Genomic DNA, 72,089 nt, shown 5'->3' on the forward strand with positions numbered 1-72,089 from the left:
AGAAATGGAATTGGTGTTGTTTTAATGCAAGATGAAAGACCCATTGCTTTCGAAAGTCGTCCAATCAAGGGAAAGCATTTACACAAAGCTATTTATGAGAAGGAAATGTTGGCAATACTATATGCGCTTAGGAAATGGCAACTCTACCTAATGGGAAGACACTTCAAGGTAAAAATGGATCATGATAGCCTTAAATACTTTTTAGAACAAAGATTATCCTTTGAAGAACAACAAAAATGGGTCACAAAGATGTTGGGTTATGACTTTGAAATCATATATAAAAAAGGGAAGCAAAATGTTGTGGCAGATGCACTCTCAAGAAAGGATGAGGATGTGGAAGCATTGTTGTGCTTCATTGCTAAGGTCCAACCAGATTGGATAAATGAAGCAAGGGAGGAATGGAAGAATGATGGAGAAGTGTGGGAACTTATTTGAAAGTTACAACAAGATTCCATTAAATCTGATACATTTAGCTGAAAAATGATTTTTTAGGGTACAAATATCGCTTATACCTCTGTAAGAATTCCCAATTCAAACAAAATATTCTTCTAGAATTGCACGCTCCTCCCTTAGGAGGGCACTCAGGATTTTTAAAAACTTACCACACGGTTAAGAAGGAATTTTTTTGGGATGGCCTTAAATCGGATATTCAAAAGTTTGTGGTGGAATGTTTGGTATGCCAACAAAATAAAGCTGAAACAATTAAGACACCAGGTCTATTACAACCTTTATCCATTCCAAGCCAATGTTAGGGGGATGTTTCAATGGATTTTTTCACAGGTTTACCCAAGTCTAAGGGAAAGAGTGTTATCATGGTGGTAGTTGACAGACTTACCAAGTATGCACACTTTTGTGCATTATCACATCCATTTAAAGCCAATACAGTTTATACGGCATTTATGGAAACAATTCAAAAGCTACATGGAAACCCAAAGATTATTGTAAGTGACAGAGATCCCATTTTTACAGGAAATTTTTGGACAGAATTATTTTCTTGTGTTGGTACTTAGTTAGCTCATAGATCATCTTATCATCCTCAATCTGATGGGAAAATGGAGATAGTAAACAAATGTTTGGAAGGATATCTTCGTTACTTTGTATCTGATAAACAGACACAATGGGTCAAATGGTTGCCTCTAGCTGAATGGTGGTATAACACTTCCTTCCATACTGTAAAAAAATGACCCCATTTATGGCACCTTATGGATATCAGCCACTGTCCATCACATCATATTTAAGAGAAAATTCTAAGGTTCAAGCAATGGAACATCACATCGAGCATCAAAAACAAGTTGTCCAACTCTTAAAGGATAACCTCGTGTTGGCACAGAATAGAATGAAACAATAGGCAGATCAACATTGCAGTGAAAGAAGTTTTGATGTAGGTGATTTGGTATTCCTACAGCTACAACCATATAAACAAATGTCCCTCAAGCAAGCTAAGAAGGATGACAAATTGTCACCAAATTATTATGGTCCGTAAAAGGTGTTCCAAAACATTGGTATTATGGAATACAAACTGGAGCTTCCTGTAGCTTCTCGAGTGCGCCCATTTTTCCATGTTTCATGTTTAAAGAAGGTTATAGGCGACAAGCTCCCAATTCAAATGATATTGCCAGAACTTGATGAGGAAGGAAAAATTATATTGGAACTAGAAGCAAACATAGAAACAAGAACTCGACATCTACAAAATTGATCCATTTCAGAGTATCTCATCAAGTGGAAGAACTTATTTGCTGAAGATTCCACATGGGAGGGTGAGAATTTTATACAGAAGCATTTAGAACTACTCAAGTGTTGAGAAAAACACTTTTTTGAAGGAGAGGGGCATGTTAGGTCCCTATAATACGAGTGATTCCCCCATCAATATTGTAGTTGTATCCCTTATTAATATTGTTGTGCCCCTATTTTCTCCATATTGTTATTATTGTGCCCCATAGAATCCCTCTATTGTTATTTTTGTGCCTTTATATTATTATTGTTAGGTCGGCTTGGTTATATTGTGACCCCTTAGACTCCTATTATAGAAAGGAGGTTTTGTCATTTGAATCATCCAAGAATTTTTCTTTTGTGTAATGTAAAGGCAATTGCCCCCTCGAAGAGGCTGAATTATAAGGTGTTCAACTATCTTTTCTATCTTTTTGTGAGTTGGTTTCATAACACTTTGTTATAACCTTTCCAATGTCTTCTTCTATAATTTTGCATCCTGTTGAGGTAAATATAACTACATACCCTTTATTATTTATTTGACAGAAACTCAAAATGTTTTACTGCAACACTTCAACCAACAATACATGAGATACTCTATATTTTTTAACATCAAGATTAACTCTACCTTTTCCTATTACCTTTGTCGGTGCACTGTTTCCAAGAATTACTTCACCAACTTTTGATTTATTAAGATAGGTAAACCTACCCTTACTTCAAAACATGCGCTGAGATAATACTCTATCTATGTACCACTAATCTTCTTTTTCTAGTGCACACAGAGCTAGGACACACTTCACTTGTTGCTCTTCCTTTTTCTTAATATGATGAATTCTAATGGATCCATCTTGTTCAGGTATTTTAAAATCTATATTCTTGTCTAGGTGCTTGTTTTGGACAGGTTCTACTTGTTTTTACAAAATATATAAATGTATTCGTTGACTTGGTCTTGCATTCTTTTGCGACATGTCTAAATTTATTGCATGTATAACACCTTATGTGACGAGAGAATGGGGAAATAAAATCATATTATTTCTACTTCATGTTTCTTTCATTTATATATGATCTGCAATCAATAGTGTTATGGCCAAATAAATTTCATGCAAAAGAATACTCTTTAAAGAAACTTGAGTACCTAGGAATTGATTATATTTCTATGGAGACTATTTTCTTGATATCTGAACAATATGCTTTTGCAATCAACTATAATGTGTCTAATGTTGTGAGAAATAAAACATTCAATATCATTGATCAAAGGAGAGAATGAATTGTTATTTCTATTTTTTCCATATTCATTGGGAGAAAATGATTTTCTTTGACAATTCAATTTTCTTGGTTGTTGGTTCAACTACCTTCTTAATTCATTACCAGGATTTTTGGAATTTTCTTTGTTGTCCTAAAAAATTCCTACACAAGCTTGTGACTTGGATTCTTCCTTTACTATTTCCTGAAACCCAAGAAAATATTTGATGGAGGGAGATCTTTGAATGCTAATAAGGTTGTCTAATATATTGGTACTATCTTGAAATCTCAAATGTTTATCCTTTTCTACTAATTTACCTTTTAGTGAGCTTACCTCATCCTCTTTTTCTCTTCTTGACTCTTCCAACTATGTTCTTAACTCAATAATTTATTCTTTAAGCTCATTTTCTTATTCTTCAAATACTTGAAGTAGGTCCTCATTTTGTTTATTTGACTTTCCTAGATCGTATTTCAAAGAGATATTCTCATCTTCAAAATATTGTTTCCTTTCATTAAGTTGTGCATTTATCAATGCAGTGTTAGTTGATTCAGTTTTCATATACCTGCAACTTAACCTTGATCTCTCTTCTTCTGAATGAGTAACTCCATTTGATATGATGATGGTTGTTTCATGATCACACTCATCTTCTAATAGTATACAAATTTCTTATTCAAGATACATTAATTGTTTCAAAGGAAATATTATTTTCGGTTTACCTAATGAATGAGCTTATTCCCTTTACTATATTTCTCTCTCCTTCCTGGATGGCCTACATATTATCCCATACCTTTTTCATGGTTTCATAGTGCATAATTTTCTCTATTTATGAATTAGGTAATCTACAAAAGATTTCATTTAATGTTTGACCATTCTTAGGCAATTCCTCATCTAATGGTGGAGTTTTAGTATAACCATTACAAACTAAATTCCAAACATTAGATCTAAGGTATATTATTCTAGACTTTTTCCTTTCTTTCCAACCTTGATAATTTGCATTATTGAGTAGAAGCATACCTTGATTATCTGACCTCAATTGTTCCACTACTGATTGTCTGTGATTGACAAATGCAGATACTACCACTACATGTGTTACAATGCTAACACTATCATGATCTTCTTGAATTGACTTCTTCCTTTTATTTTTCTTGTTGTCCTTCCTTCCCATGGTCCCAGGTCTATTCTCAAGAGATCAAGCTTTACTAGAGAGAAATATGCTCTAATACCAATGGTTAGAAATACTTAGAAGAAGGGGAGTGAATCCATATTTCATGCCATATTTTTTTTTTACTTATTTTATACTTTTGTTTTCAAAGCCATTTGAACCATTATTTCATTACCAACACAATATGTAATATATCTAGTCATACTCAATAAACCATGGGCAACATTAAACATAAGAGCATGTAAAACACAAGAATGAAACACATCAACACAGAGGGACATTATGTTTTAGGTGGAAACCCCAAATGGGAAAGACCACATTGTTGTTGTCTCTATCTTCTTATTATTAAGAAAATATTTTTACATCTTGCATTTGTGTGGACTCTTACTAATGCACATGCTCCTTCCCGCTAGGGGCTACCACCTCCTCTTGTTTCTCGAGCTACCACTAGAAAGAAGTTTTGTTAGCTTCCTATACCAATAAGTGTCATATATAATGATTGACTTGGTTTAGCTCTGAAATATGTACGTACCTTTGCTTGTTGCAAATGTTTTACATATTTGTAAAAAATCAAAAAACTAAAAAATGTAAAGAGGATATACCCTACAAGAAAAATCAAAGGGTAAAAAGAATAGAGAAAAGGTCAAAAAATGAAAGAAAATTAACCCCAACAAAAAGAAAAGACTATGAAAGTGTGCAAGCGCAAATGCCACTACTATTTACTTTATGCATATTAAATATTTTGTGCAGCTTGTTACCTATGCCACAATCCATTGTAACCAAATAGCTTAATCTTGGTTATTCCATGTTTTCAATTTCATGTTTTTAGATATAGAGAATAAAGTTCTAACCAAACAGTTTAATCTTAGCAGATAAATAGATAGGTAGAGTGAATAAAAGGAGCTCAACAGTTTAATCTGAGCCCTTGGATGTAATAAGGTTAGATTTAGATAGATATCACTATGTAAAAGAAAAGAAAGTTTGAAAAGGGTTTTCCAGTCTAAGTGCACCCTAATAAAGGAGTAAAAATGTTAGGATAAAGTAGGTAGGGTAAGTAGATGATGGTTGTAGAATAAATGTGTGGTGAATAGTTAAGTTTAATGCTTAAATCTTTTGCTCTCATCACTTGGACAAAGCATAACTCACATTGAGGGTAGCACCTCAAGGAAACAAAGTCAAATTAATTAACTTCCTTACTCCATTTTTCCCTAAAAATTCACTAATTTCCCCTAAGTGCTAAAGGTAGCTATAAACAAGTTAGAGGGGCTCAGAGCATTTCTCTAACTATTGGAGGGACCGGACCCTCAGCCCAATAATTTGAAATACCTAAAGTACTTAAAATCCGCCTCATTAACATTTACCCCTCCATAAAATCATTCATTCCCTTGATAAAGCTTTTCCTAAGTAAAATCCTATTTTACTTAGGGAAATTAAAACATTTTTATGTCTCAAAACCCTCATATTCATTTAGCCTAAGTCATAAATGTTGTATGATGAAACGCTTTCAGAAACATTTTAACTTAGCGCATATTCATATCCTACAAAGTCATATTAACCGCTAAATTGATATTATTATTTAACTCCTGAAAACAAACTACCCCTTACTCATATTACTATTAAAATCCCCAAAAAATACATATCCCGCCCCATGGTTGCGATATAACCTTAATAACATTGATAAATGGGATTAATTAGTCAACCCGTGACTAATTAAGAGCCCTGACCCCCGCCATGCTAAATAAAGGATTAATTGATCATTAGGATTAATTAAATAACCTTTGACCAACCACATCACCCCTAATGTAATTAAAGCTTTTTATTAATGTCAGGCCCCCTCCCTTAACCATCAGTCACTTCCCACACTCCGATCATTGTCCCATCAGATCCCTCAGATCCGACGGCCATCTCTCATATCGCACGGGCCCTTTGGTCGAACACTAAACGCGCAATATGAGCGGTTTTCCAAAAAGCATCGATCCTACGTGTCAACTGACTAGTGGAATCACACAAACCTCCCTAAATACCACCAATATCCCATAAGTGATGCGATGAAACCCACTTACTGCCTCCCATAAATGACAAAACATCACTTCATTAATTTGACGCCACCTATCTTTGTCACCAAACCCGCCAAAATATTGACTTTGCATAAAAAACAAGAGTAATCTATTCTGCGTCCTTTATCTAAAACAATTCCATGCATGCACGCAGTACGTCCAAAATCAAACAGTTCATTCCCAAACTGTCAACTATCTTGAAAGCTGCGTTTCAATGCTGCTCTAGTCCCCTGTGTGCATCCTACGAACGTGAACATCACAGCGAATTGCCCAAGAACATGCATTTACCATATTTTCATCGGAAAACCCTATTATATACTAAAATTCCTCTGAAATTGCTTTAAAACCCAAAGTTTTCATTATAATTGAGTTGCTAAGCTTATTTCAAAACTTCCCAGGCACCTCTGTTTAGACAATTTCATTGAAAATCCCAATTTTTTCCCTAAAAACACAAGAACCAGGATGGAAAGCCCCGTGGCCCTCAATGTACCTCCAATCACTACTCGTCATAGGGATTTGGACTACCTTTCTTTAGTAGAAAAAAACTTCCAAATAGAAGACCTTCAACCTGATAAGTGCCGCTTGAAAGTATATTGTCAATGCTGAGACGATTACCTAAACAATTCAAATACCATAGGACTTTGGGAATCAAATCTCCCAAAGTACCTATTCCCTTCAGTGCACATTTTCCCGGACATTATCCAACAATGTCATGCCAATTATAATCCTAACCTTAGAGCCGTAATGTCCCTCGACCAGTTAGTCCTATTTACAATTACTGTTGATTCAATTAATGACATGTTACGGCTTTAGTCCGGCCAGAACCTCACCCCCATTTCCATTGGAGAATTACTAGAAAAATCCACCAAAATGTCTAGTTCTAAACTCAAGAGTATTTTCCATACTTTCATGGATAAGAATCATATAGCCAAATATTCCCTCCCTACCTAACATGTTTCTTCACTGATATAGGCGAAGATATTGTTAATATGATTACTGACATTATGGGTTTCAATATTAGTGAGTTTGTTGACGAATTAACTCTTGCTTTCATGACTATCTTCACCCCTGGTCAGCCTCCTGCTGCCAAATATGACTATGCTACATTCATAGATGACAAGATGCATGACCAATTCATGAGGTTATAGAATGAGAGAGTGTTCAAATATTCCACAGTTCTATATCACCTCTTCCTTTACTACCAAACTGACAAATTTTCCTTTTCTGTGCATAAGCTTGATACAAAAGGTAACCCTAGGTCAATCATTTTCTGGACCTCTATTTTTCACTACTAATCCTCTTCTCCCTATTCATATATAGATTTCATTGATCAATTTGTCCATCCTATCACTACCATGCTGATAGGAAGTTCTCCTCCTAGAATCAGTGATGATATCAAAAGAATCCTTTAGTTGTCAAAGCAGTATAGGATAGGTGACTGGTATTTATACTAGAATCATACTAAGATCAGAGTAAATGTGTGTGAATTGCCTCCCTACAAATTTCCCAAGTATGTCCCCATGAGATTATTTGCCCTGGAGTACTACAGGAAAATAATCAACTCTGATCAAATCCACTTCATGAAAGCAAAGAAGAAAGCCCAGCTGAGGATCAAAGACCACTTAGGCCCATTTGTGTGCAACAACAGAAAAGCAGGGCAAGAAGCAGAACAAATCATAGAGACAAAGATGCATTTAAAGAAGAGCTTTGCTTGGGCATATGATCCTCACAGTTTCATCTGTGATAGAAGAATAAAACACAAGTTATCACCCTACATCCATCACAACATCCCTGAAATAGAACAATATGCCAATTTGAATGAATGGAGGGAAGGGACATTGATAGAGCAAGATAGTGATAAAGTTGAAGTTGAGAATGTGATGAAAGATTTGGAGAAGAGACTTGACCTGGACTCCTTTGTACAGGTGCCTGCAGAGTCTTCCCAAAGGCCAACACCGGAACATAGTGCTCCCACAGTAGAGCCTTCACAAAGGAAAACTCAGGAAACAAGTGCCCCTACATCAGAATGACCAGAAACAGCAGAACAGCAAGAGAAATCAAAGCAGCCTGAAATCTCTGAAGAGTTAGCTCCACCATAGCCACATCCAGCTCAAACTAATATGGGAAATCCTCCAATGCTACAGACTCCTCTAAATGAGGAAAGAAACTTGAAAAGAGAAAGGGAAGTAGCTACCCCTCCAAGCATACCTATAGATCAACCCTTTGCTAAGAGGCAAAGGATGAATCCATATTCAGAGGAGGAATTCATTGGGGAGACTATAGAGAGCATGAGGAAGGAAGGGACAGATAGCTTACAGACTTTCCCAATAGGTGGGACACCCTCAAGTTCATAGAGGCAAGAGCTAGAAAGACAACCCAGCACAGAAGTGTCATCCTTCAGGTCTTCTTCTGAGAAGATTATAGATATAAAGGGGAAGTTTAAAGAGATCAAGGCAAAGAATGAGTAGTTGAAGGCCCAAGCCTATGCTCAATACTTAAAGATGGCCCCTACAAACCAGACCAGAGTGATGTCAGCTATTGACATCAAAGAGGGAAAAATGAAAATAAGTTTCCTAAAACCCACAGTGTTGTAGCCAAAATCCTTGGCATTTTATCTCAAAAATGACTTTAAAGTTTTGGATAAAGTGATCTTAAAATCACTCGTGAGTGACCTCAGTTAATTAATTAATTAATGAAGGTATTACAGACTCATGTGCTGGTGTGTGTCTATGTTATTTTAGGCAATGGATCGATCAAATTGCAAAATACACAGACACTGGAAAATGGAAAACTGTAAGGAAAACACAGTAAGCAAATGCAAGAACACAACAATTAATAAGGAGTTCACCTTATTCTCCAGGGCTACATCTCTGGTCCAACTTTCAGTTGTGGCCTTATTTTATTGTGTCTTTAAAGTAGATATTTACAATGAGGACCTCAATTTTGAGTCTCCTAAAATAGAGAATGTCTCATAGGGTGGTTCTTAGATCCCCCAAGCCACTAGAGTTCACAGACTCTTTTCCTTACCAAATCTTGACCTCTTTGGTCATTAATGGGAGGAGCCCATTGTGGCACTCAATTCCCAATAGATCCTCTCAAGGATTGCTTGAACCTCTCAAGCTTTTTGTCTGCTTGATGCTGCGTAAGGTTAGCTTGGCTCTCTGTTTTCTGCTTCTTGCTTCACTATCTTCCTTTTATCTCTTACCTCTTCTTTGTTTTGTTCTCTTCTCCTTTACTATTCTCTATCTATTTATGGCTTAAATCCAATCTGTCTCATGACTGCTTGTTTCCACTTCCGCCCCTTAAGTTCGCCTGCTACTGTTTGTTTGGAGTTCCCTGCCTCTATGTCATCGGCAACGTCTCATAGGGAGGTGGCCACTTGTCCTCTCACAAACTACGCCAACCCTTCCTCGATGGTTCAGGTTTTTGGTTACACTGTGGAATGACTCATCTACCAACTTAGTAGTCAAATCTGACATCAAACTTCTCTATGCCGTGGCTTAATCCCATTTCAAATCTGGTTCCTCCATCAGGTGCAATCTCCGCCATCAGATCTAGAGCCTCCAGATTCTATGACATTCGCTCATTTTGCGCGGTTGACTTGCTCAACTATTAGTGTGCGATGAGAGGTGGTTTTCTCTCTCATCTGCTGGACACGTGTCATGTTCTGAATTGAATCGCTCATTATTAGCCAAATCTGCTTACCGCCCGAGGATGCCTCCGATAAACTGCCAATTTTGGAGTGCATGTCCGGCCTTTCGCCTTAGCGCTTTCCCCACGGTTTCCCAACTTCCCATGTGACCGAGCACTTCGGGGATTTTCCTTCCCAAGGGGTTTTGCCCAGGTGCCAATTTGCATCAGAAATGGCCTCCGTTTCCCGATCTGGGCTTCCCAGTTGCCAGTTTTTCCTCCTGCACGGTCTCCATGGGCCTTGGTCAGCGTACTTTGACCAAGGTCCTCGTCGTTCCTTGCTGGCTACAAACTGCCACTATCCAGAGGTCTTCCTAATCACTCTTTTCATAAATTTGAATTCTGTCCTATTTTGATACAGTCATGGCACTTTGATAATCTTCATGGATCCAATTCGGATCATGGCCTTGCCACTGAAAAATCTTTTGGACCACCAAAAGTTGATTTTCAAGCATCGACTAAATGAGGGTACAATTGTCTCACTTGTCCAATCTCTATCCACTTTACACTACTCGGTTTTGAACCCTTGAGCCCAACTCTAAGGTACTCAACATCTCCCCTGTGCATCGTCCTCTCCTTCCTATCCAGCACTATGTCTTCCTGTAATTCATTAAGATATTCAGGTAACATGTCATCAATAGAAAGTAATTGACTATGCTCTTAGGGATCCTCAATTAGTGAAGGTTCAAACAATTTCAAGCAATTTGCATTTACGACTGAGAGATGTGCATGTAAGCTGGTAGATCAAGGTGAAAAGCATTCTCACCCATCTTCTCAAGTATCTTGAAAGGTCCATACCTGATAGGCTTTAGCCTTTTACCTTCACCTTACATCCTGTCCTTGTTGATGTACAGCTAGACTCAGTCACCATGGAAACTATGCTCCATCTGATGCTTGTTATGCTTTGCCTTGTATTTGGCTTGGCTCTTTTCTAGCTATTCCTGTACTTCCTGGTGGATCTCTTGGATTTTTTCAATGAACCTAGTTGCCCTATCCACATCACTGTGTCCCTCAACTATGGTGTCTTTACCAAACACAAAATCCAAAGGAGACCTTGGTGTGAAACCAAAAAAGGTCTCAAAAGGAGATCTTTGTTTAGAGGAAAGTTTTGCTCTATTGTAAGCATGTTGCACATAATATAAGTGTTCATCCCAAATCTTAGGATGTTTGCCGCAATATCCCCTGAGTAAATGGATCACTGTCCTGTTATCTACTTCTGTTTGGCCATCAGTTTATGGATGAAAACCAATGCTTTTCTTCAATTTATTGTCCATCAATTCCCACAGACTTGAACAAAACTTTCCCACAAATCGAGTGTCTCAATTAGATCTAATGGAAGTGGGTAATCCAAAATGAAGCCATACATGTTGAAAGAACAGTTTTGCAGTTTGTTCAGCTATAATTTGTTTATTACAAGGTATCAAAATACACATTTTTTTGAACCTATCCACAAAAACATATAGATGATCATGACCTTTCCTAGATTTAGGCAGTCCTCCAACAAAATCCATGGAAACACTTTCCCAAGGGTGAGAAGGAACTAGTAATGGAGTGTACAAGCCTAGTTTTCTATTGCTGGGCTTGCTTTTAGCACACATAGTACACCCTCTTACATATCTAGAAATTGTCTCATTCATTTTTGGCCAATAACAAAATCTTTGCAGCTGTGCAATGGTTTTACTTACCCAAAAGTGACCTGATATTAGAGAAGTGTGTGCTTCTCGAATTATCTTTACTGTTTCAGTTTGTGGAATGCATAACTTCCCACAATGATATAAGAGTCAATCCTTTACATAATAGTCCAATTCTTCTACTCTTTTGCCTTGACTCAAAGTTGCATATACATCTTTAAAGTCTATATCTTGAGCATATTGTTCAATGTAACTCTCATGTAACATAGAATCATGCTCAAGTATAGTAGATACATTTATAATGGGTCTAGATAACATGTCTACAACTTTATTATGTATGCCCTTTTTATATCTGATGACTAAATGAAACTGTTGTAAAAACCCCATCCATCTATAGTGTCTTGATTGTTTCAACTTAGTTTGGGAGTGTAGATATTGAATTGGTTGATGATCAGTATGTATTACTGTCTCTTTGCCCATTAAGTAATGTTTCCACTTTTTCACACTCTGTACTAATGCATACAATTCTTTATCATATGTAGGATAGTTAACTACAGTAGAATTAAATGTCTCAGAATGATAACATATGGGTTTACCGTCCTGTGTCAACACTGCTCCCATGGCATAGTCACTGGCATCTGTTTGGATCTCCAAAGGTCTATGAAGATCAGGCAATGCCAGTATGGGTGTTGTACTAATCTTTTCTTTCAAGGTGTCAAAGGCTTTCTACTGTTTGCCTCCCCACTAAAACACCTTGGTCAATCCTATTAAAGCATTTAAGGGAGCTGCAATTAAGGAAAAGTTATAAATGAACTTTCTCCAATATTGTGCTGCCCCTAAGAAGCTTCTAACTTCTGTAGCAAATTTGAGTTTAGGCCAGTTCAGAATGAATGCCACTTTAGAGGGATCTATCTTCAATTCACCACCCCCTACTATATGACCCAAATAATTCAAAGGTGTTTTTCCAAATTCACATTTTGAGTGTTTAACATAAAGTTTTTCTCTTTTCAAAACATCTGGTATCTGCTTAACATGCTTTAAATGTTCTTCCCATGTTTTTCTAAATATCAAAATTTCATCCAGATACACAAATAAAAAAATCATCAAGAAAAGGTATGAGTACATCATTCATTAATCTCATGAAAGTAGCAGGAGCATTAGTTAAGCCAAAAGGCATAACCAGCCACTCATACAATCCCTACTTTGTTTTGAAAGCAGTCTTCCATGCATCTTGTTCTGTAACTATTACCTGATGGTATCCACTGTGCAATTCTAACTTGGAAAAATAAACAACTTCTTTCAATTTATCTAAAAGATCATCTATGCGAGGAAGGGGATAACGATTTTTGATTGTTATCGTATTTAGTGTTCGGTAATCAATGCACATTCTCCATGAGCCATCTTTCTTTCTCACCAAAACGATTGGTGACCCACATGGTGATGTGCTAGGTCTAATGAACCCTTTCTCGAGCAACTCCTGCACCTACCTCTTGATTTCAGCATTCTCTAAAGCAAAAAACCTGTACATTCCAATGTTAGGAAATGGAGCATCTTGCTGCAAAATAATATCATGTACTATTTCCTTTTTGGGTGGCAGACCTTTAGGTTCTTGAAACAAGATATCATACTCTGAAACAACCTTTTCTAAATCAGCTTGTTGTTCAACATTACAGCCTTCAAATACATTGGTTTTATCAGGTTTCTTTTCCTTTACAACCATCAGTAAGAATTGTTTACATGAATTTATCATTCGTTTCATCTGCCCTGAGTTTATGAGAGTATAATTATTCTTGAGCTTATGAGCTCTTACAAAGTATTCGATTCCATCTTTAACAAGTAGATACTTGTTCTCAGCTCTATAGAAGATAGATTTTCTGTCACACAAGTAAGGAATTTCTAAAACAATTCCAGATATATCCAAAGGAATTATGTCTAACTCAACCTCATCTACAAATGCTGACCCAAAAGAAAACTTGAGTTTGCACTGTCTAGTCACTTGTAGTTGTGCTTTATCATTCAACCATCCTAATGGGTATGGTTTCTTGTGAGGTGTAGTTACTAATCCCAACTTCTTTACAATTGCTTCAAAAATTAAATTTACTTGTGAGCCACTATCAAATAAAGTATCAATCTTTTGATGTTTGGAAATAACTCAAATATGGAAAAGCTCATGTCTTTTTCTCTCATTTTCTTCATTAATAATAGATTGTGAAAAATTACTAGTAGATGCTTCAGAATTCTTACCTTTTATACCTATGGCTGCAATAGTTGTTTCATCTCTTGAGTCTGACCCCAAATTCTTCTAAATAGCTGTAGTAGTTTTCTTCCTCTTGCCCTCAAACTTCTTAGCTCTCAGCTCTGGATGCAGAATCCAATAGTGCTGATCATCATGCCCATCCTTTTTACAATGAGTGCATGAAGCCTTGCTCTCCTATGTAGTGTTAGCCTTCCTTTCTTTCCATTTCTACTTTCTTTTATCCTTACTCTTGCTTGTAGTGGGTTGGGATGATCCCCCAACTTTGGGACTTACATTCTTTCCTCTAGCTTCTAGATGAGTAGCTTGTATAGATACTTCATCTATACTAGTGTGATTAAACATGAGGATAGTGTGCCTCATGTAGCTATGTAGAACACCAATGTACTTCAACTGAGTCTTAGGTGAGTCTAATGAGATTCCTAGAATCAATGCTCTCTTTCTAAATTCTTGAGTGTACCCTTGAACACTTTTCCATTTCAACTGTCAAAGAGTTTGCCAACTCATCATGGCTTGCTGCATGCAGGCCAATGGATAGAACTGCTTTTTGATTGTAGAAACAAATTCACTCCAAGCATAGATAGTCTTACCATGTCTCTTCATGTCAGCTTGCTTCTTGCCTTCCCACCCAACCAAGGTAGTGCCTCCAAGGCGTAGGCTTTCTAGCTGAATCTTGCTCTTGTCTGAATCAATACTTTGCACTTTGCAATAAACATCAATTTGTCTAATCCAATTGTCCAGCTTTTCTGCATTCAACTCTCCATCATATATAGGTAAATCAAATTTGACGTCTAGTTTGATCAAAGATTCTTTCGTTTTGTGTTTAGGGCTATTAGGAGGTGTGAGAAAGTGTTCTTCTTTCCCTTTGCCTTTTGAGTGGTCATGGAGGAAAGGCTCATCTTCTCCTTTGTCTTGTTTGGAGCCTAATGCATCTTGATCCTTGTGTTTTCTAAAGTCATTATACATTTCTTCTACCATGGACCTTATGTCTAGGAAGCTATCTATGAATTGAGGGTCTGGTCATACAGAACCTTCTTCTGACATTGTCTTCCGAGAATAAACTCTCCCAATTTTAGGATTAGTTTCGACCAACTCTCCTTCTCCTAATTTGAGCTTTGATCTAGTTAGCATTCAACAACTAAACTAGCACAAGCTTGTCTAACCTTAACATCCTAGAGCTCTGATACCACTTGATCTAAAAATCACTCGTGAGTGACCTTAGTTAATTAATTAATGAATGAAGGTATTACAGACTCATGTGCTGGTGTGTTTCTATGCTATTTTAGGCAACAGATTGATCAGATTGCAAAATAAAAAGACATTGGAAAATTGAAACTAGTAAGGAAAACACAGTAAGCAAAGGTAAGAACACAACAATTAATAAGGAGTTCACCCTATTCTCCATGGCTACATCTTCGGTCCAGCCTTCAGTGGTGGCCTTCTTTTATTTTGTTTTTAAAGCAGAGATTTAAAATGAGGAGCTCAATTTTGAGTCTCCTGAAACAGAGAATGTCTGGTAGGGTGGTTCTTGGATCCCCCAAGCCACTAGAGTGCACATACTCTTTTCCTTACCAAATCTTGACCTCTCTTGTCGTTAATGGGAGGAGCCCAATGTGGCACTCAATTCCTGACAGATCCTCTCAAGGATTGTTTGAATCTCTCAAGCTTTCTGTTTGCTCGATGCTGCCTAAGGTTAGCTCGACTCTCTATTTTCTGCTTCTTGGTTCATTGTCTTCCTTTTCTCTCTTTCCTCTTCTTTGTTCTATTCTTTTCTCCTTCGTTGTTCTCTGTTTGTTCATGGCTTAAAGCCAATCCGTCTCATGATTGTTCGATTCCTCTTTCGCCCCTTCGGTTCACCTACTATTGTTCGTTTGGAATTTCTTACCTCTACATCATCGCCAACGTCTCACAGGGAGGTGGCCACTTGTCCTCTCACAAACTGTGCCAGATCTTCCTTGATGGTTTGGTTTTTCAGTTACACTATGGAATGACTCATCCATCAACTCAATAGTCAAATCGGATGTCAAACTTCTCTATGTCATGGCTTAATCCCTTGCCAAATCCGGTTCCTCCATTAGGTGTAATGTCCATCGTTAGATCTAGAGCATCCAGATCCTACGACATTCACTCATTTCGTACGGTTGACTTGCTCGACCATTAGTGCATGATGAGAGGCGGTTTTCTCTCTCATCCACCAAACGCGCATCGTGCACTGAATGGAATTGCTCGTTATTGGCCAAATCCACTTGCGGCCCGAGGATGCCTCTGATATACCACCGGTTTTGGAGCACGGGTCCTGCCTTTCACCTTAGTGCTTTCCCCATGGTTTCCCAGCTTCTCATGTGACTGAGCACTTCAGGGTTTTTCCTTCTTGAGGGATTTTGCCTAGGTGCTAATCGAGAATCAGAAATGGCATCTGTTTCCCGATCTAGGCTTCCCAGTTGCCAGTTTTACCTCCTACGCGGTCTCCATGGGCCACGGTCAGTGTGCTTTGACCGAGGTCCTCGTCGTTCCTTGCTAGCTGCAAACTTCCATTGTTCAAAGGTCTTCTTGATTGCTCATTGCATAAATTTTGAAGTTTGTCCTATTTTGATATAGTCATGGCACTTTAATAATCCTCATGGATCCAATTTGGATCATAAAGACATCCATCCTATTGACCAGATTGAACTACAGAAGAAAAAGGGTGAGATGGTCTACTGAACACTAACCAACAAAGCAATGATGGCTCATAGATTGCAAAATTCAGTGAGCAACACTACAGCCAAATTACAATTGGAAAAATCTTCCTCACAAGCAAAATACAATAGAATAAAATCATTGGAAGAGTTAGTAATTGAGTTGGGTCATGACCCAAAAGATGTTAAGGTAGCAGAAAGCTTAATTAAGAAAAAGAATGAAGACATAGCTGCACTTAGAAAACAATTGAAGTTGCCACCACTCATTCACCCTCAGACTGCTGAAGTTATAGAGAAGAAAAATGAAGAAGAACTTATGGACTTGGTCCTTAAGTTAAACGAGCAGTTGAAGGAAATAGAGCAGGAATTGGAAAAAGTAGTGCAGTCAAGGCAGGGTGAGTTGACCACACAACCTCAAACTGTAGTGCCAGTAGTTTCAACAATAGTCCCTTCCACAATGGCAATTGTTTTAGCACCAAACATTCCTTTGGCAACAGCTACACCCATGGAAGAAACAGGTACAACACAAGTAGGTACATCAACACAGAGCATGGAGGACTTAATTAAGTCAATGGAAGAAATGAAACTCCAAGTGACAGAGCTACAAAAAGTGAAAGAGAAATTCACTACCTTGGAGAAAAAATATGATATATCAAAGATCAACTATGCAGAAGAGATAAGGAAAAACAAAGGCATGGCCCAACAAATTAAAGCATTGGAGAAGGATTTGACATTTGAAAAGCCTTTGATAGACATTAGGAAGATATTTTGGACCAATATCATTGATTCCATCAATGATATTTGCTCATCTATTCAAATTAGTTTTGAACATATTGATTTAGTAAAGCTTGCTCTTGAAGAAATTGAAAAGACCAGAGAAGAGCTGGGTAGAAAACCTGAGGAAGCTATCAGATTAATCAATTTTCTGAACAGTAAAAGTAGGCAACAGTTAGAACAATTAGATATTGAGGATAGGACTGCTACCATCCTCGAGGTGAAGAAAGTGTTGACTAAAAGGAATCTGATGCAAGGCCTAGAACATAGATGTCAAAGCATGTAGGAAGATATAGATGAGTTCATGAAAAAATTTGACATCTTAAGAATTAAAGGATTCCCAAGTCCTTTAGTTATCAATGATAGGCTAATGGTTCATATTGATTACATTAATAAATTACATCAACGGGCTGACAGTCAGGCTAGTTCATCTTCAGCCAAGGAATTACCAACCCGAAAAGTGTTGTACGATGGTTTAGAGAACCTCGTTTTCATTGAACATGAAGTAAAGCACTTGTTCTAAGTACACCCAATTTTGTGAAGTATTCAAAGAAAGATTAAATTTACAGGAAGATGATAAGGACTAGAATACCAAAGGATGATTGGTGGACCAACATGACTGACATCTTGTAAATTACCATGACTAAAGTAATATAAATAGAAAATTATATTTACCACAGTAAATTTTGGTAAAAAGGATGAATGCTGGTAAACAGGTAAAGTGTATTAGATACAGGTGAAAGAGTATCAGTTGAAAAGATCAAATCAGATGTCTAGCACAGAGTTACTAGGGCAACAACAAGATGCAAATTCGTAGAGCATGCCTCCAGCTCCTTCAACAAAAACAGGGACAACAACAATCAGTTCACTTTCTGTTTCTATATTCAAGACCATATGTCTCTATATTTGTGTAAAAAGATATTTCATATTCCTAAAATAAATCTCATTTAGTTATGAGATATTTTGATGTAAATTTTGTATAAATACTTCTTTATTTGAAGTATTAAAGGTGGATTCAAAGACATTTCTATAGACATTTTCTTCTAGAATTGAAGTGCTATTGTACCAAGACTTGTATGGCTTGCTGGATCAAGGAATAAAGTAAAGACTGTTCACGGGATACTTGTGTCAAACAGAAATCAAATAAGTATTCTATATCTCTTATTTATTATTTTTTTTCCTCTGTTTATTAATAATCATATGTGTTTTCATAAAACCTGAATGATAAACGAGTAATGATTTTTCAAAAATTGCTTTACTACACTCTGTTTTAAACTGTTTATCTTCTCAATGTTTTCTGCTAGACTATCATAGTTAGGGAATTCTTGAATGCTCCCTTACTTCGTAGTTTATCCCTTTGGTCCAATTGAACAAAGAATTCTTAATTTCCCTTTGTTGATAGGCCTCTTTTGTTCCTCATTTTGACCCCGGTTAAAGGATTCTTCATTGCCCTTTCTCCCTGGTTAAGACCATTTCATCCACCTGAACCTGACATTTGCCTTTTGTTTTACTACCTTGCCCTGTGAGTTTTCCCTTTAGTAATTGATCTGATCCAGTTAAGCCATCACTCTATTGACTCCATAGCCTAATGGTTTGAAGACCTTGCTCTATCCATCTGTTCCCAGAATTCCACCACTCTCAAACAAAACAACCCTAAACATTAATAACTAGCCTAATATCACACCAAAAAAAAGCTAAATTACAAAGAGAGAGCCCTCTCTGAGTACAAATTGGCTAGATTCTATACTTAAAAGATTGGTTTGTGGTTACCTCGGACCCCTTTCCTTCTTCCCATAACTTCTAAGGAAAATCTGAGTGATAATAGTTTCTTCTCCCTAATCAAGTTTACCGGAAATCACCAAAAGGAATCTACTACTCCCTTACTGAGAGATCCAACCCTCAATCACTTTGTGGACCAGATTTCAAAATATTTCAAACTGGATCCACCTGAATTAATCACAACTCAAAACTTGCAGGTCAAATTTCTTCTAATTTTGAAACTAAACCCACATACAACAATATTCTCATCTGAATAACAAGATACTAATAAACTCTCTAAAATGAATATGCCCAATGGACCATCAAACCAAAAATTTTTGCAATAAATATATGATCAAAAAAATATATCATAAAAGTCTATCTCATGAAATGAAAAACATATCACATGCCTTACCAGGTCTTACAGTAGTATGCCCATTTACATGCAATAATTTTGACTTCATTTTTTTTTTTTGTTGCTGCTATTCTGACACATCCTCTCTTAATTTTGGGCATCCTTGTTTCGTTTCTTTGCTGCCTTCTTGCCAAGTTTAATTGCCATTAATTTATGAGATGAGTCTTTGAAACCCTCGCTTGGGGTGACTTCACCAGGAGGCCTTGATCTGGATCTGGAGCGTGATAACATGTGATGCTTCTTTTTTGGTTGATCTATATCCATAGCATCAACATTCTCTTCCACGCCACTTGACCTTTCTCACTTACGACCTAGTCGAGACATAGATGTACTCTGAGCTCTCTCTATTGCTATCGAAGGATCTAACCCCAGGTTAGAAAAAATATCTGCCCATCCAACATCACTGTAGAATTATCATCTACAATGAAGTCCTTCCAGCCTTTTATAAGCTCCATTACATATAATACCATGGGCAGAATACCATGGGTGCACAATACCATGTGCCCCAAAACCATCACTGTTTAATCTAGTCAACTTTGACTCTATCTTGAGTCAAGTTTACCTAACAGTTCCCCCATTAAACTTGACTTGGGGTTCCTTGACTAACTCTAGCCAAACCCGCTACGTGAGACAATCCCTCTCACTCTAGCCCTTAGCCCCCTCAGAGTTTTTACCCGAGGTATTGTTAATCTGACATCCCCCCTATCACCTAGGTCTAATCCAGAGTTTACTAGTGATTACCGAGGGGTGCACATGCCTTCCCAGGCCTTACAGTAGTATGCCCATTTACATGCAATAATTTTGACTTCATTAATTTTTTTCTTCTTTTTTTCTTCTTTTTTTTTGCTGCTGCTATTCTAACCCATCCTCTCCCAATTTCGGGCATCCTTGTTTTGTTTCTTTGTTGCCTTCTTGCCAAGTTTAACTGCCTTTAATTTCTGAGATGAGTCCTTGAAACCCTCGCCTGGGGTGACTTCACCAAGAGGCCTTGATCAGTATCTGGAGTGTGATAACATGTGATACTTCTTGTTTGGTTGATCTATATCCATAACATTAGCATTCTCTTCCACACCACTTGACCTTTCTTGCTTACGACCTCATCGAGACACAAATCTGCTCAGAGCTTTCTCTATTGCTACCGAAGGATCCAACCCCAGGTTAGAAAAAATGTCTGCCCATCCAACATCACTGTAGAATTATCATCTACCATGAATTCCTTCATTCCTATCTTGATTTTGACTCTCATATTCTGTGCACAATCTGCAAAATGTGTGGCTGCATGGGATGAAGGCCGCTCGTTTCCGCTTCACCATTCCGCGACCATTCGAAGCTCCATCTCCATCCTCATTGCAGCTGGGGATCAAATCAGAATTGTTGTCATAGAACCCACCACGAGAACCCAGATAGGCATTGTTCTCGTGGTTGAAGTTCTGTTTCAACATTATAACCTCCCCCACGGCCACGTCCAAACTCCTGCGATTCTCTGTTGCCAAATCCATGGCCACCTCGACTGCCACGTGTAGATGATGGTTGTGCTGTAGGTACTAATCCTCTTCCTCGCCAGTCACCCCCTCCGCCACCATCACCTTTTGTAGTCACTGCCTCGACGCTAATTTCCCATCCCCATCCTCGAAGACGCAGGCAAAGTCTAGGAATATCCACAGCTAGTGTGGCTGGCACATGCATGGAGACCAAGCGAAGTACTTCTACGGAAGTTCACGGACCGATTCGATCCCATGACCTAGGGGATTTGTAAGCAAAAAAAGAACCCAATATTGTCAATTTCCTTCCTTACTTCTGTGCCTCCTCCATTTGCGAGCTTCTCAATTCGATGGATCACGGTTGAGCGATCGATCCTCCGCTATCTATTCCTCCGTCCTCAAGAAAATATTTGCGATGGATTTTGGATGGTTATGGGTTGCCCACCAAATCAAATGGCTGCAGAAAATCTGGTTCTTCATTCCAACGATTCTTCTAAGGCATCATTGCTAACTTTTCTGCGCCTAGATCTTGAATACTCCTCTCACTATGACTTACCATTGTGGACTTCACAAACCTGTGACTGCACCAGTCCAGAAAAAAACCTTATTCATGTTAGACTTGCATTTGATTTCACCACATAACTTTCACATGAGCTCCTGCGTTATAGTCACCATGATTACACTACTAAAATTTCGCATGGGCTCTCACATTACCAAAGAGATCCATCTTTTTGCACCAGATCTAACGATATCTGCCTTCTTCACACGCAGATCTTACTAGATCTATATTGATCCAATACCTTTCAAATCCATATCCAATGCATCAGTGCATGAAATCATATCCCCTTCATTCACCAGGCCAATACAAACCCTTGGCAACAAAATACGTTCTTCTGAAGCCAACATTTGGCTCTGATACTAGTTGTTAGAAAATCATATATTACGGAGCAATGGAACACATAAAATATTTCAGAAACATAAAGACAGAAAACGTATAAAACAATAGAGACACAGATATACGTGGTTCACCTAGTTTGGGCTACGTCCACGGAGAAACAACCAGTCCTTCCTTTTATTATATTATCCAACAAACTAAAGAGATACAACCTACAACAAATCCCCTGTAACACCCTCTTCGCTCTCAATCTCCTCTCTTTTCCTCACTCAGAATATAGATATGCATAGACACAATACAATTGCCTCATATATAGTGAGGGGTTTCCTTCTAGGGCAAAAAACCCCAAATTAAACATAACTTCTACTGTCAGATCATCTACTTAATGAACAACCCAGTTTGACTAGAAATTACTAGACTTTTACAAGGCAATTTTGCATCTATTTTTAGCTTCGAGGGAGCTACCCGCGAACTCCCACCGGGGGACCGTTAGCCCCCGAACCCCAGCGGGGGGGACAAGTTCCCCCTGCACCCTGCCGCGTGGAGGGGTGTATAGTCTTCCTGGGGTATACATCCAGCTGAAACCTTTGAATACAAAAGATAATCAGGCTCCACACCCAACACATCAAACCAAAAATTTCTGCAATAAATATATGATCAAAAAAATATATCATAAAACTCTATCTCATGAAATGACAAACATATTGATCAAGACATCATTAACAATCAACAAAAAACATTTCAAAATAATTCCAAACCCTATTTACAATGATTACAATCATTTTATGCAAATCACAACTAATATTTGTATAAATTCTCATACATCTACCATATAATCATTAATAGATTGAGCTCAATACATCCCATGAATTGTCCCTACAAAGTAAACCATATGTTAATACTGAAAAGTCATACACGTGCTAGTATAATCCAGAAGACATTAAGAGTGTCTAGCAGAATGCACATGTGGACATATTTCAAGCCAAATACATTATGAAGTTTAAAAAATCAAAGTTCTCCTAAGGTCCAAAGTTTATAAAGGAAAAACAATTAAGTTTGTGCGTATATTAATTTGATAAATTCTCGTGTGTATGACATAACCTCCAAAAGCCACATAGTTATAGAAAAGGATAAGTTGGTGATCCATGACCACTTTGTACACTTGGCGCTGACTCTCTGACATGAGATCATTCTAATACAACTAAATTCAAGTTGACTTGGAGATTTGCATCCCTCAATGGAATCCTCTTGTCCTACTCATGTGTATTTATCATACATGTACCAAGAGAGGGAAGAAGGATTCAAAAAACTCTATATAAATAGGCCGTGGGAGAACCAAATTATGAGACATTGTTATGCTACCCAAATTGGTGTTCGAGCAAACCACCATCGCATTATTGAAGCCAAGGAACTGAAGAGAGCTAGCATTTTAGCCATATTGCTTCTAAGAAAACCAACATCTTAGTGAGAGAAGATGAATCCACCATTGGAGAGTCTTCACACTTCTTTGAGAGAGAGGAGACACTTGCAAATAGATTGAGGAAAAAAAACCTTGCTGATGAGTTTTGAGCTCTAAAGCTCAAACAACTCTCTTCAAGTGTCTGAGATTCTATTGTATTCAACCTCTACCACCAACAATTAATAAAGGGAGATTTTTCCATATATTATTGATGTGTTTGCTCCATTTGAGCATTTTTTTGTTTATGTACCTCTTTGTTTAGTTTATGTTCATGTATGCATTGTTTCCACTATTTGCAATGTTGTGTTTATTTAAGTCTGTCCACCAACAGCACCAATTTTGACCATGATCGTTTGCAAGGAACAATCCACTGCTAAGGTGATGTCTTTTGGTACACTTGTGCTCCAAAAAATCTACAACAAGAATGTCAACCATATTTATCTCTTTTCATTAATCTAGAGATTATTTTTTCTGGACCTCCTCTCTACACAACCAACCTACAAGGCATTCTACACCTCTCTAGATTTTTTACAGACCCCCAGGATCTATTTTGATCTCGTAGAAGTGAAAATGTTTTGGGTCTTTCTCGGAAGCTTGCATTTTACTCTAAGAGACACGAGTGCAAGTCTATTTCTACAAAAACTATGAGCTCGCGTCTCTGTCTGAAAGAATGCGTGGTAAACAAAGAATAAAGAAAACTTTTGTATTGTTCATTACTCTTAGGTGATTGGTAGCCTTTAGTGAGTTTCCTTCACCTCTACATTCAATATTTTATATTTAATACTTCTAGTCTCTTTATGAACCATAATTGGCAAAGAAATTAGAGTATTTTTTATTTATTTGCAAATAACCACATAGCTTAATTAGGGAGAAAAGTAAGTGGCCAAAATCCACATATGTTTTCAAACTATTTTGCTTAAATTTTTTGCAAATCACATAGCTTAATTAGTGAAGCAAGTAAGTGGCCCATTATCCACAAATATTACTACTAACCAAAGCATTTTTTGGGACTACAGAAAATGTTACTAGAGAAAGTAGGTAATCTATGCTTCCCTTGTGTCCCTTAGACGAACCTGGGATTGCATATGAAAACCTTCTCGAAAACATTTGAATTTCCATCTCCCTTATTAAACTCCACATAGTTTAATAGGAAAAAATTAAGTGGCCCATAATCCACAAATATATTTCCTTTTTCCATGTAGGGAACAATCAACACTTAACGTAATTATAAGGATATTGAAAAGGATCATCGCATATCCACATCTTTTCACACTTTTTATGTTCACTTCCGTCACCCACTAAGCCTTCATACACTTTGTACTTAAGAAAGCCTCCAAGTTTTTGGATATTTGGGTAATTAGTCTATTTTGTCTTACAAAATCACTCCGTAAGTCAATTAAGACACCTTAAAAATAGCGATAACTTGAACCAATTAAATTTCCCCACAGGGGCCACCAAAACATTTCTAGTTCAAGTTACGACCATTGGGGGTAGGCATCCCATAATCTGCCATGGTCATGTTAGACCACTGAAACATATTTGTTGACTTTCTAGGGAGCTTAAAATCCTTCATTCATCCCATAGAAAAGAATACCCAATCATGGCAGAGACCCGATTCAAAGGAGGTTGGGCTTACATCCAGTGCTCAGTACTGGTAATTGAGTACCAAGAAGCTAAAGACTCAAATGCTCACATGGGATGAAGGTACTTAGTGACCAAATCTAGGGCATCCTTTCCCTATATTTGATGGTGCAGGCAACAATTGAGCCTCATTACCATTTCCTTGGTTGATTCTTTGGCTACTCGAAGCCGTTGCTAGTTCTTTCGGGACATTGCTCCAGGACCCATTAGAAAATATCTCTAAAAGTCCTAGTTATTTTGAGAGTGGACACAATGATTAAGTCTAAATAGGAATTTTTATCATATGCAACAAACACAAAACTTTTTCTTGTTTTCTTGATCACATAGATTAAATTAAAGGAAATAAACCATTCATATTTTCCCTTTGTTTTATGTATGTGATCCAATTGAAATTTATCCCCTTCCCTCACCATACACAAAGTAACACACACTCTAAATCGACACAATAGGGGACCCCATGACTCCCCCTCAATGTAGATGTTTTTTTACACCTCCCCCCATTTCCAAGAGGTGTGCAAGGACTCCCACCATTTAGGTGGATAGGACATCACTCAACCACCATTATTGGGTCTTCCTTTATTGGTGCATCTTTGCTTAAGACTCCTCCTCGGCAATGTACACCTTTCACCACTCCAGAAGGATCCCCACATGCTACCCCCTTCGAAATCATACACACCTCTCCTCCAGACAGTCCCTGAGATGCCCATTGAGGTAATTCTCCCATGACATCCCCACAGAGGACTCTGTTGCATATAGATGTCCATAATCATTTTATGATGGCATGTTATGCATAGATCCCATTATTAGCCTTGCTAAACCTATTGGATTAAGTAATATAACCAGTGACCCGATCACCCATGAAAAAAATTGGCTAGCTATTCCCACCAAGCTCCCTTCGAACATTCCAAAGTTTGAGGGAAAATTGGGTGAAGACCCAGGAAATCATGTCATGGCATTTCACCTGTGGTGTTCATCTAATAGCATGCCAGAAGATAGAATTAGATTACAACTATTTGTACACACAGTAATTGGGCCCACCGCGAAATGATATGTGGACCATCCCTCTCTGTCACATGGAAAATTTATCTCATTAGCTACTGCTTTCCTCACCTTCTTCCACCTCCTGGTCCACCACGATTTGAGTTTGGAACTCCTCACCAACTTCAAACAAACACCTGCTACTCACATCTTGTACCACCTGCGTGAATGGTGAAAACTTCGTAGCTTGTGCAAAACCCAGCTTGAAGATAAAGTCCTCTTGGACATATTCCTAAGATCCCTCATATATGAAATCTCTAGGGACGTGGCAAATTCATCTCCACAAACTGAGGAAGAAGCCATTAGTAAATACTAGTAGCTGGAGCTTATCTATACCTAGTCTGGGTACATTTATCATGTGCTTTCAGACCCTCCACACCTACAAACTTATAAATAGATCCCAAATGCATCTAATAGTGTTGACGAATTAATTAGGTCCCTATCCCAAAATCACCACAGCAGCAACTACCAAAACCCTGCGTATTTGTTTGATGGCTAAGCATATGATGCTATGCATAATGCACCACCATTGCAACATACATGGTACTATAACGATCAACCAATACCTATGTAGAACATAGTCAACAAAGTTAACCAACACCAAACCTCACAAGGAGGCTTGTATCTTCCCCTTCAAGGAAACTAATATGCCTCTTGGTGTACGAACAAGACGTATTCTCCCCCGAGTCATTACTTTAACCAGGGATAAGGAAACAAATACTCTCCCTTTCAAGCACAACAACAAAACATCCCGCCAATGCAAAATAGTGCACGGGTGAATATAGTGCAACCTTTTCTCAGTTCATAGAAACAATCGAAGGAAAAAATGAATTGAGTTAATCCTTTCAACACTTCTATGACAAAACCAAAAAGGAATCCAAAGGGAGAACTCAAGCGGGGGGTAGAAATCAATAGAAACCCCCAAGGGCATTAGCTAGGGATAACCCCAACCAGAACCAAAACCAGAGTATGGTCGACAATAACACACAGAAATAGGGCAAGAACACTATTCTGCAAACTAATCATGCATCCGCTATCTATGGAGAGTACAGTCATTATACCCACCAATTTCTTCAAATTGTTGACTTAAAAAGGATACAAGATAGTAGGGGGCAAGGTGTTCAACAAGCTGCAGTGATGTTGGACCCCTTCCCCCATCAGGGAGTCATTAACACCCAACAACAAACTCCCCAAACTCATCCATCTAGAGGGAACCTCCATAATGCTCCTAATCATGATATTTTCATGACGGGGGAAGATATAATTTTTGCAAACAAGGGATTGAATTTATGAAGCTCCCCCAGAGCCATATCTGTCCACCTAAGCTACAAAAATACCTATAGGGCCATTGACCATCCCTCGACCTTCTATAGAAACCATGTTAAAAATGGTCAAACGACCCTTACGGCATGCAATAGACAACTCGAAAGCAGCCCATATCTACAACATAGTCGATGAATTAGAACAATTACCATCAAGTATGTCAGTGCTTGAAGTCCTGTAAGCATTCCCAACCCAGCAGAAATCATTACTTTCCACTCTAAGAGCAATTGAACAATCTGATTCCTACCTCATGGTATTTGACTTGGACAAATCTACTCCACGACTACCCTTAGCTGTCGTGTTCAGAATCCATGTTTCAGTTGAGAATATCAACATCCATCATTGCATCATTGACAAAGAGGCTTCCACATGCATCACGTCCAAATCCATTTGGTAGAAATTAGGATCCCTTGAACTTAAGCCTTTTAAAAAAACTCTTAGAGCATATGACAGACGTCCTTTAGCCCCCATCAGTTTATACCCTAGGGTGCTAATTAACTTGGCTAGAAAAATTGTGTTAATAGAAATTGAAGTACTCAATGCCCAATTGGATTACAACATCCTACTAGGCTGAAGTTATATATACAAAATGCTCATAGTCACCTCATAGGTGTTCAGAATAATGATGTTCCTACATGAAGGGTAGGTCATTACCATTGATCAACTCACATACTATGAGAAGGTAAACTTACCCAAACTAGATGGCGTGTTTCCTCCCATAAGGTGATCACTACTTACACTGAACTTAGCCTGAGCCATTTTAAGCCATCCACCCTCCTAGGAACATTCCAAGGAGACCCTCTAGTAGGACAAGATCTTGTCCAGAATACTGGAGCACTAGTGTGCATGATGACTTTGTCAAAAACAACCCAAAAACCAAAACCAATTATGAATACCATACCCCCTGCAACTGATAATGCCATTACTTTACCTCCCTCCATTATACAAGCCCCCTCTTTATTCCCCCCACCTGGCTTTGTCTCATACCAAGCCATGGCAACTCTTGCATTACCAAATATGGCTCTCATGATACCAGTTTGGTACCTGGTCCTCATGACCATGTCGGTTGAGATAGGACACATTCTGGTAGGAAATATCCCTATACCTCCACGTTAAGAAACCATCCTTACTCCAAAATTTCTTACACCTACACTAACTGGGGCCATAAAAAAGGCTAAACAAAATGGTAAAAAAGTAGAGTCCTCAAACTCATCTAGGGTCCTCCAACCCTATGTGTTATATGAAGAATTTGGGCACCCAACCCACATATGCCCAGAATTATATGAGTTAAAAATTCTCATGAACATCACCAAAACATCAGCAACCACAACTCCACCAAAAGGATCAAAAACTGTACCTTTGTGTAACAAAGAAATACATAGCAGCCATGCATGCGCTATATGCGAAAAACATGGGCACTATACTCATCATTGTCCTGACATCCCTCGATACCGAGAGATGTTAAACACATTCATTCAAACTGACATGAATGAGCCAATAGTGCCAACCAACCCTCAAATGGAAAATGAATGCCAAAACATCTTCTATTTTCTAGAAGAGGAACTTCATGCTCTGAAAAAACTACCTACAACACATGAAGGTAGCATAAGAAGCAACACATGTCCTTTGCTTTACCATGTGTTATGTGTGATGAACCTACTCATCCGGTGAACCTTTTCCCCAAACTACCGACACATTACCAAAATGATCGAGGTGGATTTTGGTGGCCACCCACCTATCCCACTTGGACCCCCACAACTATTTTTTTTAGTTTTTCAGTTTCCTTAATTGTAGCACAATTTACTATTTTTAGCAGTTTTTCGGGTCCTAAACTTCCCAAGCCATTTTGAGGCCCTAAACGACGTTTTTTTGGAAACCCAAGAGAAACATGGGTTGTTGATTGATGTTTCTTTTCCCAAAGTTATAGTCCTCATATAGATCTTTCTAACGAGCTATTGTGCATGTCAAACAAAGATCGTATGCCAAAGTTACGACCCTAGGAAGTTGATGTACCAATTTACCCAAATGGGGCCCAGAGTTTGGCGTTTCATCTTATAGGGTTAGATTTTTGGATGTTTAGGATTTTACATTGTTTCTCAACAATAAATAGGCCTTAAAGCCTCATTGTAACACAATTTAGAGGCATGTAGCCACCACATATCTTCTCAGACATAAGCTATCGTCGCCCTAGCTGGTTTATTTCCATTTCTGTTTGTAAGAATATTTTAGTATTTTACATTAATGAAATGAAGTATTATTTCTGCTACATCTCTATGTATATGGTTATCTCTGTATTTTTTTCTGTTCTTGTTTAAATCTAGATCAGTGGTATTAGAGTGGTCTGTCTTTTATCTATTTTTCTTTGCATGTCCCCAACGAGGTCAGGATATAAGGGGTTAGGGCTTGAACTGGTCGAACCTTTGCAAGACTAGCCTCAAAAATCTCGATGGCCTCCCATGGTGGATGAAAACAAAGATGAGGGGGCAAGAGATCCTATCAAAATATTTCTTGAAGAAGCCCTTCAGTGACAAAGGAACGCGATGACGGACAACTTTGCCCAGATCCTTCAGCAGCTAGCCAGAGGTGACACATCGGCTACCAACATCTACTCTAGAAATGCCACACCCTTTAAGGTACAAGTTAATTTTTAAATCCCCATCTCCGAGGGTCAAATAGATGTAGATGCCATAGATAAATGGTTAAATCTGCTAGAAGGGTATTTTTCTGTTCACGATTTTTTCAGTCGGGAAAATATTTTTTTCACTCTTCTCAAAGCAGCCCCCCACGTCAAAGATTGGTGGGAAACCTACTGTGAGCAGAAGGATGAAAGTACGAGGTCACTATTTTTAGCTGCAACTGCTTGGAATTCATTCCGGGAGGCCATAAAGGAGCAGTACTACCATGTCGAAAGCTATGAGGACAAATACATAAAGTGGACCATGTTGCAGCAGGGAAGGGACCAAGATGTGCCGAAGTTCACAAACATTTTTCATACCCTTCACACACAGTTGGATACCAAGGACCCTGAGCTACATTTGGTAGTCAAATATTGTGGCTGCCTACATAGATACATCCAAGAAGAGATGGACTTCTTGAACATCTCCTCACTTGGCATGATGTACCGATACATTGTCAAAATCGAGTAGAAGTTTAAAAAGAAGAAGCATGACTTTGGTTGTGCAAATCTAAAGCAAGGGAAAGGCTTCCCCAAATCATAGAACCAAGTACAAAGCCAAGACAGGGCAACCCAAGACAACCTGTCGAAGCTGCAAGAAAAGAACAACACCACGAAGTCAAAGAAGGACACAGGAAAGTGGTGTGAGTTCCACAAGATCCATACTCACAACATGAGTGAGTATTGGACCAAGTAGTCGTTGGTGGCTAATTTGAAGGCTTCAAAATCAGATGCATGTTCCGACCCCAAGTCAAAACCCGAAAAGGGGAATGGAAAAGGGAAGCAGATCATTGACGTGGAGCCTAGTGCCACTGTAGGCATTGCCAAGATCTACAAGAATGAGCCTGAACATCCAGAGGAGGGGGGGCAACTTTTCCACTCACAAATGTGGGTGAAGCATTCGCCACTACAATTCATTGTTGATAGTGGGAGCCAAAAGAACCTCATTTCAGTGGACGTCATGAAGTGGTTGGGCCTACCAACTACACCACACTCGCAGCGATATAGTATCTGGTGGCTTCACCAAGGACGAGATCTCCGAGTCCACCAGTAGTGCCGCCTTCCTTATAGCATCAAAACCTTCATAGACAAGGTATTATGTGATTTTGCACCTATGGATGTTTGTGATATATTATTAGGCTAGCCATACTTATGGAGCAACATGTTGTGTATGAGTCAAGGCCTTGTGCTGCCATTATTTCTTTGTGTAATTCATTATACAGGATACCATAGGTAGCCCCACCTACCACCACCTCTTTGATCACTGCTAAGAAATGCAGCAAGTTCATCTCCTAGACAAGGAAATTCATTTTCTATCTGGTTCACTCCCAAAGTAAGGGGAAGATCGTCGCCACATCCATGACCCCCACGAAGGGTTCCTCCATGCAGTAGCAGCGACAAATGGACATGGTCATGAAAGAACAGAGGAACATCTTCTCCTTACCCATAGGGTTATCATTGCACTGTCAAGTCAGGAATTCATTCGATCTGACTTCCATAGCACCTCTATCCAACAGGTTGATATATCACTGCTACATTACGAAAAATGACAAGTACAAGAAGCAACACGGTCCTTACAGCAGTACCAAGGCTTTGGGGAACAATGCTTTGGACCAAAACATTCCCCTATTCCTTCACTTGCACTGAGTGTTCAATGTGGAACGCCCTCGACCATGCTTCCCACTATTATTGAACACATTAGAGATTGTAGAATAGCTCACCAGGGACCAAGTTCAGTAGATGGAGGAACTCAACGCAATGGGGACCATTGCTTCCTAAGGGGGGGAGGAATGATCCAAGTGGATGTTAGCATCCACCCACCTATCCCACTTGGACCCCCACAACTATCTCTTTCAGTTTTCTAGTTTCCTTAATTGTAGCATAAGTTACTATTTTTAGCAGTTTTTTGGGTCCTGAATTTTTGGGGCCGTTTTGAGGCCCTAAACAACGTTTTTTGGGAAAACCAAGAGCAACATGGGTTGTAGATCAATGTTTCTCCCCCTAAAAATTTATAGTCCTTGGATAGATCTTTCTAACGAGCTATTATGTGCATCAAAGGAAGATCGTATGCCAAAGTTACGACCCCGGGGAGTTGATCTACCAATTTACCCAAACGGGGCCCACAGTTTGGCATTTCATCTGCTAGGCTTAGGTTTTTGGATGTTTATGGTTTTCCATTGTTTCTCAACAATAAATAGACCTTTGAGCCTCATTGTAACATAGTTCAGAGGCATGTAGCTACCATATCTCTTCTCAGAGATAAGCTACCATTGCCCTAGCTGGTTTATTTCCATTTCTGTTTGTAAGCATATTTCAGTGTTTTAAATTAATGAAATGAAGTATTATTTCCACTGCATCTCCGTGTATATGGTTATCTCTATATTTCTTTGCATTCCTATTTAAATTTGAATCACAAAACCACCCGCCTACCTAGGTTGCTCAAAAAATCAAACCTAGATGCCAAAAACATATATATACGATCTGCAAGGAAAGCCATCATACAAAGAGGTGCCTGCACCTTCCCAAATTCTGCAAAGCCTTGAGTTTCATAAATAAATTCATGAATGAAAACTATGATGTGTTGGACTCAGATATAAAATCCATAGAACCTACTCCCCCAACCAGTGAAGAAGGACCCCTAGATATCTTATGTGTGTTTGAGGAGAAAAGAAGGTCACCAAAACTAGGCCCCGATCATTTCACCTCCCATCACCATCACCCAGCCAGATGAAGCCAAAAGCAACCCAAACTACTTGGCAAATAAAATCACCGATCACATGCACCCTATGTGATAAAACCAATCATTCGATTAATAAGTGCCAAAAACTAAGTAGGTTAAATGACATTTTCTGCTTAGTGGCCCACATCCCCTAGAAAGATCTCTCCAACTAAGAAAAAATAACATGATGTTATTGTCGTATATGCTATAAATACCACCACACAAGGAATTGTCAATACCTTCCATGGTTCTGTGCAACAAGAGAAGCAATAAAACCAATCTGTACCAACCAGGCATGCCATACCTAGACTGCGACTCTGAGATGGATACCCCCATAGGATATTCTTTTGCGAAACAACAATGAGGCATCAACATCCCATACTATGAGTAGTACCATGTCTCATACAATTTATTCTGGTTACTACTGAACTGCTACCGGTAAACTCTACCAAAGCTTCTCATAGCATGAACGATACCTCTATAATGCATGCCTTTCCAAAAATAACTATCTTTGGAAAAACAAAAATGGGTCAAGGCCTCATTCAATCTCCACATCACTGCTCAGACACTTACCAAGGTGGAGTTAGTCCTCCACTACAATGTTGATCAAGAAAAAATAGGACCTAGAAAGTTTGAAACCCTTTGGAAGGGTCCATACATCATCAAGCATTGCCTCTGCAAGGGGGCATACATACTATCAAAGCCTGACAGGACTTGCCTAAAACATTTCATCAATGGTCTCTACCCCAAGAAATTTCATCCATAAAATGCTAGAGTAAACATGTAGGTACAATGACTTATTTTTTATGATGATCACCTAATCATTGATTCATTCTAAACAAACCATTCTTTAATCGCATGTCAACAGATGGATCTTCCGCCAACTTATCACCATGGGTTCACTAACAGTGCATCTCGATGGTCACAAAATCTCTCTACTGCAAGATGGGCCATATACTCTCCTAAGCAAACACCTCATTTCTTTAATGGAATTTGTATCGGGTCATATACCAACAATTAAGAAGAATATGACAACGTTATAGCCCTCTTCACTAATGCCCACCACCTAGGTATCTGTCTCCTGCATGTATTCCATGATTCCCAGCTCGTAGTATCGTAGTTAAACATGACTTTTCAAGTTTGTGATCCATGTCGTTTTTGGAAATATTTGCATGCACAAATATTAGCTAGATATTTTGATAACATAACATTAACACATATAACAAGAGATCAAAATCATATAACTGATCACATCACTAATCAAATCCTAGATTGGAATGCATCACATATATACAATGATCAAGATACATAAAACATCAACATCAGATACATCTAGAAACAGAAATGCAGAAATACACCAAAAGTATAGACACATGTATCACATCATGAGAGCCGCCAAAAAATGATCTCGAATACACATCAAAAAATATATGAGTACAAATTCACTAGCCCACGACTAGGAGGAATAAGTCAACAAAAGATAGGGGAGCATCCTCATAAATGGGTGCTTGCCTTGGTACATAGATCATCTCATCAAAAAGAAAAAAATTATCAAGTCCATCTAGGGCTCACGCGGCCCAATATCTACATCTGGAGCCAAAATCAAACCAGTTGTAGCCATTTCCATAGCAATACAGTGCAAAATGGGTGGTGTGCCCACTCCAATGAAATCATCATCTCTACAACGATATCCACCAAGCCAACCCATCCATCAAGAGGAAACCCTCTTTTCTTGGACTCTACCCACTATAAGGTGTCATGGTAACCCCATAACTCCACCTCAACAACTTCTAATTGACCTCTGCATCCTCAACACATGCTAGAAATCTAGTCGAATCCTCGTCTACCACTACCCCTCCGGACAACCAACCAATCTCAAATCGGTGACATTGCACAGGGCACTTTGCACTGCCTTGAGGAACAATAGGTGACCTTGCCACCCTCGAACTCTGTGGAACAAGGGCAACCCCTGCAACACCCAAATGCCTTGGATCGTCGCCTAATAGATAGGCCAATTGACGCCCCTGTGGCCCCGCATCTTCAAGTAAACAAAGCATAGTGTCAACATCATCGTATATGAAAAACCATAATCAAATACATGAAAGCACATATATGTATACAAATATAGGAAATAACAAATATATCTACTAGTCCCCAGGTAGCGCTTGGAGGAAGCCCCATATTCAAGTCCCCTCTAAAATCAACTCCATGATATGGAAACTCTAGGATCAGCTAAGGGTTGGAGTCAAACTAATTATCTACAATGTTGTTCTACTAATGAACCACTACTCCACCATTCTCTCTCAGCATTTGCCCTCCCTAATGATGAATGACAGAGTCCCGACCAGGTCCTTTTGGTACTGCAATGATCGGGTGAAGCATAGCCACCCACTCGTAGAGTATGCATTAAAGCACACTCCCATAACAAAAACTCTTCAACATATCACACTGAACCTTTGTAAGTTGGGACAACATCCCTTGATGCAAAAACTCTAGCCCGATCAAAAACCATCCCTCCCTGCAGTCGCTATAACACTGCTATGTGTAGCCCCAAATAGTGATTAGGGGACGCTATCCCCACCACTCTGAAAATCATAGACAGTGCTAATCATTTGGCTAAGTCCAAAACTACTGTAATTAAAGCAACCCTTCTCAAAAGGGTTATGGCCACAGTTACCCTCCCCCATAGACTAAACATGAATATCCACATGCCCAGTTAGTAGTGGATAGGGAAGCATCTCCCCGTGTGGCATCAAACCTGTCACAATGTAGACATTTTTTTGCACCAATATTGGGAGGTCATTGATCCATATGGCCATCATCTAACAGTCTGCATCCTAGCATCACACCGAAAATTGTAGGAATCTATCCTTCGTCCTCATCAAAGGGTTCTGAGCAAACTTCAGTAACCCCCACTACGCTAATTGTTGGCTTTCTACGGGATCATGTGCCACAACGGCCTGGAGAGTTAGCCAACCTCTCTCTCGCCAAATTATCCTGCCACCTAGGATACCACATGCCAAAAAGGTAAATCCCTTAGGTCCTCAAAAAGCAAAAAAATGGAAAAAATCAACAAATTTCCCCCACCGCATGCTTGTTTCCAAAATAGGGACATGTTGCGCACAACTGTCTTCGAAAAAAGCACACGGCGCATGTGCATGTATCTTGTAGAGGCATGTGCACATCACACATACTTCTGAGAAATGCACGACGAACCCAAAAATGGTTCGTCGCATAATTCCCAAACTCAAACACACGCAAGGTGCATCTGAGGGTACCTTTTGCATGTAACCTTCAAGGAAAACTCCAAGTTTCGCACGAAGACTGCGCTACTCATGATGAGTCGCCCATGTAGCAAGCTAGGTTAACCCTAAAAAGGGTCATACAAGGGACCTCTGTACAACCTACCTAACTAGGTAAGAGCCTGACTAACATTCGACATCAACTCAACAGTTCATGTTAAGGTGGTGTCGTACTTAGTTACTATTGCAGTTCATTCATTTAGTCAATGACCCCTGCATCATTATGCAACTCATTCAATGGTGCTACATTATGATACGGGGGAGGTACCCACAGCCAAAGACCTATGTATAATGCAGCTCCCATCAACAATTCTTCACGGGGCTTATGCCTAGGGAAACCATATTACACCTATTTGACCAAAAATCACCCTTGAGGGTGTTAACAATTATCATCATCAACTATCATCGCATCAACAACCACCATGTTGACTGGACACAAATCAGTCCTTGTCCAATTGTAATAAGTTCCAATTAGCCATCATAACAAGCATAGGATAGGCCCGCATCATATAGACACACCATTTTTTGTAGGTTTTCAGTAGAGCATGGGTATTATGGTACTTAGTCAAGGGGTTTTTCTCTACTCATATTAGCAACAAGTTATCCTCTCTATCAAAAAGTTGATCAGACTCTCCATAAGAAATAAAAATGTGATGTATTTCAGCTATACATTTTCTCCTAATGTCATACATCAAGGGGAAACTATTAACACCAAAAAATCATACACCTACTAGTACAATCCAGAGGACATTAAAAGTGTCCAGTAGAATGCACAGGTGGACATTTTTCCAATCAAATACATTATGAAGTTTAAAAAATCAAAGATATCATAAGATCTAAAGTTTATAAGGGAAAAACAATTAAGGTTGCACGTATATTTCTTGTATAAATGTGTGCGTGTGTGGCATAACCTCCAAAAGGCGCACGGTTATAGAAAAGGATGACTCAGCAGTCTGGTACCACTTTGTACACTTGGGGCCAACTCTCCGACATGAGATCATTCCAGTGCAACCAAATTCAAGTTGCCTTGGAGATTTACAACCGTCAATGGAATCCTATTTTCCTATTCATGTGTCTTTATCATACATGTACCAAGAGAGGGAAGAAGGGTTCAAAAAACTCTATATAAACAGGCCATTTGAGAAAACCACCACTGCATTGTTGAAGCCAAGGAAGTGAACATCACTAGCATGTTGGCCATATTGCTTCTAATAAACCCAACATCTTAGTGAGAGAACAGGAATCTACCATTAGAGATTCTTCATACTTCTTTGAGAGAGAGGAGAAACTTGCAAAGAGATTGAGGAAAGAAATCCCCTTGTTGAGGTTTTTTAGCTCCATAGCTCAAAGAATTCCCTTCAAGTGTCTGAGATTCTATTGTATTCAACCTCTACCATCAACAATCAATAAAGGGATTTTTTTCCATATATTATTGATGTGTTTGCTCCATTTGAGCATTGTTTTGTTTATGTACCTCTTTCTTTAGTTTATGTTCATGTATGCATTGTTTCCACTATTTACAATGTTGTGTTTATTTAAGTCCATCCACTAACAACACCAATTTTGACTGTGATCCTTTGCAGGGAGAAATCCATTGCTAAGTGGGTGTCTTTTGGTACACTTGTGCTCCAAAAACACTACAACACCCTGCAACATCTCATTTACTCATCCATGGAAACATCAATCATGGAGAATTATCAAAGGTTAATAAGCAACATTAACTCATCTCTTCTAGTCAACAAAGTTCCAATAGTGCAACCACTATTGATCATATCTCTGCATAATAGTAACAAAGACAAGAAGTAAACTCAAAGAAGCATAAGGAATCCCTCTCATAAACATAAATTATGTTCAGTAGTCATGAATCTCTATATCAAGGCACTACTAGAAGCATAGTCATTCAATTACTATGCTCAATAAGAAATCTCAGGAGCCAATGCAACCTCTACATTTACTCATAGTAGCCATACAATGTCCTCAAACAAATAAGGATAGATCTAACATGTAAGTTTATTAACGAGAAGTCTCACTATCACTGCAACATGCAAGGTTAAAAATACATGAATATCTCTACAACATCCTCATGAAATTCACAATACAAGCCAAAAAAATTCTTTCAATCCTAAGCATAGAAATCAAGATCTATCTCTACAAATACCACAAGTAGTAGCTATAAACCATGTTTAATAAACCATTGTTACAATTTTTTTAGTACACTATACTCTGTAAAATGACTTTTCTCCCTTAGCTAAGCTTTGATCTCTGCACAACTTATCAACCCTTGCAATAAGTTAATGCATATCCTTCTATAATACAATAGCAGTGAGACAAGTTATCAAGATTAATAATATATGAAGTTCATTTAGTCATTAACTTCTACAAAACGCTTATAATAGTCTCAACATATCCTATGCATCAAATCCTTCTATGTGAAACAAAAAGTGTGATTCTAGTCTTGTAGTATCATTGATTAGATCTAATAAACTAATATATGGTGCACATTAGTCTATGGAAATTCATGAAGAAAGCAAGCCTCAATACAAATAGTCTAAACAAAAGAGTTTTATGTCATTGATACACAATAATTTGTCATTTAAACAACACGTTGATCCTTTTCATACTCTATCAAAACAACACATTGATATTTGTCAAGAGGAACCCTACATAAACATATATACTCTAAAGAATGCTTACCAACCATCTGATCTATGACCCTTGCACCCTAGTGAACACCTATTCCATAAAAAATCACAAAATAAATCATCAAGAAGTGCACACATAGTTGATCAAATTTTTTTCCCTTTTATATGCACTTTTCCATGTCAATGCCATAGGAAAATCCATGGGATTTGTTGATGGCAATATTTGATGGGATGAAATAAACGTTACATGGCCTTCTGCATAAGAATAGATTGGGAAATTCCATGGTTTTTCCCTAAGGTTTTTTTTTTCTTCACTTATAGGTAGTAACACGTCATTTCCTTTTGGGAAGTGTGTTATAATGCACCTATTGTATCAGAGACCTATGTTATAACACTCCTTTTGCAAATGGAAACCTACATTACCCTGTTTTTTATCCAAATGGCTCCATAGAGAGGGTCATAAGCCAAAGACAACTTTGAAAAAGCTCAAAAATAAAATTTGTTGGATTGTATTGAAACCAAAGTCAGATCAAAGATCTCATCCCAAGATTCCCAATGGCACAAACAACACCTCAATCTGACATCGTATGAAGACATTATGGCTATTCAATGTTTTGGTCAAACTAGGCCCCCTAACTAAATTTGGCACAACACCAACTAAATTTAGAAGTTGGCTAAATCTAGCGGAGCCACTAAATTTGGCTGCCACTAATGAGGCAACAAATTGACACATTGCAACGATGGTTTCCCATGACAAGAATTGGTGAAATTGTCGGCTACTTAATTTTTCTAATGACCCCTAAAAATATGGTGGTCAACATCATACTTATGCCAAAAAAAAAAATGTTAAAAAAATATGGACCAAATTTAAATGGCACCACATATGTAATATAACGAGGTTGGCAAGGATCGAACCCGCTTGCTTGATCTAGGTGGCCCCACACATATTCCAATCGATATATTAAAACAAACAAACAACCCACAAATGAGGGTGGTGGATTTCAAACCCAACCCGCCCCCAACCATTTTCCTTATATACCATCCGCCAACCACAGTGCCAGGCGGGCACCACTGATAAATCTACCCACCAAATTTTATTTAAACTCGGTTATTTACCATTCTATGGGGAGAAAAGGAGAGGCACACATATCGAGGATGGAACCCTAAGCTGAAGGAATTTATGAGGAATCTTGGAAATTCTCTTAGAGCTGATTTTTCACTGTACCATAAACATGCTAAATTTATACTCAAAATAATAAAAATCTCACCAAGAGTCTGATGGTGCTGATGGATTTCTCATATGATAAGAAGATTTTGAGCTAGCCTGCAGGAAAAAACTATTTATTGAATCATAACGAATCTAAAGTATTCCCTAGGGCCAAATTTTGACATTTTCAAAACCAAGCCGACTTTATACTTATTTTACTCAGTTTCTTGCAAGGAGAATAGTGGTGAAGTTAGATTTGTCACCTAAGAAGAATAATTTAGGTCCACTAGCAAGAAGGAACCTTTGGGGAATCTTTGAGATTCCTTAGGGTCAAAATTTTTTACGATGTCAAAAAGGGGTCAAATTTACATGTAGCCCATTACTTCAGAAAAGGTGTGAACTTTTAGACCATCCCCAGAAGTGGAGGTATAAATTGTCTTTTGTACATGCATGTAATTTGATTTTGCTGAATATTAATGAACCAGGCCTCCCCACTTTGAGCAGGGCCCAACGACATAACCCACACTTGGTGAACATCATTATCAAGCTGTTTTGTGCCTTTGTTTTCTCTTGGTTGCATTCTATTTACACTCCTTTTATGTGTTATGCTTTCATGGTTACATGTTATTTTATATGCAATTTTGATGCATCTTTGAAGTGAAAAGATATGGATCAAGTTTGGTCAGAGCGGGTCTTATGTTGATGTGAATTGCAAGTGTATGATAACCAAGGGAAACCTCCAAAGAGGTGAAGGAAAACTTAAGTCCTTTGATCTAGAAGTGAGGCATGTAGCATGAAGAAGGAAAATGGCAGATGAAGATGCTTGGTTGGAGGAAGAGGGAAATTATCACAAGGCCTTCTATGCCATGGCAGAAAAATGGACAAATTGTTTGCATAATATGAGAATCCAATGAAGCAAGAGAAGAAAGAACCAGATGATCATGCCTTGGTAAATCATGAAGGTGGAGGAGACGATACCCCTCCCTTTTTGTCCTCCAGTGAAAGTTCTTCTTCTTCCTCTTCTCATCATTCTAACAACTGTCATAGGAATGCCTCTAAAAATTCATTTCTTAAGTTGGATGTCAAGTTTCATTTACCTATATTTAATGGAGAATCTAATGCAGAAAAGTTAGATAACCACATCAGGCAGGTTGACGTTTATTATCACATACAACGAATCAAAGAGGGTGAAGCCAAGATCTAGCTAGCATCCCTTCGATTGAGTGGCACTTCTCTCCTCTGGTGTGAAGGAAAACTGCAAAAGGGTAGTAAGAGTAGTCGTAAACTTCTTTCATCTTGGTCTAAGTTCATCTTTTCTTTAAGGGGACAGTTTTACCCATTAGGTTACTGACAGAAGGCCATGATGGATTGACAACATTTGAAACAAAGTAACGGTCAAAATGTTCATAATTTTAGAGAAGATTTTAGCAAAAAACCATTGGCATTGAATGTTCCATTAGGTACTCCTGAGATGTTGATGAAATATATTCACTCTCTGCATAGTTATTTGCATCATTCATTGTTACTGTTTGAACCTAAAAATCTTTATGAAGATAGTGTGAACTCTGTACATCTTAAAAGTAGGGGGAAGCATGAGAAATATGACCACCCAAAGAGGTAAACAGTAACTATGAGAAGACAATAAAATCCCTCTTGTACTCATTGTGAGAAAGAAGGGAATGATGAGGAGAATTGCCAAAAAATACATCGAGAATTGAGGCCTAAGAGGAACGATAGAAAATAGAAGTAGAAGACAGTTGAAACTATGCAACAAGACCAAGAATATGATTTAGAGGATGATGAGAATATCACAACTACAGGATTTGCAGGTGTTAGACCAATTGACTTGGAATCAAACTTAGGTGATGAAATGAAGATTGCAATGCTTAGGATTGGAGAAGGTGGACCTATTGACTTAGGTTCTTATTCAGACAATGAGACAAATATTTCAGCAAACATTGTGCCAAAGGTGAGGAGGAAACCAAAGACTGCATGGCTCCAAGAATGCGAAGAGATCAACCAAAGAATTCAAGTGGACAATGTTGGACTAAAGAGACTGTTGGCATTTTGGCACAGGTGTGGCGCTTTGATACAGGTGTTGTCCTTGATGGCAACTCTCTTTGATGACAGATCTCCGTTCAGACTACAGAATAAAGAGAAATCTAATATACGCCGGTTAATCAAGTCCAAGTTGCGTATACACGCTGGTGATATGCATACTAAGTCGCGTATACGCAGGAGAGCTATATACAAAGGCGCGTATACACGCAGATGCATGAACAGAAAAGGGCGTATATGTCGGGAAGTTTCCTTTTGGTCCATGGTAGTTAGTCCTCGGTACTTGTGCCCATGTCTTTGGACCAAAGTACCTCGACAGACGTGTAGATCTCTAGTTTTGAACTTGATGGTTTTGGTTTTCTATGGTTTTGGCTCTTGGTATTGAGCTAGGCCTAAGGCTATATAAGGAGGAGAAGATCATTAGGAAAATCATCTTGTAAAGGCTTGAATATCTGAAGAAGAAAGAGATCTGGTATGCAGGTTCTGGGTTGCTTGATCTAAGCTAAGGAGAGATCACTTCGGTTGATGAAAGACTAGATCTAAAGGATAGATCGGGATCTAATGATTTGAAATGGACTATTATGATATGGTTGATTATGCGTATTTCTAGATCTGCATACTGACGCAATGTTATGTTCTGGGTCTAACTGATGTCTGGTACAGCTGCAAGTTGATAGAATTTATTTTTAGATCTGTACGCAGGTTGGCTTCGGTAAAAGCGCGTGTATACGCGGGTTTCTCTCATTGAAGTAGCGTATATATTTTGGAGCTTGATTTTTTGAGTTACAGTTGGGTCTGACTGTTATTGCAGAGTTCTGTAGTCTGCTCTGTGTTCTGGTAACTGGTGATTGACAGGGTTCAGTGGTTCAGTGATTCAAAGTTTGATGATGCTAGTATTGGTTGTTTTATGCTTCAATGATCTGTTGTGAAAGTTGAATGAATTGTGGTCTACAGATTGTAATGTTGTGCTTCAGGAATATCCAGTCTGAAAATGTATGAAAGGTGGTGTTAGGATATTCCGACACATAGGATATAGTTAAGTTCATCTTGGTCTAGTATAGAGTTAGGTTAGAGTTAGGTAAAGTGTGTTTCTTTACCGTTGTACATTTTGTAACTTACAATCCGACGGTCACGATATGTAGTGATCCGACGGTTCACTCTCACCTCGGTATTACCGACACTTGATCCGTGGCTTGACACCCGATTGGTCCATGAGTTCTATTTAAAGCGCATGGAGGGTCATTGTTCGGGTAATCCGTGCATGAGAGAAGCTTATGTAAATTTTCATTCTTTGATTAATAAATTGTCTGTACCCACGTTGGGACAGGCCGTGGACTGTTTCCCTCCTTGCACTCTGAGGGTTTTAACCACGTCAAAAATACTGGTGTATTGATTTGAGATCTGGTTGTGAGCGGTGTCCTCTTGGTATTCTTTCTGAGGAACTTACCCTGTAAATTCCTACATGGAATCAGAGCTATTTGAGGGCCGCGTCCGTTGGTGATCCAAATCTGAAGCCGGTAGAACTGCATGCGGCTGTCGTTTCCTAGATCTGCTGTTTCTGACTGCTTTCGGGCCGAGAGGACTGCTCTGTTGCGTTCGGAGCATCTGTTTCAGTGAGGAACCCCTTTCGTTTCACGCGAAAAGGTTTCCGGTAGCCCTAGCTGCGTCATTTTTCAGATCGGGAGGTATACAGTGTTTTTTTTGCAGTTTACTGTCATTTTCTCTCTGCTTATTTCGGTTTCGGTTTATTTAGCCTTTTTTTTCCGGATCTATACCTTTCATTTCTGCGTATGCTCTTTGCCCTGCGACTCTGTGCGATCTGGGCAAATCAGAAACAGAAAGAAAGGATTTTTCTCATGCGTATGCTCTTTTCCCTGCACCTTAGTGTGATCTCGGAAAATCAGAAACATTGAGAAAAATATTTAGTTTTTCGGCTAAAAGCTAACTTTGAGATTTTTTTTAAAATTTCTAGTTTTTTGGCTAAAGCTAACTTCGAGCCGTAAGGTTCGTTTTTCTTTGGATATTCGTGTTGGGTTTTGTGTTTTGTGTTTTGTAGGGAAAAGAGTCTTCCCAAGGCAAGCACGCAAATCGAGGCCCCCCCCCCCCTCTCTCTCTCTCTCTCTCTCTCTCTCTCTCTCTCTCAAATATTTTGTATAGATCAATTGGTTCAAAGACCTTTTAAGAGAGTAGAGGTCTTGGGTTCAAGTCTCCATTTTGTGGGGGCGGATTTTTTCATTCCCGCACATTCGCGCACTTTGCCGGCAACGTCAACAATTTTTTTTTCAAAAAGCCATAACTTCTTCATCCGGAAGCCTTTTTCAGAGCCGTTTTTTTTAAAACCGCCTATTTTTTCGAGATCTATCCATTGGACCACTTACTTTCAGCATCTTCAGCTTCAGTTGTTTTTCAAAAAATGGAAAGTCCATGCCAAGTCATTCTTGACAGCACTAACTACTTCCAATGGGTAGCCTACATGGGAGATTTACTTAGAAGTAAAGGTCTCTTCAGAATAGCCACAGACCAAGAGAAGAAACCCAAAGATGAAGACAAGGCCGAAAAATGGGAAAATCGACAAGATCAAGCACGTGGTTTGATAGGAATGTCTATTTCTCCTGATCTTAGATTCCACATTGCAGAAATTGAAACTCCTCATGAAGCATTAGAAAAACTTGCTAAAGTTTTTGGGATTAAAAATGAAATTAGAGCCCATCAACTTGAGAATGAGTTGCTTACTTTGGATCCTAATAATTTTTCTTGCATTGAAGATTTCTTGTCCAAATTCAAGACCCTTAGATATCTCTTGGAAGGTGTTAAAGTTAAGAAAGAAGATGGTAACCTTATTTATTCCATCCTTACTAAGTTGGGACCAGCCTACTCTGTATTTGTTTCCACTTTCCATTCTACCAGGGAAGCTTTCATTTGTCAAGGCAAAGACTACAAGCCCCCTTCCTTTGACTCCTTTTGTGATTCCTTAATAAGAGAACAAGAAAAACTCTTACACCTTGGTCTTCTTAATCTTGGAAACTCTTCCTCGAAAGCGTTAGCCGCCCAGCAGCAACCAAATTCAAAGAATCCTAAGAAGTCTTATCCTCAAAGGAATGGTCCTAAACCAACTCAGCCTCAAGATGAAAGATCATTTCAGCAAAATGACAAGACCAATAAAAACAAATGGAAGAAGACTGACAGACATTGTAACTTTTGTAATCGAGATGGCCACTTAGAATCTAAATGCTTTAAGAAGATGGAAGCCTTGGAAGCCGCAATGAAGAAACATAACATCCATCTGGAGCCTACTTCAACTTCAACTTCCGGAACGGCATTTTCTGCATGTCATCGTCAATCATCTCAGTCTGGTTATGCATTAAATGTATCTTCTTCTTCTTCTCATTCTCATGAGTGGCTCATTGATTCTGGAGCCTCTTGTCACATGGCCAAAAACCAAGCCATGTTTTCTTCTTTAAATGATTGTAACACCAAAAATATATATGTTGGTGATGATAGATCTCTTAATGTTGTAGGGACTGGAACTGTTCATCTAGACAATGGTCAGTTCAATGATGTATTATGTGTTCCAAACTTATCCTGCAACCTTCTATCTGTCTATCAGATAACTCATTCAGGTGAAGGTAAAATTGTTGAATTTTCACCTCATGATGTTGTAATCAAGGATCTAAAAGATCCTAAACAGATTCTAGCTACTGGTCTTGCTGATGATTCCAAAAGGTTGTATAAGTTTCACAACTTTGGGTCATCCCATCTTCCCTCAGTATTTGTTGCTCATAATGATGAAGTGAGCAAACTTTGGCATGAGCGGTTTGGTCACTTAAACTATCGCTCCCTTCAGCATCTATGTAAAGAAAACATGGTGACAGGTCTTCCTATGGTATCTTGCAAAGATGGTGTTTGTTCCGGATGTGTACTCGGAAAACATCATCGGGACAGTTTTGACAAACGTGCCTCTTGGCACGCCTCAGCCCCTTTACAGCTTGTGCACAGTGATTTATGTGGTCCTCTTCCTGTTGCTTCATTCTCTGGCTGCAAGTACTTCTTAACTTTCATTGATGATTTCTCCAGACGCACTTGGGTATACTTCTTAAAACTCAAGAGCGAAGTATTTACCACCTTTTTGGCCTTCAAAGCATTGTTGAAAAACAATCTGGACATCAAATTCTTAAGCTAAGAACTGATAATGGTGGAGAATATGTTAAAAATGCATTCATCAACTTTTGCACCGAAAATGGAATTCAAATGCAACATACTGTTCCATACACTCCACAACAAAATGGTGTAGCTGAAAGGAAAAATCGCACCTTAAAGGAAATGGCTAATTGTATGCTGCAATCTAAAGGACTCAGTCTTAGTTTTTGGGCCGAAGCAATTAATTGTGCAAATTATATAATCAATCGCACTCCTACTAAGGTTCTAGAGAATATCACTCCAGAAGAAGCCTGGAGTTCCATTAAACCAGATGTAAGTCACTTTCGTGTGTTTGGAAGTGAAGCATGGGCCCATATTCCAGATGAAAAGCATAAAGCTTTAGAACCTAAGAGTGAGAAATGTACTTTTGTTGGATATTCTGAAGATGTAAAAGGCTATAGACTTATTCCATTTAAGTCCAAAAATGTTATCATTAGAAGAGATGTAAAATTTGATGAAAATAAATCGGCCTGCGAGCCTAGTCCGGCGGATGTGCCACCTCTTCCTATCTCTTCTATCTTTGAAAACATTTCTTCTTCTGATGATGAAAGCGAGGATGATAATCCTTCCCCACCTTCTCAGGATCCTCAACTTCCAAGATGGGTCCGTGCTACTCGGGATGCAGCAGGTGATCTTGCCGGTGATCCTACAGATCAGCGACGTACACGTTCTCAGTTTGAAAGAGCCTCTTCTTTACTGGCTCAAGCTCCAGTAAATCATGATCCTGACACTTTTGCAGAAGCTTCAGGCCATCCACATTGGGAACAGCTATGAATGAAGAATATCATTCATTGATGACAAATGATACATGGGATCTTGTTCCTCTACCAAAGGGACGCAAACTTGTTAGATGCAAATGGGTTTACAGAACCAAGTATGGACCAGATGGGAAAGTTGATAAACATAAAGCTCGTCTAGTTGCTAAGGGCTTTTCACAGGTTGAAGGCATTGACTACACTGAAACCTTCTCTCCAGTTGCCAAAATGAACTCTATCCGCCTTGTTCTTTCCCTTGCTGCCTCTTTAAAATGGGAAGTCCATCAAATGGATGTTAAATCTGCCTTCTTGCATGGGGACTTGCAGGAAGAAATCTATATGGAACAACCCATTGGCTTCATACAAACAGACTCCAGCCTCGTTTGTCGACTTAAGAAATCCCTTTATGGCCTCAAGCAAGCTCCTCGAGCTTGGTATGCCAAAATGGATAGCTTTCTTTTAGAATCTGGCTTTTCTAGGTGTCATTCTGACAATACTGTCTACACCAAGAAAGTGGGCAACTCTCTCATCATCCTTGTTCTTTATGTTGATGATCTTATTCTTACTGGTAGTGATCCCAACCTTATAAACCATGTGAAGTCCAGCCTTAAAAAGAAATTTGAAATGACAGACTTAGGACACTTACACTATTTTCTCGGTCTTCAAGTCTTGCAATCCCAAGAGGGTATTTTCCTTTCCCAGTCCAAGTATGCTTGTGATATTCTTCGTCATTTTCACATGGAAGACTGTAAGCCAGCCCCTTCTCCCTTTCAGTCTGGAGTCAAACTTTCAGTCTCTTGTACTTCTCCTGAAGTTGATGCTACCTTATACCGTCAACTTGTCGGAAAACTCTTGTATTTAACCCATACTCGTCCTGATCTTTCCTTTGCTGTTGGCCTTGTTGCTCGTTTTATGCAAAACCCCCGTGAAAGTCATTGGAAAGCAGCTAAAAGAATACTTCGTTATGTTCGAGGTACAGTACAGTTTGGGATTCATTACAGTGCCAAAGCAGCTCCTCTGTTAGTTGGTTTCACTGATTCTGATTGGGCTGGTGACCTTGATGATCGGAAGTCTACTGCCGGTTATGTCTTCACTCTTGGTTCAGGACCTATTACATGGGCTTGTAAGAAACAGGCTGCCATTTCTCTTTCGTCAGCAGAAGCAGAGTATCGTGGTGCCGTGGAAGCTAGTAAGGAAGCCTTGTGGCTTCGTCAGATCCTATCAGAGTTTGGCTTTGAGCAGCAGCATCCAACCACACTTTGGTGTGATAATCAAAGTGCCATTCAGCTATGCAAAGATCCAGTCCAGCATCAGCGCAGCAAACACATTGAACTACACATGCACTTCATCAGAAAGCTCATTCATGACCATGTTCTTGAAGTGCAATATTGTCCAACAGATGATCAGGTTGCAGACATCTTCACAAAGGCTCTCACAGAGGCGAAGTTCACTAAACTTCGATATATGCTTGGAGTTCAGGAAGTTGTCACTAAGGGGGGATAGGCTCTAGTGCCTCCTTCCTTCTCCTATTGTGTCATATTTGTAAATCCTTCAATCCTATCCCAAGTTGTTCTTAAGGGGGGATGTTAGGATATTCCGACACATAGGATATAGTTAAGTTCAACTTGGTCTAGTATAGAGTTAGGTTAGAGTTAGGTAAAGTGTGTTTCTTTACCGTTGTACATTTTGTAACTTACAATCCGACGGTCACGATATGTAGTGATCCGACGGTTCACTCTCACCTCGGTATTACCGACACTTGATCCGTGGCTTGACACCCGATTGGTCCATGAGTTCTATTTAAAGCGCATGGAGGGTCATTGTTCGGGTAATCCGTGCATGAGAGAAGCTTATGTAAATTTTCATTCTTTGATTAATAAATTGTCTGTACCCACGTTGGGACAGGCCGTGGACTGTTTCCCTCCTTGCACTCTGAGGGTTTTAACCACGTCAAAAATACTGGTGTATTGATTTGAGATCTGGTTGTGAGCGGTGTCCTCTTGGTATTCTTTCTGAGGAACTTACCCTGTAAATTCCTACAGGTGGTACCTGAAAGAAAGAAGATTGTAGGTCAGCACCTACGTACTAGTATCTTAGCTAGTACAAGAGCAAAGGGGGTTGGAGCTCCCTTCCAAGGAAGTTTGGAGAACGAGAGAAGGTTGTAGCCTTCTGCAGGTTGTAGCCTGCGTACTGGTATAAGGCTGCACCAGTACAAAAAGATTGTAAACTGAAGTTTCATATTAAAGAAAGATAGAGATGACTTGCAGCAGGTGGTTTTCACCCACATTGGGTTTCCACCTTATATCTTGGTGTTCATATGTGTGGTTTCTATGTGATCTGTTCTACTGCATCTGTTTACTCTTAATATGGTGAATAATGTCCTCATGCACTTAACTGAAGATAAACTGACTGAATTATAAGATTTCTAGTTATACGATGTTTTCTTTATTCACAGTTGCGTGTACACGCTGGTTCACTTAACGAAAGTAGCGTATATGTTTCTGAGCATTGAAAAAGTTTTATAGTTCTGATAATACTGATTCACCCCCCCCTCTCAGTATTATTTCCAACAATTGGTATCAGAGCAAGTCCTTCAGAGAAGCTTGATCTCTTGAAGGTAGATTGTTCATCATGAGCAACTACGAGAGAGAAGCATCAATCAGGCCACTGATTTTTGATGGGACAAACTTCAATTATTGGAAGGTAAGAGTTACTGCATATCTTCAATCTCTTGGTACAGAAGTTTGGGACATTGTAGAAACAGGCTATGCTTTTCCTTCAGCTACTCCTACAGATCTAGCTGAGAAAAAGAAGTATGAAACAAATGAAAAAGCAGTCAGTACTCTATTAGGAAGTATATCCCAAACAGAATTCATGAAGGTAATGCACTTCAAATCAGCAAAAGAGATATGGGACAAAATGGTCACGAGCTATGAAGGAGATGAACAGGTAAAACAAGCTAAACTTCAAACTCTCAGGATTCAATATGAGACTCTCAAGATGTATAATGATGAAAGTGTTGCTAATTATTTTCTTCGGGTAGATGAGATTGTTAATTGTATGAAAAATTTGGGTGAAGAAATAAAAGAGGCTATAGTAGTTCAAAAGATTCTAAGATCATTATCCCCCAAGTTTGAATCTAAAGTATCTGCAATAGAAGAAAAGGAAAATCTCCGTGTTCTCACTATGTCTCAGCTACATGGAATTCTAACTGCTTATGAAATGAGAAAGGGAGGTCCATCAGACAGAAGGGAAGCTGCTTTTAAGGCATCAGGCAAAGAAGATTACTATGAAGCAAGCCATGTTCTAGAAGAAGAGGAAGAAGAATCAAATTTTGTCAGAAATCTTCAAAGGGGTTCTGGAAGGTTCAGAGGTAAGCTACCTTTCAAATGCTTTGCTTGTGGAAGAGTAGGTCATTATGCTGCAAGATGTCCTTATAAGGATAAAGGAAAGGAACCTGCTAGATGGAACAAGAAACAAAGTGCAAATAAGAAAAGCTACTACACCCATGAAGATAGTGATGGTTTATCAAACAGTGATGAAGATGAACAAGGTAATAAATATAAGTTGTTAATGGCATTTGAAGATGATGATTATGAGGATGCTGTAGATGTGAATAACCTCTATGATGAAATTACTAGACTCAAGAGATGTATAGAAGAAAAGAATGTGATCATTGATACTCTACAATTTCAAATTGATGAAAAAGAAAAACATCTTGAAAAACTAGAAGGTGAAATTGTTGGTCTCAGAAAAGAAATTGAGAGAACAAAAGCTATTAATCTTAAGTTTGTCAAAGGATCTGAAACTTTGGATGAGATTATCAATGTGCAGCGGTCTCCTCTAAACAAGACAGGTTTGGGTTACAATGGAGAAACCTCTCAAGCATCCACCTCAAAAAGTTATCTTGATGCGGCAAGAAGAAATGAGCAGAAGAACAATGAAGATAATCAGGTAAAGTAGGGACAAAATACAAACAGAAACTATCAGGGGCAATCCATCTTAAGGGTGAACAAAAGCTACAACCAGCCACAGGTAAAATCTTCTCAGTTTGGTTCAAGAATAGATGAAAATAGAAATTACAATCAGTTGGCAGGTAGATTCAATAACTGCAGAAGCTTCTTCAATGGACAATGCTTTTCTTGCCATAATTTTGGTCACAAAGCAGCTCAATGTGTTGCATATAAAACAATCATGACTAGGGATGCTCAAAAACAAAGAAGTATGACAGGGATGACAAAAAGGACCTATAACAACTTTTCGGTTCTTGAAAATGAATTCGAATGTTCTATTTGCAATAACTTTTGTCATGAAGAATCTAAATGCAGGAGCAGGTTTCAGCAGAAAAAGGAGCAAGCCTCAAGCACCAAAACATGGAGAATAAAGGAACCTCAAACAGAAAGATGTGGAATAGCATTTTATGCAGAGGGACAGGAAAATCTATGGTACATTGACAGTGGATGTTCGAAGCATATGACAGGTGATAAAGAAAAACTTGAATCTTATTCTGTTCTAGAAAAAGGAAAGAAAGTCTCTTTTGGAAACGATACTCCTGCAACTATAAAAGGAAAAGGCATTGCTCAGTTAAAAGGAAAGGTCAAAGCTGGAAATGTTTTGTATGTTGATGGATTGAAGCATAATCTTCTAAGTGTCAGCCAGATGTGTGATCAAAGAACCGAGGTTATTTTCAGATCAAATGGATGTATTGTTCGTGATATTGATACAGGTAAAACAGTACTCAAAGGCAAAAGAACTCCAAATAATCTGTACATATTTGAAGAAGGACAACAACAATGCTATCTAAGCAAGGATGAAGAGCACTGGTTATGGCATCGAAGGTTGGGACATCTAAGCTTTTCACAAATAAGGAAAGCATGCAAATATCAGGCAGTTCGTGGTCTTCCAGATATCAAAATTCCAGACAATACCATATGCAAATCTTGTCAATTTGGAAAGCAAACCAGAACTAACTTTCCAGAGAAGGAAGGATCAGCTAGCATGCCTCTCGAGCTAGTCCATACAGATGTATGTGGTCCATTTAGGAAGAGGACACCTCGAGGAGAAGAATATCTGATATTATTCATTGATGATTTCTCCAGATTTGTTTGGTTAGGGCTCATGAAGCACAAAGATGAAGCATTCAAAAAATTCAAATCCTTCAAAGCCTTGGTTGAAAATGAATCAGGACACAAAATTAAGTGCCTCAGATCTGACAGAGGTGGGGAATTTACCTCAAACGAATTTTTTGATTTCTGTGAAGAACATGGGATAAGAAGAGAATTCTCTACAGCTAGAACTCCTCAGCAAAATGGGGTTGTGGAAAGAATGAACAGAACAATCCAACAAATGGCTCGTGCTATGCTTGATGAATCAGGTACTCCCGCAACCTTCTGGGGTGAAGTTGCACATGCTGCGGTTATTATTCTTAACAAAACAAATGTCCGAGTAAACAGCACTCAAACACCTCATGAGCTCTGGAGTGGTGAGACTCCTTCGGTGAAGCACTTCAAAATCTTTGGGAGCAAATGTTATATTAAAAATACTGATGAGCAACTTGGCAAACTTGAACCAAGAGCAGATGAGGGCATTCTTCTTGGTTATTCTCCACATAGCAAAGCATACAAGTGCTACAATAAAAGACTTGGAAAAATTGTTGACAACATTGATGTAGTGGTTGATGAGAAGGGATATATTCCTAGGCAAGTTCAGCATGAAGACATTGAAGAAGATGAAGGCTACCCTCAAAGACGGAATGATGAAGAAGAAGAACCTCAAGAAGAACCAGGGGAGCAGACAAGAATAGAAGAGAAGACTCCATCCAGATATGTTCAAAAGAATCATCCGGAATCTCAGATTGTGGGGCAGAAAGAAGCAGGAGTACAAACAAGAAGGACACTTGCAGAAGCTTCAAGCTATTTGGCATTACTCTCGTCCACTGAACCACAAAATGTGAGAGAGGCATGCAAGGATGAATGTTGGGTCAAAGCAATGGATGAAGAACTTGAGCAGATCGAAAAGAACAACACTTGGGAATTAGTTCCTAGACCAAAAGATAAAAATGTAATAGGAACAAAATGGGTCTTCCAGAATAAATTGAATGAAAATGGAGAAGTAATTAGGAACAAGGCCAGACTCGTTTTTAAAGGGTATGCACAGCAAGAAGGAATAGATTTTGAAGAGACCTTTGCTCCTGTGGCAAGACTTGAGGCTATCCGAATGTTCCTTGCTCTCTCAAGCTTTCAAAACTTCAAGGTATTTCAAATGGATGTGAAATCAGCCTTTCTGAATGGAGACTTAGAAGAAGAAGTATATATTGAGCAGCCAGATGGTTTCATTCTTGGGAATGATCCAAACCTTGTATGCAGATTGAAAAAGGCTCTCTTTGGACTCAAACAAGCTCCAAGGGCTTGGTACTATCGGTTGGACAAATATCTTCACCAACAAGGCTTTTCAAAAGGATCAGCAGATAGCAATCTCTATATAAAAGTTGAAAATAACAAATTGCTAATTCTTGTTGTTTATGTAGATGATATTATCTTTGGCAGCAATGAAGAGACTATGAGTCAAAACTTTGCCTCGGTTATGCAGAAAGAATTCGAAATGTCACTACTTGGAGAATTGACATATTTTCTTGGATTGCAAATTCAACAAAATGAAGGAGGTATCTTCTTGTCTCAAACCAAATACCTCAAGCAGATCTTGAAGAAGTATGGCATGGAAGATTCAAAGCCAGTATGTACACCCATGGTTACAGGATGCAGCCTCAGTGCAAATGATGAATCAGCAGCAGTTCACCAACCCACTTATAGATCCATGATTGGGAGTTTGCTCTATTTGACAGGTACCCGACCAGATATTACACATGCAGTAGGAATTGTTGGAAGATTTCAAGCCAACCCAAAGGAAACTCATCTTCAGGCAGTCAAAAGAATCTTCAAGTATCTTCAAGGGACCCAAAACTATGGCTTATGGTATCCTAGAAATACAGATCTCACTCTTCATGCTTACACAGATGCAGATTGGGCTGGAACTGTGGATGATAGGAAAAGCACAAGTGGTGGTGCTTTCTTCATGGGTTCCAGATTAGTATCTTGGTTCAGCAAGAAATAGAGTTCGATTGCCTTATCTACAGCTGAAGCAGAATATGTGGCTGCGGCATCTTGTTGCACACAACTTCTTTGGATGATGCAGACCTTGCAGGACTTTCAAATCACTTGCACTCCACCAGTTTCTATCTTATGTGATAATACTAGTGCAATCAGCATTTCAAAGAATCCAGTCATGCACTCAAAAACCAAGCACATACCAATCAAGTAACATTTTCTCCGGGAACAAGTGCTTGAGCAGAAGGTCAAGTTGGAGTATGTTCCTTCTAAGGAACAAGTTGCTGATATTCTCACAAAACCACTGCCCAGGGAAACTTTTGAATATCTCAGACAAAAGCTGGGAGTAGTTGATGCTTCATCCTGCTGTTGAAGCTTCTCTGTTCTACAGAAAAGTTGGTATACGCAAGTTACGAAAGGTATATACGCGTATACACGCGGATTTATGCTGGGAAAGTCGCGTGTATGGTGTACGCTTGTTGCAGAGAGTATATCCGCGTCCATACGCAGTTTTGTGCAGGATAAATCACGTATATGGAGTTCTGAGCAGCAAGGGCAAACTCTGGTTTGAAAAGGTCTGAGATGGGTATGTTAGAATCCTTCAGACACAGTTTCAGGAGGTGCAGCAGGCACAGGTTCAGGGGGAGCAGCTTAAAAGTCTCATAAAGCATTGTTGGCATTTAGATGTTTTGGTTATTGGTTTCAGGAGAAGGAGCTCAGAAAGAAATCCTGGTTGCTGATCTAAAAGATGTTTATCAGATGCTGCTGGTGACTTTCATAAGTCTTGGTCTAGATCTGTTGTCTCTATGTCATGTATCTCTTTTGTGATATCTCTTTTATGATGTCAAGGTCATGTAACGGCCTATGTTGGTTTCCTCACTATGCCTGGGATGATTGATGTAATATAATTGGTTGTTTCTGATGTGTCCCCTCTTGGTAGGGAGTATGGATGTATGTATTGAGTCTTTTGGTGATAGGAAGGTTCCTTATGGTGTAGAAGTCTTGGTTCTTGTTGAAGAACATCTTTTACAGATCTGGCCTACAGTCAGGGGGAGCATGATTCAGCACAGCCAAGCAGAGGTATCAGCATGTACTCAGGGGGAGCATAGCCCTTTGCCCTTGATGACAAAGGGGGAGAATGATTCTAAGGATCTTGAGGTTGCCATCAAGTCCAAAGGGGGAGATTGTTGGCATTTTGGCACAGGTGTGGCGCTTTGATACAGGGGTTGTCCTTGATGGCAACTCTCTTTGATGACAGATCTCCATTCAGACTACAGAATAAAGAGAAATCTAATATACGTCGGTTAATCAAGTCCAATTTGCGTATACACGCTGGTGATATGCATACTAAGTCGAGTATACGCAGGAGAGCTATATACGAAGGCGCGTATTCACGCAGATGCATGAACAGAAAAGGGCGTATATGTCGGGAAGTTTCCTTTTGGTCCATGGTAGTTAGTCCTCGGTACTTGTGCCCATGTCTTTGGACCAAAGTACCTCGACAGACGTGTAGATCTCTAGTTTTGAAGTTGATGGTTTTGGCTCTTGGTATTGAGCTAGGCCTAAGGCTATATAAGGAGGAGAAGATCATTAGGCAAATCATCTTGTAAAGGCTTGAATATCTGAAGAAGAAAGAGATCTGGTATGCAGGTTCTGGGTTGCTTGATCTAAGCTAAGGAGAGATCACTTCGGTTGATGAAAGACTAGATCTAAAGGATAGATCGGGATCTAATGATTTGAAATGCACTATTATGATATGGTTGATTATGCGTATTTCTAGATCTGCATACTGACGCAATGTTATGTTTTGGGTCTAACTGATGTCTGGTACAGCTGCAAGTTGATAGAATTTATTTTTAGATCTGTACGCAGGTTGGCTTCGGTAAAAGCGCGTGTATACGCGGGTTTCTCTCATTGAAGTAGCGTATATATTTTGGAGCTTGATTTTTTGAGTTACAGTTGGGTCTGACTGTTATTGCAGAGTTCTGTAGTCTGCTCTGTGTTCTGGTAACTGGTGATTGACAGGGTTCAGTGGTTCAGTGATTCAAAGTTTGATGATGCTAGTATTGGTTGTTTTATGCTTCAATGATCTGTTGTGAAAGTTGAATGAATTGTGGTCTACAGATTGTAATGTTGTGCTTCAGGAATATCCAGTCTGAAAATGTATGAAAGGTGGTACCTGAAAGAAAGAAGATTGTAGGTCAGCACCTACGTACTAGTATCTTAGCTAGTACAAGAGCAAAGGGGGTTGGAGCTCCCTTCCAAGGAAGTTTGGAGAACGAGAGAAGGTTGTAGCCTTCTGCAGGTTGTAGCCTGCGTACTGGTATAAGGCTGCACCAGTAAAAAAAGATTGTAAACTGAAGTTTCATATTAAAGAAAGATAGAGACGACTTGCAGCAGGTGGTTTTCACCCACATTGGGTTTCCACCTTATATCTTGGTGTTCATATGTGTGGTTTCTGTGTGATCTGTTCTACTGCATCTGTTTACTCTTAATATGGTGAATAATGTCCTCATGCACTTAACTGAAGATAAACTGACTGAATTATAAGATTTCTAGTTATACGTTGCTTTCTTTATTCACAGTTGCGTGTACACGCTGGTTCACTTAATGAAAGTAGCGTATATGTTTCTGAGCATTGAAAAAGTTTTATAGTTCTGATAATACTGATTCACCCCCCCCCCCTCTCAGTATTATTTCCAACAGAGACTCCTACAAGAAGAAGAGCTGAAGAAACAAAGGTTGCAGCATTAGCTACAGACCAAGGAGGAGGCCTTGGAGATGTTGCAGCATAACAAGCCTCAGGTGAAATGTGATTCTTCAATTTCATGTTCTTTTTATGATGATGATTTCGCTGCTTTTAAGAAACATACTACAGGAATTGGATCAAAATTGTGGAAAAGAATGGGGTATTAATGAAAGGGCCTCAGCATTAATGGCCAGGGAATTGTGAATCCCATCAATGTGGAGGAATTTCCTCATTGTGTAGGACTTGGGTATGTTAGAAAAGAGGTTGGAGAATTCTCCAACGTAATCAATAACAAACCAACGAAAGATGATGAGATCACTTCATCACCTTCTAATGATAGCGAGGATTCCATGGGCACTTATGAGAGGCACACCAAGAATAAGCATTCCAAGATGACCTAGACATTTTGGAGGAGAAAGATTCATTGTAGTTATTGCATTGAGGATGGACACTAGAGAACCACATGTCAAATACTTCATGACCAAAAAGAACCTACAAAGGAAGCAACTGGATAATATGTTCAACAAGCGAATCCAGCCCAAGGAGATGATCCATTCACTTCATTGAGTAAGAGATGGTTTTACTAGATATAGTAGCTTGTTATGGTCACATTTTGTAAATCATGTGTTGTGATATGATTGTAAAGGTGATGTTGTGTTTTCCAACACTTATTAAATCAATGATGATGTTTTTGGACATTTTTTGATAGCGGGGGTATTGATTTCTATTATGATGTAAACTTGACCAAAGAGTGTGAGTTATAAACTCTTGGTAAGTATGGGGTTGTTTGAGTCATGTTTGGTCTTGTATGTAATTTGAAAAGAATGTACCACAACTTTGCATGGAATGCAGATGTTGTCAATGTGGCTTGACAAGGTACACGAAGATTTTTGTATGCGTTCATGGTTTTTGAGGAGTGAAAGCTCCTCAGTGGGGAGTAATGATCTAGATGGCTTCAGAGAGAGGGTCAGAAGCCAAAGAGGACTTTGAAAAAAATCAAAAACAAAAGTTTCTATATTATAGTGAAACCATGATTAGATTGAATATCTCATCAGAATATTTCCAATGGTGAGAACGACCCCTCAATTCGACATCGTATGAAGAAGTTATGGAAAGTCAAAGTTTTGGTCAAATGAGGCCCCCTTATTAAATTTGGCAGAGCGCTAACTAAATTTGGAAGTTGGCTAAATATGGCAGAGTCGCTAAATTTGGTGGCCACTAATGAGGCAACAAATCTACACTTTGCGGCGATGGTTTTTGGTAGTCCGAAATGGCGAAATTGTCACCTACATAATTTTTCTAATGACCCCTAAAAATCCAGTAGTTGGCTTCATACTTATGCCAAAACAAAAAAAAAATATTAGAAAAATGGGAGCGAGGCCCCAACGAACCTACCACATATGTAATATAATGGGGTCGGCGGGGATCGAACCGACCCATTCAATCTAGATGGCCCACCCCACAGGCGGCCCCACACACATTCCAATCAATATATTAAAACATACAAACAACCCAAAAGTGGGGGCAGCGGGTTTTGAACCCAACCCGCCCCCCAACCATTTGCCTTATATATCATCTACCAAACATAGTGATAGGTGGACTCCATTGATAAATCTTTCCACCAAATTTTATTTAAAGAAAAATATTTACCATTTGAGGAGGAGAAAAGGAGAGTCACGCAGATCGAGGAGGATGGAACCTTGAGTTGAAGGAACCTATGAGGAATCTTAGAGATTCCCTTGGAGTCGATTTTTCGCTGTATCAGAAACATGCTAGGTTTATACTCAAATTAATCAGAATATTACCAGGAGCATGATGGTGTTGATGAATTTCTCATTTGATCAACTAATTTTTAGCCAACCCGTAGAAAATATCTTTAGGGAATCATGAGGAATCTAAAAGATTCCTTAAGGGCCAAATTTTGACAGTTCCATAACCAGGGCAAGTTTATACGCATTTTACTTAGTTTTTCTCAAGGAACGCAGTGGTGAAGTCAAAATTTTCACATGAGAAGAAGAATTTCATTCCACCAATGAGAAGGAATCTTTGAGGAATATTTGAGATTCTCGAGGGTCTAGATTTTGACAGTGTTAGAAAGGGGCCAAGTTTATAATCATTTTTCACAATTGTTTTCCATGAATTCAACGATGCAACCCATTTCTTTAGCAGAGGTGTGAATTTTCAGACCATCCCCAGAAGTGGACATATAGGGTGTCGTTTGTACATGCATATAATTTGGTTTTGTTGAAGATTAATGAATGAGGCCTCCCCACATTGAGCATGGATTGGAGACCTAACCCACACTGGGTGAACTCCATTATCAAGTTGTTTTGTGCCTTTTTTTCTCATGGTTCCATTTTATTTATTCTCCTTTTATGTGATATGATTTCATAGTTACATGCTCTTTTTTATGCCATTTTGTATGCATCTTTGAAGTGCAAATATTAAGATCAGTTATCTAGCCCTAAACTTAGTCAAACCTCATTCAAACTGCTTCCAATTTCTAACATTCCTTCTTCAGTACTTGTAGGACCTATCGAAACCTTGACAAGTCACAATAGAACCCTAGTAAGCTCTTGTAGCTCCTCTGTAATCATCTCAAAACATGTTCACCTTCTTCTATAACCTTCCATCCATGACCTAGCTAGGTACAACAATTTTTCACACAATCATGAATAGTTTCATCATGATATACAGGTTGACATCAATAGTATGATGAAATCACGATGCCGATTGACATCAAGGCCAACACACTAGCCATAATTCAAACATTGATTTATTAATGTACCTTCTCTTGTGATTAGGATGTCAATAAGGAGTTATTGTGGGCTAGTTTCCTTTTGACGTACTTGTAGCATTGCCTTGAATTATTTTTGGCTTGTGATCTTCATTGAAACTAGTGTCACTAGTTTGATTACTATGTCTTGATATGAAATCCCCATTGTATAAACTATTTCCCACTATAGGTCTAGGATCTTATCTACCCTAATAGAACCAAATGGGATTCTCACCCAGTTCTATTTAACATGCACATAATGTTCATAAAAAATAAAATCTAAAGAACCATTAATGATGCCTTTAACCATATATTAAAGATGAAAAACATGAGCACCCTTCTCTCTAATATTACCCATTCTCTAATGCTAGAGAATTATGTTCTCTACAAAAGAGGTGAAGTTCTACAAATTTCATTCTTAGAAAAATGGTACTATTAGACCCATTTGTAATAGTTTTCAAGATATCTTATATAGATTTCTAGTTGAAACTTCTCGAACAACACCATTGCTAGTTGAACCTCTCCTTTGTATACTTTCTAAATATAGCTTTCACACAAGCATCATTCATCTTACTCATACATGTTGGTTTTGTTATCCTCCACAATGTCCGAAGGTCGAGGTAGGAGATCGACGAAGTTAACCTCAAACCACTTAGGGTTTAGCAGCTAGCCCTACTGAACCAGAGAGGGCTCTCTCTATGATCTCATAGCCAATGAGGACTAGAGTGGGAAAATATGTTAGGCTAGTTATTACAGCACTAGGTTATTCTAGATTTATGGTGTGCTAGATCAGAGGTACAAATCAGGGATCTAGGTCAGGTCTTCAAAGGTTCAGTTGCATGAGATACAAAGGAGAAAGGTAGGCATTCTTTTGTGATAGCTGAGGAGTCGGTCGATTTAGTGTAGGGTTGAATATGTAAGAAAATCAAGATGAGCATGTGAACCATGAATTCATCTATCAAAAGAGTGTGCACATAAAATGAGACTCCTAACAAAACAAAGCTTAATTACAAGAATTATGTTTAATAGATCTTAGGAAAATAACTGAAAGTAATAGATATGGAAATGAAACTAATTTATCATTCATATAAATTTCTAACAGGAGAAAAACAATACCACAAACTCACACCACAAGAATTCCTAAATAATAGGTGCAACTTGGCCTTTGATTTCCTGTAAAAATATGATGAAGTACAAGCTACAAGATTTCCACTCTCTGATGGCCAACCTTTTGTTTGACTTAATGAGGGCTACATATAGGTGTTAAACAAATTTTCCCACTCTCATGGGTCAAATCCCTCAGTGTAGGAACTAATCACAAGAATATCTCCAACAAGACTGAATGACTAGGGAGGTTAACAAAATTTCCTCAGAATAGAAAAACTGATACATTTGACTTTTAACCACCACTAATGATCATGAATATACATAAACATAACTATAACAAGGAATATTTACCATTATTACATTAACTCAACTCATAACATGAGGATTTACATCATAAAAACCAATTTTAACTGAAGAAAATTTGAAATTTGGAGTAACAGGAAAAAGCGCAATGCCAACTTTGAAGAGGCCCTATGCTACTCCAAGTTAAGATCTGAATATACCAATGGAAATCTTGGGATGTCTAGTTGTCATTAGACTCCTCAATCAATAAAAATGGACACTCCAAGACCAATAAAAACTCATTCTCCCACAACTACTCCAAAAGCACAGTGCCTAGTCTAGAAAGGTGGCAGAAAGTGGTTTTTTGACTTGTTTTTGGGAATTTTCTCTCAACCTGATTGCTGACAAGACACCAAAAGTATATATCTATCATTTATAGGTCATTATCTGTCCATCCATCTAAACATTTTTACATTTGGAGGTTTGAGGAAAAAGCGCAGCGCCATTTGGGAAAAGCGAAGTACTAACTTGGAGGAGATATTTGACTGCCTTCCTATGCTCCAAATTTTGATCTCAAAATACCATTGGAAATATTAGGATGTCCATTACACAATAGATTCATCAAGCACTACAAACACCTGCTCCAAGACACCTAAAAATTCAATCTCCCAAGACTACTGCAGAAGTGCAGTAACTCTCTTGTAGCAACTATAGTTTGGCATTTTTCCCAAATTATTTTTGTTCCTTAGTCTATTATTGACAAAACACGCTTCCACTTTTTTGAATTCATATTCCTTACTTGAAAAACAAATTTTAAGGTAAGACTATCCCTATATGTGGCAAATGATTTGTCTCTTGGAATGATTTCTTGAGAAATGGTTAAGACATGATATCATGTGTTGAAGTGGGCTCATACCTTCTAATCTGACCTCCCTTATGCCTCTTCTTCTTAGTATTCTTTGACTCCATATTAAATCCTAGCTCAATGGGAGGGGAAATTAGGGTTTAGTGTAGGGAAAAACAGGGGATTTGGGTAGTTTTAGAAATGAAGGGAGATGAAGGGGTTAGGGGGTTTCTAAATTTTTAGGAAATTTTGGGAAGGTAGGGATGGATGTTAGGAAGTGGGGGAAAGTGAAATTTTAGGGAAAGAGTGAGGGGAAGGGGTCCAAAATGTCAAAACATATTCCTAGCCTAGGAAAGTATTGTCTAGGCTAGGATTTGTGCGAAAATGATGATTTTGAGGGATAGGAGTGAGGGAAAATGTATATGGATGTATATGGAAGGTGTGGGAGGGTAATTGAGCTTATTTTTCATTTTTTCTTTCTCAATAATTCCACCAAAGAGACTATGAAACCAAGCAAACCCTAGGAGAGGGAAATCTGATCTTTCCAAGCATGAACTGATGGTGGCAAGGAATCACTTGTCTGAGAGTGAAACTTATTTTTCTTGGTGGAAATATGTCTTATAAAGTTGGAATGAGAAAATGAGAAGCTATTTTTGGTCTTTTATAGCTTGGAAATCTATTTTCTCCCTTGGTGATGTAGTGGCCCCACCATGTCCTTTCACATTCCGATTTGATTTGCTAATGAACTGCAACCTTATAACTTTTTTTCATATATTTCATCTTGATGAAGATAAAAAAACACTTTAGAAATCTTTATTGAAGATTTTTCAATATTACTATTCCTTAAAAATATGACTTTGATGGTGAAATGACCCATTTTAGTGATTTTTATCCTATGACCTAATGATGACACAACATGGAAGAATGAGTTGAATGATGACCATGATGACCATGACACTCTTTCAAAAAGGAATGACCTGACCATGCTGATATCCATTGACCTTGAAGGCTGAAAGGGGTAGTAAGAAACCTAGACAGCTAACGAGTGACCAAATTTTTATTGACAACCTATTTGAAACCATAAAAAAATGACCTGGGACCCTAACAAAAACTTTAAAAGAGCATAATTTGATTACTAGTGACTGACATGACTCACAGAAACTAACAAGTTTTATGTACAATCTTGCAGCACATAGAACATTGCGAACGATTTTATCCATTTCATATTTAAGCAAAAATTAGACCCTTCCATGTATTGTAATTTTCACTACAGATTTCTCTCTTATGAAGACATTTCCTCCATTACACTTTGCATATTTCCAAAACCACTTTCTATAAGGATTAATGTGAAAATATGGACTTGAGTTAATCCACCATGCAACATGATCTGTATGTGTACTAGTAGATGTCAAATGCACATGCACTCCTTTTGAGGATGCCTTTTCCTCTATAAAAGAAATATCATCAAATGCAGTTTTTATCAACCTTTTTTTCATCTACAAAACGTTTTATATTGCACAACTATACTAGATTCCAACATATCCTTATATATTTTCTTGGATATTTATATCTATGTCTATCATTTGGCCCGCCCCTTGGAGACTTATTTCTATTTCTATTGATAGGGGGAACCCTAAAAAAAGGCATGATTGGATACACGCTACAATTATTTTCTTCAGTTTTCCTATAATAATAAGGCCATAACTACATAGAAAACCTAAATATGGAATGAATGGTACTACCAATTTCTATAACGAAATTATCCATTCATTTGATAAAGAAAATAATAATGTAATACATCAATATTCCTCCTCCATATTAATATCAACATAGAAAATTTGATTTAGCATAATATTAAAGGAATTAAGATGCCCTATCATGTATTTTTCATCATCCATCATAACATGACAAAACTTATTTTGAAGAAACAACTTGTTTACCAAATAATTTCACTAATGTAAATTCCCTTAACTATCTAAAAATTATTTGCATTATCTTATATGAACATATGGAACAACAGTAAATCAAAGAGTCTAAGCTGAATCATACTTATTTTCTTCTTTCCAACTCCTAGTCTTCTTTCAACATATTAGTAAGTCTTGCACATGGATAAAAAAAAACTCATTATTTTCTATCTAGATGAATATATTCCATAACTAAAAGATATAACCATAAAATTTCTCAACATTGATTCTAGAATTGCTCACAAATTCTCTTCTACATAAGAATCACTATTGCAGAGTTCCCGCTAAAATTAGCTTTATTATATAACCAAGATAAACTAGATCTATTAAGAATGAGCTAAGGTCTAATGACAAATGTGTCCCCTTAAAACCAATAACCACACTCTAATGCCAAATTTATTTTTTAAACATATGCAAGTGAACAGATGCATATGTTTTTTTAAGAAAAATAGAAATTACAACAATGGCACACAAAAAGTACATAGAAACTTACCGAGGGAACTAATAAAGAACCAAACTACTCTAACATAGAGAAACATCTATATCTTCTTCATTATATTAACTTGACCATTCGCAATAGGATATTTATGTATTACATAGCATCCAAAACCATGATTTATAAACATGAATTATATTACAACCATATTTCCTTAACTAGGATTAGATTATGACGGGGTTAAAACAATAGGTCAAAAAAGAACATAAGCAGGAGAAAGTGGACAAAAAATGAACCCTTTATTTTTGTTGTTGAGTAAAATATTGATGGCAAGGATTTAATGCTCCTCTTTGTTAACTATTCATCACATAGGGCTAACATCCACACCATTCCCCCTTATATCCAGTGGTACCCTAACTAATGTTGGTATTTCATTGCATATGGTGAAAACCACATGAAAAATATAACACATCTCCAACATAGGGTCCTTGACCATGGTCATAGTAGTGAAACAATAATTACTTAACCATTGTTGGGGGAACAAAACTACAACCTCAAGAACAAACCATAGATTCTCAAACTCAAGCACCATGAATGCATAGTAGACCACTACATAGGATATGGATGGATTGTAGGGCCATGAATATCATTGGGGAATGAAATCAAGGATCTTATTAATCTTCTTGAGCTCAAAATCCTTCAATAAATCCTCAAACCAACTCATGGGATATTTATAGGATATTTAGCCTCAAAGTGGGATGTAGGTAGGATGAATAGGTTTTTTGCACTAGAAATTAATGTTTAGGAATAAATATGATTAGGGGTATACAATGGATCTAATTCCTTGTTAAATCTTTTTGATCTCAAGAAACATGAATAACGGGTCGAAACCATTACATGAGTCCTCTCTAGATATTCTTTGGTATCCAAGTTGAATATAGGTGTCATTATAAGGTGTTGGGAACAATAAATGGGTCTTGGTTCCTTGCCCATAATGGAGAGTGTTAAATGAAACCCTCTATCCCTAAACCTAAGTTCTAAATACTGAGCACCATTGATGACTTCTAGAACCACTAGATATGACCTTTATAGGGTACCAATATTTTTCAAGTCTGCATTGGGTACCATGACTAAGTTAGTTGTGAACCCGATGTGGATATGAAGACATAAGTAAGGTTGGGGAGGAAAATAAGGGCTTTGTGTCCTAAATGATGCTTCTTTGATTTAATCTCCATGAAAAACATGTACAATCCACAAAATAAGCCCTCTCTTAGGGATTTGTTGACAATGACTATATTACGAGGGGACATTATGTTGTTTTCAGTAAGTTTGGGTCTTTAGAATGGTTAAATAAGGAATAAAAGATAATTTTTCATTTAAAAATATACATTTACACATAATATATGACCTTTCTATAGGATCTTTAGCTCCTAAGTGGGATATGGCTACCATTAACTAGTTTTAGGTAATAATGATCAATATAGAGCCCTAGGTCATGGCCAAAAGGGAAAAAAGGGCATTGGATAAAAAACGTAACCTTTTAAACAACAAGCAATATGAACAGGTCCTTCAACCATGAAACCTGCCCTATTTGTGAGATGTTACACCTCTGAGTAGTATTCTATTTTTCATCATGAGGTTTTGCAAAAGGGGGATGGGTTTTTGGACCTTGACTATGCTTAGGAGAGGAAATTAGGCCCTATAGAACAAATTTGATTTATAATACTTTTCATTTTGAAAAATATCATGGAGAGGGAGTTTTACATGGATTTTATTTTACATAAAAGTAGCATGCAAATATGTGTATCAATTCAGGAGATATGGGTATGCTTCTCTTTTTCCTCATTGTGTTTGATGATTTAGTTGAATTTTCCTTATTTTTAGAATGCCAAACATTTTTATTTAAGCTACGTATACTGAAACAAACTTTTTTTTATTAGTGCTCGACTATTATCATCCTTTTCCATAATGTTTTTAAATATGGCCCATATATTCATTGTCAATGAAAGACACACACTCATACATACATCCGTATAAGTCTAGTGGATTAGATTGAGTGGTTGAAAGTCAAAATTAGCATGTGAGAAGTATTTAGGTTATGTTCCCAAGTTTGGTGTTTTCACATGGGTGTGCATCATTTGATTTCTGTATTTTGTTAGGAACTATAATTGTAAGTTCCTTTACCTTATATACCATCGTCAAAATGAGGGGAAGTTTCTAAGGGATTTATGAGGATCCACATTCCAAGGAAAAATATTTTGATTGTTATATAAAAATTGTTTATTTGTTTGAATAAATTCAAAAATTTAGGTACTACATTAGGGCCTTAATATTAACATAAGCATTATATTTTAGAGGAAAAGTAACATATAGTACTTACAGGAATATTGTTAGGTCCCTATAATACTAGTGTATTCCCTTTATTGTTATGGTTGGTATAACCCCCTATTTTTATTGTTGTGCCCATGTATCCCCCATGTCATTATTGTTGTGCCCCATAGAAGCCCACTATTTTTATTGTTGTGCCCTTATATTATTATTGTTATGTACGCTTTGATTATATTGTGACCCCTTAGAATCCTATATATACCAAGGAGGTCTTATCATTTGTATCATCCAAGAATTTTTTATTTATGTAATGTAAAGGAGGTTTCCCCCTTGAAGAGGATAATTTTAAGTAGTTGATCTATCTTTCCTACTATTTTGTGAGATGCTTGCATAATATTTGGTATTAGAGCTTTGGATTGTAGGGCTTTTCTTCTTCAAACAGGTCATCTTCAAATTTTTTCTATAACCATTTTTCTACAAGCATTCATAAGCTTAAATTTCAAACACTTCGTGTATGAATTTAAGATATTGGTTCACTATATTTTCAAAGATATAATCTAAGGAAGTTAGGGTTTTTGCAAGTTCTAGAATTCAATCTCAAACAGGTAACCTAGGGAAAATCGTCATACATTTATCTCTGAGTATCAGATTTGAATTTCATAAAAAGTGGATGAAATCATATCGAATTTAGTTTTCCGTATATCATTTTCATTGTTGAATGTTGAAACAGTGACACATGGAACTCTGTACAAGTTCCCTCTACTGAACTAATTGATAATCAAGTCATCCTGGGAGATTGGGTATAACTCTTGCGTGAAGAATCTAATCTTAGTATGACTTGTGGGTTTGGAAGGAAGACTCAAAGGGCTACCATAGGAGAAATTTTTAGACCTTGGAGATCTGAAAATACAAATATACAACAGATTCAATATTGAGCCCCTAAAAAAACAAGAAAAATGTGTGTAATTATTTGAAATTTTGCATGACGTTTGTTTGAAAAATCAGTTTGAAGTGATTCAAAGGGGATAAAGAAGCATAGATATCATTGTTTGATTCCAAAATTCCTCGAAACAAAAAAATATAAACACCTAGTAAGCAACCAGAAATCTCTTCTATTACACATGAAGAAGAGAAAGAAATGCAACAGGATATATCAAAATTATGAGACCAAGTGCAACAAATTTCACTGTCACAAAGAGTAACAAAAAATGAATTTGAAGCGATATGAATGCTAATATGGATGGATTAAAAGGAAACATGGATGGTTTAGAAAAATAAATAAAAATGGACATGGAAGGCTTAAAGTTGGTTTAGAAACAAAAATAGAAGGTTTGAAGGATGGTTTAAAAGCATAAATGGAAGGTTTGAAAAAGTTACTACAAGAAATGCTTCCTAATGGTGACAAGATATTCCATGAAACTCATGATGAGAAAAAAATGAATATTAATCATGACTTTAGAGACTCTAACTTTGGGTTCAAAACCTACCACATTCCAAAGATCGATATGAGGAAGTTTGATGGCAAGGATCCAATAACATGGACACTAGAGATGGAACAATAATTTGATCTACATGATGTGCAACACTAACAAAAGGTATGTATTTCATATTTATATCTAGAACCCAATCAAATTTTTCGGTATAAATGGATTTGTTCTCATAAACCACTTGTCACCTGGTAATTGTTTATGGAGGAGATGATAACACATTATAAAGATACAAAGAGAAACACCTTCTTTAGCCAAATGACAAATATCAAACAAAAGGATTCAATGGCAAAGAACATGGAATACTTCCAAAAATTGAATATTAGGGTACCTATTATTCCATAGGAGCATAGGATTGATTTCTTCATAGGGACGTTAAAGGATAACATCCAACATGAGGTTTTCCTTTGGGAACCTAATTCATTGGAGAAGGCATTCAAGATCGAAAAAAGGTTGAAAGAAAAGTTATGGCAACAAGGAATTCTATCACTCAAAGCTATAAAGATGGAAGTTTTTATGCTCCTAGTCTTCCACAACCTACAAGGTTGACACCACAACAATTGGAGGAAAAAGGAGAAAAATGGTTTTTTTACAGTTGTGATATAAAATACACTAAAGGTCATAAGTTTGTTGAGAAGAAACTATTATACATAGATTGTGAAGAGGAGGAAGAAAGGGAACAAGAAACATCAAAAGAGGAGGATATACACCAGGAACCAACCCTAGAGAAAGAAGAAATCAATCCGGCCATATCTTGTAATGCAATGGAAGGAATTACCATTGCTCAAAATCTCAATATATAAGTATATATCAAGAAGAAAAGATAATAGTTCTGATTGATTGGGCTAGTACCTATAATTTTATTCATTGTAAAATAGATAAGGAATTGATTTGCTTCTTATATCTAGCACCAATGTGTCAAGTGATGGTTGCAAATGGAAGAACTATAAATTTCTTCGGAAAGTTCCATAATATCAATCTAACCATGGAGGAATATGTATTGAATAGTCCAATGCTTTCCATTCCAATGGTTTGGGTTGATGTTTTACTAGGATTCCAATGGTTATCATTGGGGATGATAACTTTTAATTTTCAAGAAATTTTCTAGATTTTTTTTGCGAAGGATAGGAAGTTGAATTAAGGGGCATCACAGGGAAACCAGGAAAGTTAATCACCTCCAATGGAATGACAAAGCTTTTGAAGAAAGAACAACAAGGCATAATTATACAATTATGCTCATTAGAGGTTCAAACATCAAAATCATATATTTCTCAAGATCTCCAAAAAGTATTTGACAATCATTCCAAGGTATTTGAGACTCCCAAAGACCTCCCACCTATTCATGATCATGATTGTGCTATTCATTTGATTCCAGGAAGTGTTCCTCCAAACATCAGACCTTACATATATCCATATGCCCAAAAGAGTGAAATTGAACATATGGTTGGTATAATTCAACCAAGTGAAAGTTATTTCTCTGCTCAAGTTGTATTGGTGCACAAGAAGGATGGATCATGGCGTATGTGTCCATGTTGTAGGGAGTTTAAAAAGCTCACTATTAAAGATAATTTTCCATTCCTGTCATTGATGAATTGTTGGATGAATTACATGTAGAAATTCAATTCACCAAGTTGGAGCGTTGTTTAGGATATCATCAAATTAGAATTAAGACCAAAGACATTATGAAAACAACATTCAAAACTCATGGGGGTCATTATGAATTTCTTTTCATGCCTTTTGGCCTTACTAATGCACCTTCCACATTTCAAGGTTTGTTGAATTCCATTTTCAGACCCTTCTTTAGAAAAATTGTGTTAGTGTTTTTTGATGATATACTAATCTAAAAGAAGTCTTGGAACAATCATGTTCAACATGTTGAGAGGGTGCTCAAATTATTGGAGGAGAAACAATTATATTATGCAAAAATTCCAAATGTTTATTTGAAGTATAGGAGGTGAATATTTTGTGTCATATTCTATCTCATTAGGGTGTTAAGATAGACTCTAACAAAATTAATCCATTAAGGAATGGAAAATCCCTACAACCATAAATCATCTTCGAGGATTTCTCGAGTTGACAGGGTATTATTGCAAGTTTGTTAAGAATTATTGGAGAATATCAACACGTCTAACAACATTACTCAAGAAAGATGAATTTTCATGGAATCCAAAAGAAACTAAGGCCTTTGAACATCTTAAAGAGGAAATGTGCCAAGCACCAGTCTTAGATACACCAAAATTGACAAAAAACTTTGTTGTGGAATGTGATGCCTCAGAAAATGGAGTTGGTGTTGTTTTAATGCAAGAAGGAAGACCCATTTATTTTGAAAGTCGTCCAACCAAAGGAAATGATTTACACAAACCTATTTATGAGAAGGAAATGTTGGCAATACTACATGCACTAAAGCAATGTGGGAAGATACTTCAAGGTAAAAATAGATCATGATAGTCCTAAATAATTTTTGGAACAGAGATTATCTTTAGAAGAGCATAAAAAATGGGTTACAATGTTTTTGGGTTATGAATTTGAAACCATCTAGGAAAAAGAGAAAAAAAGTGTTGTTGGAGATGCACTGTCAAGAAAGGATGAGGATGTGAAAGAATTACTTTGTACCATTTCTATTATCCTCCCTAATTGGATAACCAAAGCAAGGGATGAATGGAAGAATTACGAAGAGGTGTGGATTGTTGGACAATTGATGGTGTATGAGTGGCTATGTTAGTGTTTCCTTTGATGTCAACAAGGGTTAGCATGATGATTGGGTGTTTCAGAGGAATCCCTTAGTTGTTCGAGTGCTTTGTAGATAATCATAGTAGCAGGCTTACTGAAGAAGCCATAAAATTATGAATATAGTGGTGGACCAGATGGAATTCCATGGTAGCTACAAGATTTATGTAGAGAATCATCATAGTAGCAGGCTTACTGGAGAAGCCATAAAATGATGATTATGGTGGCTGAGAGTTCATCATTACAAGCACAAGAAGAGTCAAAGAGAAAATTGTCGCTTAAATTTTGCAGCCATCTCAGGCGTAGCATATGGACCTATCCAATGAGAAGCTCTTTGAAAGAGCTTTCCAACGATACATGGAAATCCAAAAATGGACTCATCCAATGAAAGATATCGTCTCTAGAAGTCTAGGCATTTGAAGCCTTAATAAGGATGAGATATTGCAGTAGGCAACATATCGGATATTGGAACCTATGGGATTAGCACATCATAACATTGGGACATTGGCATAGAGGATATTTGAACCCTAGAGATTAGCACATCGAAACATTGGGACATCGGCATATCAGATATCATAATATCGGAACTTCGTAAGAGAGGAACCTTTAGAAGTTACTATATCTCATAGTTCTGATAGCACTAAAAAGAACCAAGGAATTCTAAAGAAAAATAATGAAGGATTTTGTTGTAAAATAAATGATTGACAAGCCCTCTTCTCTCTCCTATGGTAGGACACATAGCAGTGTGAAATTGGCTCTGAGAAGCTGCAGTGGTATCTAATGTCAGCATGACTTGGTAGTACAATAGGAGACATGGTAGGTAGTTTCAACATTATTGGGTGGCCTTACGGGACAAATCTAGATGAAACGTGTCACCACTAAAGAGTTTCCATGTGGATTAATGACATCATATCATAGGTTGACATATCAGAGGATGAAGACCTCATAGCTTCAGTGCACATGTTTTTTGGAAAAGTTACTATGGAAGGGGCTTCAAGTATTGGGTTCACACTTGGTCATGAGAATCCAAAGAACCAAGGGTGCAAAGCAGTTAACAAAGGAATCTTGGCCCTCAGAAGAATCTTGAAGACCTTAGCACCTAAACCCTAAGCCATTAGTCACAGGTCTAGTCATATGAGAAGTAAAATTCTCAAGGAGCTAATTTCCAATGGAGCTGAGGATATCAGGATTGAGAAATATTGTAACATTCCTCCTCTTTAAAGTCAGGATATGGCGTTTCTCCGATGAAGTAGTACAGCGAGTTAAAGGATGAATAGGTTAGCAACTATGGACTTAAATGCAGGCTTAGAGGAGTTAGTCGATGAAAATGGGATAAACCTGCATAAGACTTTGTAACAAGGAATCGAGGAAGAAATTTTTGGTAGAGACAAATCTGGGTGAATGAAGGAAGAAATCAATTGCTTCACATACATGACTCGTTGTGTTAAATGAGAATCGGAGTGGTCATCTCTATGAACTGTCAAGATTTGTGGAGTGATAAATTATAATGGGGTTATCAGAGGAGT

The sequence above is a fragment of the Pinus tabuliformis genome, chromosome 3_2 (genome assembly GCF_031772625.1).
Source record: "Pinus tabuliformis cultivar Carrire ecotype Pingquan chromosome 3_2, CPIR1, whole genome shotgun sequence".
In the NCBI taxonomy this organism is placed as follows: domain Eukaryota; kingdom Viridiplantae; phylum Streptophyta; class Pinopsida; order Pinales; family Pinaceae; genus Pinus; species Pinus tabuliformis.